A 54355-nucleotide genomic window follows, 5' to 3' on the forward strand; every position below is an offset into this window, starting at 1 on the left:
TGATAATTCTCATTTCATTACTTGCTTTTAAATAATTACCTAAACTTAAGTCTTCATCCCATTCTTGGTTTCCCCAAAGTTTGGCTCTCTTGGCAAATATACACTCTGTGTTTTCTTGAATGGGTTTAAAATTTTCTATGGCAGGGACCTTGGAAGCATCATATGTCACAAAGTCAAACACAGCCTTATGTACGCTCTTCTTCAGTTCTCCGTCGGTCACCAGGGGGTAAAGTTCATTGACGATTTGTCTTGTGGTTTTATGATCGTCTTCGTTTAAGGAATTGGAATTCTTTGACGGAGAAAGTACATACAGGGAAACTGGAAACCATTTTTTAAAAAGATTATGAACTATTTTCAGAACACTTCTCCAGCAAATGTTTTCATTGAAATTAAAAATTGATAATATAAGAGGGGGACGGGTGGTCATACATGTACCGTTTCCTCTACTAGTTCATTAGCTGCAAAAATGTAGCCCTCTCCCTTTTTTAAGGGGGATATCAGATTAAACAAGAGGCCCATGGGCCACATCGCTCACCTGAATATCTTTGGTGATACAGTTATTTACCAGATTTCCCTTCTTCTTATATTTATTGTGGTCCACTACCCCCCTCCCCCCACACCACCACCACCACCGCCGCACCCCATCTTGATTTTAACATTTTAGAATCTACACTACCCCAGGATGTTTCCACCTAAGTTTCAGCTTTCCTGGCCAACTGGTTCTTGAGAAGAAAATTTTTCCAATAATTATTTCTCTATAAAACTTGGATTCCCTTTGTGGTCCCGCCCGACCCCCGGGGTCATGATTTTAACAAATTACAATCTACACTACCCCAGGATGCTTCGACCTAAGTTTCAGCTCACCTGGCCCACTGGTTCTTGAGAAAAAGATTTTTAAATATTTTTCCTATATATTTCCATGTAAAAATTCGATTCCCTAGTGTGGCCCCGCCCTAGCACCGGGGGGTCATGATTTTTACAAATTAGAATCCATACTACACCAGGATGCCTCCATATAAGTTTCTACAACAAAAAAATTTTTTTTTTGATAATGAGATATTTCAAATGTATTTTTCTATCAGTATACACATGTATTGGAATTTCAATTTTATGAAAGAAGCATTCAAAGCATGTGATTAGAACATTTAAAGCTTGTCAACTAATGGACCTGCTTATTACCATTAGAATATGTCCAGAGTATGACATGATGAAAGAACCTGAAGGCTACGGAAACAAAGGTGGCTATACTTGTATTTAAGGCAGCTAGCGCTTCATGATAATATGCGTACGTGCAAGTCTGTGTGATTCACACACCAATAACTCACACAAAACCTTAAAACATTCCTTATATGTACATTTTTTAAGCATAAAAAATATACTTAGTACTCAGTATTTGAATTTATCCCTGCCCTATTTCGTTAATTTTTTTTCTCTGTAGCCTCATTGTGACGTCACGTTAGCGTACGTTTCTCCGTGTATATTTCAACGCGTGAGTATACACAAAAATGGTATTCAGCTGTTGGCTTACTAAAAAAACACAGCAAATATTATAAATTGAAAGCTTTCTTAATTTGTATGTCTTTTCTACATATTTCAAAATGTTTATGTATTCAAACGAGAACGTGAAGAGCTGGCGCTTCTTTATAAATGTGCAGGCGAAAATGTACGAAAATCAAATGCATTTCTTGTATTAATTTACATATTTTTTCTGATGACTTCTAATCTATGTTTGTCGATCAACGAATATTATTATATTATTATTTTTTCACGTCAATCACATCACAATGGAAAGATTTCTCATCCCATGGTAGTTCGTGAGAGCATGAACCTTTTATTTGCGAAGAATCTTAGAGGAAAATATTTGGAAATGTAAATATACATGTATAAGGAATTAGGCTTATTTTAACCTATTTTATTATACGATATAACATAACTTGGGACAGTTTACGCATTATAAATCGTGAAGCGTAAAAGTTTTTGTTATATCCATAACCTATGTGAAAATTCCTTATAATTTAATTCACTTTTATCCAATCAAATGACGTGTTACATCTGGAATTAAATTACAAAGGAATAACCACTTGCTTTTGATTGAGGGCGTTTTGGTTCAATGTTAGAGAGGAGTCCTCAAAAGTTAATTGAAATGAAATTATTGTAGGGAGAAAAGAAAATTGTTTGAGAGGTATGTTTCTTACTTTTGGTCACTTTTGATGGATATCTCATTAACAATTTTCAATTGTCTAGTATGTAATAATATGTTATTGACAATTGAAAATTGTTAATTAGTGAAAGACACTAGTATGTAATAATAGTTAATAAAAAATGATTCTCTTCGGATTTTATTTCTTCCACAGTGTTACATCACTTCTAGACAAGACCATGTATGCATTGATGATAATAATGATAATGGTAATGATAATTCATGTGTATGAAATAAAATAAAAAGTTTTCCGTTTTATATCTAAGGTTTGATGTCATCTTTCTAAGCTCTAAGTTTGAATGAAGGAGTCACAATGGGTGTATTAAATAATTTCCTTACAAAGATTACTTGAAAACAAGACATTGCTAAAATAGAAACAATCTAGAAAACCGACAAATACATGACGTAAGCATTATTTCCGGTCAGTAAATACCAGACCTTTATAACGTTCATTCTACTGTTGATAGGATGCCCCTCCTCACTCCCTTACCTTTTTGCGATACACTCAACATACTCATACTTCATGATTAACATTCTCTATCAGAAGAAAGTGTACGAGTATGATTATCATGATGGTAATATAATCAGTGAAAAAAAAATATCATTCAAAGATTTCTTGTTTGTTTATTGTTGTCTATAAAGAATTAGGAGGTAACCAGCGTTTGAATATGATTAATTATTATATTATTTTCTGGGGGAAGTGATTTTCTTCGAACATTTTTACGTTGATTTTCTTTTCTGTAACGTATTATATACCGCTAATCTGGAAATTTTTGCTGTATATAAATTTTTAGCACATTTGCGAGTTCATTGAATTCGCAAAAATATTTTTCGAAAAAAACAATTCAACAATAAGAAAATGTAAACAAAGTAGTGGTCATTCGCAACATTTTGAAACGTAAAAATTAATCAAAAGCTTTTTACAGGACATGTACACATCGAATCTCTAAACAACTGTTATAATGTTGTATCTGCTGATCATATGGAACTAAATATATATTTAGAACATGTTATGAGATAGCTTTGAAAAGATAGTATGCACTGATCGAATATATTAAATTGTACAACATGTAATTAAAATTTTATTTTTTATACTCCAAATCTTCAGTAAGTCGGTTTAAAGAATCTTAAGGTCTATGGTAAATATATCAAAGCAAATGGTAGCAATAGAAACGTAATACACGTATATGCACACATGTACTTCACATGTGTGTTTTCCTAAGATTCAAGGATTTGTTTGTGTTTGGTAAAAATGACTCAAATGTAATATCACAGACTGCACATTTAGAGGTTTTTATAAAATATAGAAGAATGTATAAATATAATATTTTAACCATAAAATTAAGATATTGGCTATTTCAATATTTATTCCTCCAATACCTAAAATAAATGATTTTTGTTATGGGCAACTGAATGTTTATCTGCTGGAGATGATATTCAAAGCATTCAAGGAGTGATTTTACAAGATCACATTCCCATAGTATATATGTTCAATTGTCTCTTCTCTTCTTTGACAAACATTACAGTGCTTAGAAGCTCTTTTTGATTTTGAATAAAAAAATTAATTACTTGCCAATATTTTATTTAGAATTCTGTACTGAAACCACTGGAGTTTTTTATACCTTAAAATGGTAAATAATGAATTATTTTGTATTCCTTGCTATCCAATTCAAATAATTCAATCCACTTCTTGCAACCAGCTGTGATAGATGGATTTTGATTTTCAATTTCATAGAAATTCTTTAATTTTTTTTTTACCGTTGTACCAGAAAAAATATCTTTCTCCCCTTTAACAGAGAAGTATTTTTTTTATACAGACTTAGGCTAAATTTCTGTTGGAGTTACCTTGTTACATGCTTGTAGGAAGCGAAACAACTCTAACTACATAAACAAAATAAAGCTTTGCGAACAAAAAGTTAATTGTGCACGTGGCAAAAGAAATTCAGGCTGAAATGGACAAAAGGTAAATAAAGTATTTGGTTTATATAAATTATTCTATAAAAATATACGATTTTTAGGATAACATGTGAAAATGTTATTTACTGAAATCATGAATTTTCGAGGCGTGTCAAATTCTGCGAAATTCTAGTAATGTAACCCTTTAAAACGTTTTTAATCCAAAAGTTTACAGTGTATTTTATGTCAATCTAACTTTGCAGCAGATTTTGAAACAGATGGGTAAAATATTGTTTGATTTATTACAAGTATATTAACCGAGGAGTAGCCAATATTTAAAAATGTTCAGGCGCGTAGCGACAAGTTGGCCATTGGATTGGGGACAACACCTTTTTTCTTCTAAAAAAATAGCTTTTTACTTTTGATTATTTATTGAAATACCGGTTGGACATAAGGGCAATAAAATTTTTGGTACTGAAAGGTGGTGGAACCACTTTTCCCCACATACCTCTACCATAACGAAATGGGATCTTCGAGTTTGAACAGGAATCTTTTCTTTTTTGCTGGTCGATTTTTTTTACAAGTAAATTGATTTTTTTTCTGTGGCCGTCTCCTTTAAAAAACGATGCGGAGCACAACGTCCCCGATGTTACCCTATAAAAATCGAATATTTTATTATACTCAAATTTCTGAAATTATACACTGAAAATGAATTGACGAAAAAAATGACACACATGACACATGAACCGTACATGCAAACATTCTTCGCAGTTAAAATTTACATGTTGTCATGCATATTTTTAATGTACCTGTTGCGCTGTAATATGATATATACCAGTATCTGGATTAGGGGGCCTAGCTTTTAGCTGGAGCCGGTGGGTGTAGCTGTTACACGCTGTAGGGTAATATAGTCATTTTTGCCAAAGTTAATCTGACTTCTTAAAATGAAAGTATATAAAACACAAAGTTATACATATAGTATTCAATTTTATACTAGAATTAAGTTTATTTTTCCAAAATTAAACGTCACCCTACTTAAATGGCAGGCATTTCACCAAAAAAAAAAAAAAAACATTAACATTAAGGAGCCTGGAATTCAACAAATTATCCACCAGATTCTTCATGTTTTGAATATGGTATCTTAAAGCTTTCAACTATCACTTGGGAGAGTAAAAATTCAATTAATTTAATTTCAAAATTTGATCTTTTTTGAATATTTTCATATGGTGTTGTTTGTCTAAAGGAGATAGATATAGTCATAAAGTGATCATCCCCCGACCTCTTAATGAAATGTTATGAAGAGCTGTTTTGGTATTTATTGCCTTATAGCGATATCACATATTTAAACATTCAAATAACATGTAACTAGAGGCATTGTGACCAATGAGCTCACTAAATAGTGCCCCGCCTCCCATATGAATATAATGTCAGTGTCCATATTTTGCTATGGAAAACCCAAAACATATTTTGGATCAAAAAGTAAAAAAAAAGAGGTGCACAATGGCAATATGTAATAAGGATTCAGCGAAAGTCTCAACAAATTTCATTCATTGGTATTAGAGGAGTTGCAGATAGATGGGAATCCCAAAGCGTAACAGACGGACGGACATCCCGATTACATGTATATACCCTCCCAGTTTTCAGGCGGGGTATAAAAAGTTTGTATGACTTATTCAAACCTATTCGAATAGACAATTTCACCTTTTCGAATTGGCATATTAACTAATTTGAAATATTATACAAATATAGTATTCATGTGGCCGATCCATAGATATGTCGATTTCACAGAAAAACATATAGAATGAGAGAGAAGTGTAAAGTCTGTATTCTTTCTGTGAAGTCGATATATCTATGACCGAATCAAAGTGTTTTTCACGACTTTAAACACAATATATTTTAAGAAACTCGAATCAATAACATAAATCATAATTTTGTAAATAATATCAGGCAAAACAGCAATCAGTTGAATATCCAATAAAAAGATCATGTAGGTGATATCATCAGATAAAAGATGATATCACCTATTTGAATTGATTTTATCCCCTTTCATTAACTTATTTGAATTACTGATATCACACATTTGCATTTTTTACAACTACTTAATTTCGAATAATTCCTTCTTTTTTACAATCTTGCTTAAGTAAAGGATGAAATCTTTAAAAGCATATTAAGTAAAAAAAAATTTAAGCATTGATAATTTTTTTTAAATTAACAAACTTTTGAAATAGATTATTTATTAAAAATACTCTGGACTTAATTTCAGCCCCATCCTATACTATTTTGCGCATTGATTGATCGTATAAACGGAATATGAAGGAGATCTGTTTGTAAATCATATATAAGCAAATATACCAGTCCTGTCCTTTATAGATGTTCATTAATTATTGTTTATACAGTTATTGTTTGTTTTCATGGTTAATTATTTGTTTATACAAACATTCCCACTTGAAATCTAACCATTTCTTACTTGATTTTCAAAAAGTGGGAATAGCTAGAATGAACCAAGATAGGTACAATTGTATGGGATAATTTGCATAACGGGCTTCGCCCGTTATGCATAAATTATCGCATGTTTCCCGCTTTCGTTGATGTCCCTGGCATACTATACTAACTAGACAGTGATTCCTTATATTTCCTTTTCATTGTGAAATAAGATTTAGACTTTAAAAATTTAAACTAATAGATTTAAATTACACGAGGACTTCCATGCCAATTTCAATAGTCATCGCCCGCTGACGTCAAACACAAAGGCAGCCGCACGAGATTTTCATGCATATTTGGCCTCCTTCGCGTCAGACACAGAGACAGGTGCGCACGGGATCTGCATGCTTATTAGGCCTCCTTAGCTCCTGACTTATCAACCTGCCTAATTTACATTCCGGCAGAATTATAAAGAAATAAACTCCCCTAACTTTCAAAGACTTACCACAGAGAAAAAAATTAGAAATGGAAATATTTAAAGATAGGTACAATTCACTTGAAGATAGGTACAATTATTTGAAGATATGTACAAATATTTGAATATATGTTAATTTGGCGTAGCATACTTTTCAAACCGAAAGTTAATTTTGTGACGATATAGGTTTGGGACAGCTTGATATCGAAATAAAAGAGGTAATGGAATTTGTTTTACACATGTATTTATTACGAGTATTATTAAAATACAACTTTTTTAGTGAAATGTAAGAAATTGTTATCCATTGAAAACTTTATATTGACCGAGGCGAAGCTGCGATAGCTGGGGATAACAATTTCACCGTTAGCCTAGAAAATTCCATAGACAATGTTTTTCTTTGGATATGATGAATATATTTATTTAAAATGAATTTAAAGAAAAAAATTCATGCTAAAAGATACTCGCATATTCTTCACAGTTATCAATTTGTATTCGGAGCATTATCCGTCGTCATCAATCGTTGTGATGTTTCCAGAGCTGATGGGCGTGGCTTTGTTCACTGTTGAGTACAAGTGCCTTTAACCAAAGAAACAATGTAACGAGGCTCAATAATTGCTTAATAAATAGGTAGTATTACCTATCAGATACTATACTACAATTGAGTTGTTAGTTTGTCTTTATTGCCACATCCAAATCCACTCATATTGCAAAAATATCAAAACAAAACAAAAAGCACTTGTTTTAATTTTTTCATTGTTTTGTCTGTTTCTAGATTGAATTGATAGAAGATTCACTCTCTGCAGAACATGGCCTCCAGTAGAACTAAAGCACAAGAGGTTATCCTGTGTCACCTCTGTGACAGGAGACCCGCCCTTCTTCACTGTAATCCCTGTCAGGTCAACTTATGTGAAGAATGCGTCGGAAAACACTATATGACGTCATCGTCCTCTAATCACGAGATTGTCAAATACCGAGAGAGAAAATTCCACCTTTTATTTCCAAACTGTAAAGCCCATAGTGGAGAGAAGTGTACTGTAAAGTGCCAAAACTGTAATGTAGAAGTTTGCCTGAAATGTCTCAGCGGATCCCATAATGGTCATAGAATTATTGATATCAAGGACATTGTTGATGACAAGAAAAAGCTTATGGAGAAAGACGCAGTTTATCTTAAAGATGATATAATTCCTAAATTTGAACATGCAGATACAGAGATAGAATCCAAATTAGCGGCTTTAAATGCTAAATGTGATGAATTAGAACAATCAGTCACAGAGCATGGGCAAAAATGGCAGCGATTCATTGAAGAAATCGTGGCGAAAAACAAGAAAGACATTGAAGAAATGAGAGAAAATAGCATTAAGAAATTGAAAGAATACCAGAAAGAAATCAAAAATGCACTTGAAAGCCTAAAAGAAATTGCTCTACAGAACGAAAAGATTTTTCAGTCCATGGACGTTAGTCACATCACAAAATATGAAAGAAATATTGAGAAGTATCTAAAGATCCCCTTACAAATAGATTTGGAACTACCGACTTTTATTTCCACGGACAAAGATAAAGGTAAACTTTGCCAAGAGTTTGGAAAACTAGAAGAACCCAAGATCCAAACAGAACTGATCAACAAATTAGATGTATCCAGTGAGCTCCTAGACAAAGCCGTAGAAATCGCATCCTTCCACACTGGAATAACAGAGTTGATGAGGATAGCATGTCTAAATACAGAGGAGGTGTGGGTATCTGGACAGAATAAAAACATCACTCGTTTCAACATGCAAGGTTCTGTACAGGAGACAATTACCGCTTCTTGTAAGAGATTTCCTACCGACATCTCAGTTTCAAAAGAAGGGCATCTACTATACACTGAAACAGTTCATAACTTAATTAATGATGTCCACCAGACAACAGCACAGATCACAGCACCACAGGGATGGGAACCAGTAGGACTGTGTTGTACACAATCAGGTGACTTACTGGTCAGTATGTGTACACATGATGAAGAACATTATAAAATTGTACGTTATGAAGGCCAAATAATAAAGCAGGAAATAGAAAGGGACAACAAAGGTAACCCACTATACAAAGCGGGAAATGATATGCTCTTTGTGACGGAAAACAACAACGGGGATATCTGCGTCTGCGATTGCAATGCTGAGGTAGTCGTCGTCGTGAATAAAGCAGGAAAACTACAATTCAGATATAAAGGACAACAAACGATGAAAAAGCAGTTTGATCCCGCCAGTATTGCCACAGACTCCGCGGGTCGTATTATTGTAAAGGATAATGGTAATTCCTGTACCCACATCATTGATCAGGACGGTCAGTTTCTTCGTTGTCTGGATTTCTTTGGAGCTCTGAGTGTGGACACACTGGGGCGACTGTGGGTGGTGGAGTTTGAGAGTGGAAATGTGAAGGTAATCAAATATACAGAATAAACGGTTTGATTTCTTTAATACAATCTACGAAGAAATATTATAACAATATCTACATATTCTTTTTAATAATGGAAATTCTTTTAGTGTCACTTTGGTTTTTCATCAATCGTCATAAAATAGAAAAAAAAGTGATAAATTGGACCTTAAATTTCTGAAATACTCAAGATGTAACAACATGCAAAGATTTTAATGTTCTGGGATTAAGTCAGTGTTTTACTTATTGATTTGAAAATTCATAAAAACTGGACAATTTTTAAAGTGTGTTTAATAATCTAATCTTATTATGAATATCTTTTTCATACTGTGATGATAAAATTTAAAGAGATCAACTTAATGAAAACAAACAATGCGAATTTCAAATTACTAAATAACAGTAATTTTTCTAATAGATGTGGCTGAAAGATGGACTTTTTATTCAGAATATTTTTAAAGTTTAACTTCAGATAAGTCGCATCCATGTTCTGTTATGATTATAAACTTTAATATTTCATACACCTAAGAATTTCATTTTGTTGTATTAAATTAAAGTAACGTTAAATAACCTAGAAGCAGTTTTAGGTCTTACATGAAGCCCAATCTAAAAGAAGCTGTTTACTTGAAAGAAACTTCTAAAACGATGTTTGTCTTCCTCCAACTATTCCTCCAGTCGCCTGCCTCTGGTCATTGAAACATTACAATATCAGCTACAACCAAAATATTTCTTTTTTAAAAATAGGGAGATATTTCAAATGTACTTTTTTGTGTGGAATTTCGATTTTATCAAAAAAGCATGAAATCATGTGATTAGAACAGATAAAGCTTGTCAAATAAAGGTCCTGTACATAATAAACCATGAATTAGATTCTGTCCTAAGTACGACATACAGAGAGGATATAAAGGCTGGTGGTTACGATTGTGCTATAACCTATATGGAAATGGAAATACATGTACTTGCATTCGATTGAGTGCGTTTTGGTTCATTGTTTGTGTAAAAAAGTGAAGAGAAGAGTCCCCAAAATGCAATTTTTATCATTTTTAAATATCATCAAAGGTGAAAAGAGATTTGTTTGAGAGAAATTATTATTTTTCTTTGGTCACGTTTCATATACATATTGTATATCTATGTCTTTAAAAGGTATCACTTTTTTTTTGGTTTTGCTCCTACACTTCTGTGTCGATAGGCAATAAAAGTTATAAAATAAATGGTGTTTGGATTTTATTTATTCCATGGTGTTACATCACTTCTGCAATAAGACAAGATCAACCATGTATACATCAATGATAGGACAATAATGATAAAAGTAATGATAATACATGTGTATGAAATAAAATAAAAAGTCTTCCGTTTGATATCTAAGGTTTGCTGTCATCTTTCTAAGCTCTTGGTTTGAATGAAGGAGTCACATTTGGGATATTAAATAATTTCCTTACAAAGTACACTTGAAAACAAGATGTTGCTAAAATAGAAACAATCTGGAAAACGGACCAATACATGACGTAAGCATTATTTCCGGTCAGTAAATACCAGTCCTTTATAACGTTCATTCTACTAGTGGCTTGGTGCAATCGGACTTGGTCTATGGACTTTTGAACCTCTGAGATGGATGTCTGCAAAGAAGCAAGGAATTTATAAATACGGAGGCATTTAGTATAGTGTAAAAATTAATTGTATAAGAAGTTTGTAACTTTTCATATAATGAAGTTCTACTCCCTGTTCTTGTTAATTTTCATTTCTTTCAGACAAACAAGTTAGTGCAATTCCATCGCAACCTCATACAATCTAATCTTTATTCTAATCTTGATAATTACATCCACCTCAGATTCTTATAAATTAACACTTTTTTATCAATCGACAAACGCCTGTTAGAACGGTTTTCAAGTCACCTGTATAGATTTCTTATGTAATTTGCTTTTCAGTCAATAGTACAATATTTAACCTACTTAAATCTTTACATTATCCAATTCTATATAATTTTTTAATAAAGATATAAATAAATTGCCTTTTATTGTTAGTACGGGAATGAACGGTTGCAACTAATGCTGAAATAAATACAGCACAATCAACGTTTAGATGTCTCACCGTAAAATTTTGAACTGTTGTATGCAATCCCTCTATTTCGGCTACATACTTGGTCCATTCTTCCTCGACCACCGTCACAATGTAAATGTATACAAGCTTCGATAAAAATCTGCTATGAATATTTTGAACACATATCTGATAATTTCCTGGAATAAAAAGAAAAACAAGGACTTAACTGTTATTTTATGCATATTACCATGAGAAGTAATTATATATTAACTGTTCAAGAAGAAAAATCCATTGAAAAAACCAACAGTATGCATTGCAGTGTCCAAACATATGTATGATGATTTTGTTCATTACCAAATCTGAGATTTTATTTTTTAAAATTCTTAGATGACTTCCAAAAATCAATGTTGCAAGTACATGTTTTCCGTGTGATGTTTAATATCTACAGATCGACTCAATAAAACCTCAATACAGATTTTAAAGCATATATTGAATCTCTGTGATATTAGTCATACCAGTGACAGGAGCCGTGTATTCTATACTCCCCTCTGATTTGTAAATAATTTCTTTGATCGTATTATTATAACCATCCTTCACATAAAAGTCTACTATACGATCACCGCCTCGAAGAACCTGTAAAAAGAATGCAAGAATCATGGATTATGCTTTTCATTAAATGAAATAAAAACGATTAATTCATATATTTATTTTCCGGATGAAAAAAATAAATTAAAGTGTTCCGGGGAATTCTAGTATCCATAGATGAAGGATGAACACTAGTTATATAGAGTATATCATCTGATATGGACGTAGCAATGTGTCGCTTTCTCTATATCACAATACTTGTATACTATACTTGTCAGCAAAGGTATCCGAGAAAAATTCAGATGCATGATCAACTATAAGTGTCTCAACCATGACGGTACCCTTGTAGACAGTGGAAAACATTGATATAAGGCTATCTTTTCATATAAATTTGTATAAATGTATTAATTTTAGAGATTTTGTTTCATTTCCATGCCCCAAAAGAAAGTGAACCCCGAAATTAACAAATTCTACTATTCTTTTATCAAGAAATATTTTATGTCCAAATTAGTTGAACGTTGTTAATTAATCTATATATTCGAAAAGAAGCTTCAAATGTAGAAAGCATGTACGAACGACACGCGGAAACAGACGTTTTACTTTTTGACCTGAGACACAGTAATTAAGGTAATTAAGGTACTAGTATATCCTTAAATGCTGTGAAATCATTAATTTTCTTGGGGTGTAATTTTCGTTGTTTACGAAGTATGGAGGGACCAACAAATTCATTACCAACACGAAATCTAAATTTCATATATGCATTACAACTACATGCAAACATTTTCCAACAATGAAATCAAATCCCTACAAACCAATATTTTTTCCTCCAACCTAAAAAATTTTACCCCAAGAAAATTTTTTCTAACCCTAACCCTGTTTTTACAGTTATGTAATGTAAACATTACAATTAACTACAAGTACTATAGTTAATCCTTGTAACCAATCTTTAGAATCTTGGAATTAAACTTGTAAACCATATATACAATAGTACATGTATTTCATAGGTATTGTCTACGCCAGATAGTGTTTCGTGGTTTTTGCTTTTAGCATTTTGTATCTAACTGTACGTACATATGCACGGCCCGCCTACCTCAAACGAAGCATAAAGATTAGCATTCTGTGCCACTCTCTGTACAAAACACTCCTCCTGGCTTGCAGGAACCTCTATTTTGAATTCATGCTGAGCCCCGGGGAGGCCATCAAAGCTAAAGTCCTCAGTTTTCTCCTCAGTAACTCGTTCTGGAATCACTTGGAGGAATAGATTCCAAAGACACGCCGTCCTTAGCACGACATATGTTGAGCACATATTGTTTATCATCAGGACGGGAACTTGGTTAGACTAGCGAGATAATCGATACATTATATCAAGTACAGTGACAACTCAGTTTAGGCTAGATTGTAACGACGATAAACGACCCTTCATTAAAAACTGATGTATGAATAATCGAAATATTAAGAACGCCTTTGCAGCTATATATACACATTTTTTAGGATAATTTATTGTAAATACATGTATGGTTAAAATTCTGTAAGAGACTTCGCGACCAGCTTAAAAATTTTAGCCGATACTGTCCAATGGCATGTATGAAGTCAATTTACATTTCTTGGTTCATGACTTTTTGATCTTTTGCTACTAACCACGTAAAATTCCCGTAATAGGTTTCTGGTTTTTCGCATTCTTGCTATTCCAAAGTTCCGCACTTGAAAGCTACACTAGTCAAATTATATACTCACCGTCAATAGAAACGCAACACCCTAATTTTAGGGTGAAAATTAAATACAGGATATAATAACTATGTACCAAAAAAAGTTAGAACATCTTTTACTCTGTTAAATCAGTTATTTAACGGTTGTATGAATTTCTTTCCATTACCGAAAGTTGCTTTTTAGCCCTCTTAACAAAATATTGTTAAAATTTCATCAAAAATGAAAAATTTTGAATTCTGTTAAGAGGTCTAAAAAGCAACTTCCGGTAATGGAAAGAAATTCATTCAACCGTTATATAACTGATTTGGCAAAGTAAAAGATGTCCTAACTTTTTTGGTACATAGTAAACTGTTATAACCTGTATATAATTTTCACTCTAAAATTAAGGTGTTGCGTTTCTATTGACGGTGAGTATAGTAATATACGTACCCCATATGATAGTTATTCGATTCCCCGATTATGGGCTAGAGAATATCTACTGTATTTTCCTTTTCATAAATATTTATTTCCTGTTATTACCAATAAAACAGGGGGAAACTAATTATAAATTATCTTTAGATATTTTGACGGAATTACAGGAAATCAATAAAAACTATAAGCCTAAGGTACGTATTTAAAAAGTTTTACATGGTCTATCAACAGTAGAACTGACTTGTTTGTATACACTGATGATTATACAATGAATCTTGTCTAATCCGAACACTACCAATTTCAAACAAATTGGTAGGCAAAGACAACATTTTCGATCGCATAACATATTTTACAATTGAATGTATTGAGATAAAAGCATCGGAGGCAAGATTTCAAAATAAAGAACATTGGTATTAGACAAGATAAACTTTAACTGTTGTTAAAAAAATAACTTGTATAATTAAGTCTATGGAGCATGAATATGAAGTCGAGTTACTAAACTGTTCGAATAAATAATTCCAAAAATGTGTAGTTTGTAACAAACTGAAACAAGAGGCCCATGGGCCTTATAGGTCACCTGAGCATTATTCAACAACTTTCCAGTGATTGAATTTGATCCATGCTTTAAGCCAGATGCTTAAGCTTTTACAATTTGGTCATCATAACTATACACGTAGCAGTTCCTTAGTTTTGTTACTTAATACCCATAGGCAGGGTAGGGGAACAAAAAATGCATTTCAACAAATCAGTAATATTCAGCAATAATGAGTAGTGTCGCTACCACACATGAACCCTTGACTCTTAGGCCTAGATCCACACATTGTACAATTTTTGGAAAGGCATTCATGCTTTTCAAAAATATTTGATTAATACCAAGAAGCACTATTCAAACAATTCATTCATTTTCAGTATATAAGTACAGCCCCCCCCCCCCCTCTATGGCACAACTGACCGTGGGGCCTTGAAATTCACAATTCTTGAAGATTAGGGCCCTTGCTCATAACTATATAGGTAGTTCATCTGCTTAAAACCTAGGTGCAAAGAAGAAAATGTTCAAAGATTTAATGTTTTTTTCACTATACATGTATAATCAATATAGCCCCCCCCCCTTACACCAGAACCCCTGACCCTGGGGCCATAATATTCATAATTTTGGTAGAGGCACTCTTGCTCATCATAACTATGTACTTAGCTAGTTTATTTAATACCCAGGAGCAAAGAAGAAGATTTTCAAAGAATTCATGTATTTTCTCTATATAATCAATAGAGCCCCGCCCTAACACAAGAACCCCTGACCCTGGGGCCATAAAATTCACAATTTTGGTAGAGGCACTCTTGCTCATCATAACTATGTACTTAGTTAGTTTATTTAATACCCAGGAGCAAAGAAGAAGATTTTCAAAGAACTCATGTATTTTCTCTATATAATCAATAGAGCCCCGCCCTAACACAAGTACCGCTGACCCTGGGGCCATAAAATTCACAATTTTGGTAGAGGCACTCTTGCTCATCATAACTATGTACTTAATTAGTTTATTTAATACCCAGGAGCAGAGAAGAAGATTTTCAAAGAAATAATGCATTTTCACTATATACTTATTTAGCTCAACCCTAGCACCCTAGTACCCCTGACCCCAGGGTCATGAATTTCACAATTTTGGTAAAGGACTCAATGCTGATTACAATCATGCAAACAGTTTGACTGCTTGATGTCCAGGAGTAAAGAAGAAGATTTTTAAAGATTGCGTTAATTTTAGTGGTTTTGGCCCCACCCCCCAGAGGGGCAGGGATCATGAAATTCATAATTTTTGTTCCCCTTCACCCATAGATGCTTTGTGCCAAATTTGGTTGAAATTGGTTCAGTGGTTGCAGAGAAGAAGCTGAAAATGTTCAAATGTTAACACACGACGCACGACGACGGACGAAAACAGATGAGCCGTTCCAAGCAAAAACCCCCCTTATGTTATCTGACAGAATTTTACGTCACAATAGAAAAAGCGACGTCATTATTTTGCAACAAAAACTGCAATAAAAATTTATCGCGCACTGACTAAGTTCCAACTGAATTCGTTGTTAATGTCTCAGAATTTTCTCATTTGTGCTCTCTGTATATTTTTTTTTCATGACTACATGTGTATTGTCTATTTTATAACATATCTGACTCTGATTGTTGTCAAACTACATGTGCATTACACATTAAAACGACCTAAGAGTGTTCTGATTAAATACACAAAATCTGTCAACACTTCGACGTATATTCTGTTCCATGTACAGTATAAGTTTTCAGTTAAACTAAATAAAACATGCAACTGTTGTTTAAAATTCAGATTTACGAATCTTTCCTTTTTAACAACGACAAAAAATTACATGCAATGATGATAATGAGTGTAAAAATATTTTTAAAAAGGAAGGAAGAGTAGTTTGAAATGTTTTTTTTTTATCCGAGGTCTTGGCGTAAATTGATTTGACTTAATCATATGTCAAGAAAACTGCACAGGAATTAACACCAATCAAACTGAATGATAGGATTGTTTAACCACACCAATGCCAGATCTAAATCCGGGGTATGTTTGTTTTTCATTTATTGTAGACCAAGAACCTCCTGGAGGAAAAGTGACACTAGTTCAGCTAACAATGCTACATTAATTGCATTGATTAGGCGTCTATCCGACATTCTCCTATTTGTTAGGTGTTGAAAAGATCGATAACTTGTTAATACTGTTGTAGCCCCCCCCCCTTCCCATCACCACCACCAAAAAAAAAAATATATGTAATAAAGCATATATAGAAATAAATACATACATGTATATCTTTTTACAAAATTTTCGAAGTTCTGAAAAGCACCGTATTTGACAAGCACACGTACATTATTTATTTCACATTCAGAAAAAAAATGCAACCCCCCGTCTTCGTTTTTTATGTGCATGATTGTAATCACAATATTTGTTCATCTGAGTGTAAATCGAGTGCAAATAAAATACACTTCCAAAATATTTTAATCAGTTTGGATTTTCCCGATCTGCTTCTTAATCTAACGTAGCAAGAAGTAAATGCATGCTCGTAATTTTCACATGGAAGATCACATGCAGGTAAACATAACCTGATTTTTTTCACACAACGCTAGATCTTGGAAAATGAGAGATCTAGGAGTATTTATTATATTATAAACACTTTTGTCAAAATGATTTGAAAAACGTTTTGACATGTTTTTTTTTAAACGTATGTACATAAAAAAATAGTCTACCCGTTATCATTTTAGTAGACCAGGATCAAGACAACTCTTTGGCACTGTAGATTCAAATGTGAAAAAAAGAGAAATAATAGTAAAGTTTATTTTGCTAATATATTGAGATTCCACCAGGAGAGAATAAAATGATGAAAAGTGTTGTACCAAAAAATGCAATTTTTAATTTGCTGTTCAAATTATTATCCTTTAACAACGTTTGTAATAATAAATGATACAGAGTCTCGGTTTAAAGTGCTTAATGAAAGATACAAACAAATCATTAAATGAATGATGTTGACACTATACATAATTATGTAAGTCTGAAAAGCTCCTAAATTTTTGCATGTCATTTAGCATTGCGGCCTATATCTTATTACGTTCCATGTTTTGAGCGGTCACCCATCCAAGAGTTAAACAGGCTCGCCGTTGCTTAACTTGCCTGAAAAAGAGACTAAGAGAGAGAGACTCGACCGAATCGCTAGAAAAGCTAGCTCACCAGCGAGAAAGTATACGTGTAAGTCCCCTATACTAGTTTACTGTCCGCTACAGATGTCAAACTCAAAAGTCGGATATATCTTGTATAAAAAATGTTTTAGCAAACTTCGGAAATATCTTGTATAAAAAAAAGGTTTATAGATAACTTGTCCTCTTTTATCCTTAGCAGTGAAACGTAAGGTGATGACCCTTTCTCAATTTTTAAATTTAAATAGATTAAATGTTTATGTTGTTAAACGTCCATCTCGAGAATTTTTTAACACATAAGGAGACGCCGCCATTTGCCGGTGCATGGAGAGCTGCAAATATTCCTATAACCGGCACTTAGGGCCTTTGAGCAGCGAGGAATCTTTTTCATGCAAGCACTTATACTGCGACACGGGACCGCGGTTTATACAGACTCATGCGAAGGACTGGTCTCCATGTAATTTTAACTAGAAGAATAAGACACAAAAGTAACCTACTTACCCCCCCCCCCCCCACTTTCAAAACACTTGAACTCCTTGTAAGTTGGAAAGGATGGTCATATGTTAGAATATTTGATGTTATTGTAGTGACAGAGAATGGGCAGAGAATCCTCCGTCTTCTGCACACAATAGAACTTCTTTGTATGAGTGTAAAATGTTGGGTAGACTGGGATAGAATATATATATTACTAATATATGAGAAGCATTTTATTCGGAAGACAGTCCAATGTGCAGAATTCGCACGTGTTACATGTTCTCTTTTCTATAAAATTTCTTTATGTGTTTATTTTTCTATGAAGACGGTATCAAATGTTGTACATTTGTGTCTATATGGTTCGAGGACTTTAAAAGCTGCTCTAAATAGGCCCCTGACTTACACGTTTTTCTTTGTCTCTAAAATATTTTGTTTTTTGCTTTTGACTAGCTGGTACATTTTCAGAGGATCTTCATGATATATAAGTGTTGACCTGTGAAATTTGCCTCATAAAAACCTGTTGTTTTGTTTTTGTTTTTTTTTTTAAACTGTGACATGTATGTATTTTAAACTACAGATCGGATCGCATAACTACGGCGCCGCTGGAGGGCCAGGTAAAAAAATATTTTTATTTGTTCGGACAAATTAAAAATTCGTTTGGACGAATTAGTTATTTGTTCGGACGAATTAGATATTTGTTCGGACAAATAAGTTATTTGTTCGAACAAATTAGATATTTGTTCGGACGATTTAAATATTCGTTCGGACAAATTAGAAATTCGTTCGGACAAATTAGAAATTCGTTCGGACGAATTAGTTATTTGTTCGGACGAATTAGATATTCGTTCGGACAAATTAGAAATTCGTTCGGACGAATTAGAAATTTGTTCGGACAAATAAGTTATTTGTTCGGACAAATTAGAAATTCGTTCGGACAAATAAGTTATTTGTACGGACGAATTAGAAATTCGTTCGGACGAATTATTTATTTGTTCGGACGAATTCGTTCGGACAAATTAGAAATTCGTTCGGACGAATTAGAAATTTGTTCGGACAAATTAGTTATTTGTACGGACGAATTAGAAATTCGTTCGGACGAATTAGTTATTTGTTCGAACAAATTAGAGAAATTGTGAACAACTATCAGGACACCGCGAATAATGTGCGGTTTGCACCAAAACGTTTCATTTTATTTTGATTCTTTGCAAAATAACTTTAATGAACAACATTATCAATAAATATTTTGAAGATAAGTCGTTTTAATGTTGATCTCTTTCTTATGATTTTTTTATGTACATATTCACTACAGTTATTAATCATGACATGTGAATGATTTTTGAAATACATTTCTGATACATATGTCGCCGATTTGTAGCTGAAATATTGCCGATTCGGCGTAAAACATTCAATCAATCAATCTGGTACATATGCGGTTTATAAAATGATTAAAAAGTCCTCATTGAGTTTTTAATTAAATATTCCTGTTTGTGAATTTAGAAAACTTCACAAAAATGAACCTGTTCGTATTGATCCCAGGTTGTTCATATGACTCGCGAGCCGGTGAATAACGAGGTCAACCGATCAATCTGGTATACTGTATATATTCCCTTTCACACTTGCGAACAATTTTGCCCCGTTTTAAATTAGCCCTGTCAAAGTTTTGTTTAAGTACTTATACTGTATTATATGAATTCGTCCCGTTTTAAATTCGCCCGAATGAGGCTAGGGCGAAAGGGGCGAAAATAAAACGGTGGCGAAAATTTCCCTGTATACAGTATTCCCTAGTCCATTGATTTTCAGAGTATAATTATAGCCCCCTCCCGTTTTTGGAGAGGTACATGTAGTCGAACAAACTATTTAATTTCACTGTCAGCATTTCTTAATTTTGTTTATACGCTTTTACAGTTGAGTACCAGTTCGAAGGTTTGATAGGCCAATGACTCACATAGAAAGGGAAATTATGAAAGCAACCCCTTTTACGGGGAAAATAAATCATGAATGAATGTCAAAATATTTTCAAGTAACAACCCCCCCCCCCCCCTCCTCTATTTAAAAAAAACGATCGATTGTCTTAATCATTGAGAACCTTAACTTGCATTAAATTATGATGTGTTTTTAAATTTTACTGCACTTTCTAGGAACGTACATGTATTCATCTATTTTTTATCCTTTTCCCGGAAAGGGGCGTGTGTTTAATTTGGTCAATATTATACCTGCATGTTTTAATTCATGCGCTTTTCTGATATTTAAATATAAAATAAAATTTATATAGATACATAATAATAGTTTTTAACGATCTTAGAAAGAATCCATTGGAGATGGACTTATGAGATTCCCTCTTTTTGTTCCTTTATCACAAAATACTTAAATGTGGGAACAGCGGTATAGAAGCAAATCTACAAATGTCCTAGCTAGTAATAAAAAAAATTAAGACCCTCGAATAAGAGGCTCGATATTTTGAGTCCGAAGTTTATTTAATATAATACAATACAGCCACGTAGCAGAGTTTTTGAAAGTGGGGGGGGGGGGGCCTGAGAAAAAAAATACATACCTATAAAGTTGACAAGAAAAAAAAGGGGACACAGGAAAAGTTGCCCAAAGTTGACAGTCCTATTACATGGGGGGAGGGGGGCTTACTTTTTCAATGCCAATTTTTTCCCGTACCAATTGCCTGCAGTAGGAGTAAAACCTTAAGGAGTGGATCTCATCTTTTCAAAGAAGCGGTAACTGACCACTGGCACCCCAGTGTTAGTCAGGGATGGGAGTGAAAATATGTTTGATAAGAAGTAACTGACCCTTTGAATTTACTAGTGGGCTCTCAGAAAATATACTTTCAGAATGGCAGACTTTAGGCCTATATATATATACCGGTATAGATCCATTATTTCCGAATATTTACAATCAACATACCCGACTTTAATATCACATGTCTAGTTGCTACGTGTGTATGTCATGGTCCAAAGAGCTATTTATGTATTAAAAAAGGATGAATCCTCCTGAATAGACAAAGTGTATATCTCTCTTTACAGGATAATTTGTGCAAACATCTAATTTGCCCGAACAAATATCTAATTTGTCCGAACGAATTTCTAATTTGTCCGAACAAATATCTAATTTGTCCGAACAAATAACTTATTTGTCCGAACAAATTTCTAATTCGTCCGAACGAATTTCTAATTTGTCCGAACGAATATCTAATTTGTCCGAACAAATAACTAATTCGTCCGAACGAATTTCTAATTTGTCCGAACGAATATCTAATTTGTCCGAACAAATATCTAATTCGTCCGAACAAATAACTAATTCGTCCGAACGAATATCTAATTTGTCCGAACAAATAACTAATTCGTCCGAACGAATTTCTAATTTGTCCGAACGAATATCTAATTCGTCCGAACAAATAACTAATTCGTCCGAACGAATTTCTAATTTGTCCGAACAAATAAAAATATTTTTTTACCTGGCCCTCCAGTGGCTAGGCCACGTAAAAAAAATATTTTTATTTGTTCGGACGAATTAGAAATTCGTTCGGACAAATAAGTTATTTGTTCGGACAAATTAGATATTTGTTCGGACGAATTAGATATTCGTTCGGACAAATTAGAAATTCGTTCGGACGAATTAGTTATTTGTTCGGACGAATTAGATATTCGTTCGGACGAACTAGAAATTCGTTCGGACGAATTAGAAATTCGTTCGGACGAATTAGGAATTCGTTCGGACGAATTAGGAATTCATTCGGACGAATTAGTTATTTGTTCGGACGAATTAGATATTCGTTCGAACGAATTAGAAATTCGTTCGGACGAATTAGTTATTTGTTCGGACGAATTAGATATTCGTTCGGACAAATTAGAAATTCGTTCGGACGAATTAGATATTCGTTCGGACAAATAAGTTATTTGTACGGACGAATTAGAAATTCGTTCGGACGAATTAGTTATTTGTTCGAACAAATTAGAGAAATTGTGAACAACTTTCAGGACACCGCGAATAATGTGCGGTTTGCACCAAAACGTTTCATTTTATTTTGATTCTTTGCAAAATAACTTTAATGAACAACATTATCAATAAATATTTTGAAGATAAGTCGTTATAATGTTGATCTCTTTCTCATGATTTTTTTTATGTACATATTCACTACCGTGCAGTTATTAATCATGACATGTGAATGATTTTTGAAATACATTACTGATACATATGTCGCCGATTTGTAGCTGAAATATTGCCGATTCGGCGTAAAACATTCAATCAAAAAATCTGGTACATATGCGGTGTATAAAATGATTAAAAGGTCCTCATTGAGTTTTTAATTAAATATTCCTGTTTGTGAATTTAGAAAACTTCACAAAAATGAACCTGTTCGTATTGATCCCAGGTTGTTCATATGACTCGCGAGCCGGTGAATAACGAGGTCAACCGATCAATCTGGTATACTGTATACAGGGTTATTTTCGCCCTTTCACACTTGCGAACAATTTTGCCCCGTTTTAAATTAGCCCTGCCAAAGTTAAGTTTAAGTACTTATACTGTATTATATGAATTCGTCCCGTTTTAAATTCGCCCGAATGAGGCTAGGGCGAAACAAAATACGGGGGCGAAAATTTCACTTATACAGTATTCCCTTCCATTGATTTTCAGAGCATAATTATACCCGTTTTTGGAGAGGTACATGTAGTCGAACAAACTATTTAATTTCACTGTCAGCATTTCTTAATTTTGTTTATACGCTTTTACAGTTGAGTACCAGTTCGAAGGTTTGAAACCCTTTTACGGGGAAAATAAATCATGAATGAATGTCAAAATATTTTCAAGTAACAACCCCCCCCCTCCTCTATTTAAAAAAACGATCGATTGTCTTAATCATTGAGAACCTTAAGTTGCATTAAATTATGATGTGTTTTTAAATTTTAATGCACTTTCTAGGAACGTACATGTATTCATCTATTTTTTTTAATCCTTTTCCCGGAAAGGGGCGTGTGTTTAATTTGGTTAATATTATACTTGCATGTTTTAATTCATGCGCTTTTCTGATATTTAAATATAAAATAAAATTTATATAGATACATTATAATAGTTTTTAACAATCTTAGAAAGAATCTATTGGAGATGGACTTATGAGATTCCCTCTTTTTGTTCCTTTATCACAAAATACTTAAATGTGGGAACAGCGGTATAGAAGCAAATCTACAAATGTCCTAGCTGGTAAGCCCCATCTTAAAAAAATTAAGACCCTCGAATAAGAGGCTCGATATTTTGAGTCCGAAGTTTATTCAACATAATACAAAACAGCCACGTAGCATCGTTTTTGAAAGCGGGGGGGGGGGGGGGGGGGGGGGCTGAGAAAAAAATAGCTACCTGAAAAGTTGACAAAAAAAAAAGGGGGTGACTCAGGAAAAGTTGCCCAAAGTTGACAGTCCTATTTCGTGGGGGGGGGGGGGGAGCTTACTTTTTCAATGCCAATTTTTTCCCGTACCAAGTGCCTGCAGTAGGAGTAAAACCTTAAGGAGTGGATCTCATCTTTTCAAAGAAGCGGTAACTGGCACCACTGGCACCCCAGTGTTAGTCAGGGATGGGAGTGAAAATATGTTTGATAAGAAGTAACTGACCCTTTGAATTTACTAGTGGGCTCTCAGAAAATATACTTTCAGAATGGCAGACTTTAGGCCTATAATATATTATACCATTATAGATCCATTATTTCCGAATACTTACAATCAACATACCCGACTTTAATATCACATGTCTAGTTGCTACGTGTATATGTCATGGTCCAAAGAGCTATTTATGTATTAAAAAAGGATGAATCCTCCTGAATAGACAAAGTGTATATCTCTCTTTACAGGATAATTTGTGCAAACATCTAATTTGCCCGAACAAATATCTAATTTGTCCGAACGAATTTCTAATTTGTCCGAACAAATATCTAATTTGTCCGAACAAATAACTTATCTGTCCGAACAAATTTCTAATTCGTCCGAACGAATTTCTAATTTGTCCGAACGAATATCTAATTTGTCCGAACGAATATCTAATTCGTCCGAACAAATAACTAATTCGTCCGAACGAATTTCTAATTTGTCCGAACGAATTTCTAATTTGTCCGAACGAATATCTAATTCGTCCGAACAAATAACTTATTTGTCCGAACGAATTTCTAATTTGTCCGAACGAATATCTAATTCGTCCGAACAAATAACTTATTTGTCCGAACGAATTTCTAATTCGTCCGAACGAATATCTAATTCGTCCGAACAAATAACTAATTCGTCCGAACGAATTTCTAATTCGTCCGAACGAATTTCTAATTTGTCCGAACGAATATCTAATTCGTCCGAACGAATTTCTAATTTGTCCGAACAAATAAAAATATTTTTTTACTTGGCCCTCCAGCGGCGCCGTAACTGACTGAAATATTGAGAAATTTTAAGTTTAACTTTCACTTTCATAGATCTATGCGTAAAACACAAGAGGATCGACTCTCATAATTTTGTTTGGCAATCTATTAGATTACATGTACGTGATTGGACTGTAGAAAATATACATTTAAAAAAAAAAAGCTGAATAATATGCCTTACCCTTTTTCTCAGTATTTCAGGTCATGTTTTTAATTATTTATTTCATAATTTGAAATCTGAAAAGTACACACTTTAACTATTCATAAATTACAGATTTAACATGTATATATCTAGTCTAAATTGCCTTTATACTAGTACTCATATATTTATGGTTTCATTGCCCCCTCCCCCTTTCCTTCTAATATATTTTAACAAATTAGGACATAATTAAGGAAAGAAAATGCTTATGTAGTTGAGCATTTAAAAAAAAAGGATAATTGGTACTCATTTTTTACATTCAAATACCATACTTTACAAAATCCTTACGGCGCGTTCATTGATAAAAACGCAAACCCCTGCCCCTTAATGCTGTCTCTTGGTCGCTGTTTTGAAGGCAAAGGTTGGACAAGTAATTAACATCAATTATCAAAAAATATAAATTAATGGGAACTAAAATATTTTTTGTTGTTGCTGGTTTTGAAAGATTTGGGCTGAACTTAAGCGGTAAAATTAAAAGTGAATTTTTCTTTATAAAAGACCTGTCAATTATTTGTGATGTTTTCTCTAAGTTAGCGAATCATAGGGCTATTTGAACTCCATTGACATATTTTTAATAAATATCAGAAAAGAATGAACTGAACTTTTTAATAAAAAAAATATATATTTTACAACAAATTAAGCACATATATAAATCAAAACGGCAATACAATACCAAGTTATTGCGTATAAGTAATTCATGTTTTTATTACGTCGCTATAACGTCGACGTAGCTACAAGAGGAAATTTTATAAAGTACGACGTCAGCTGTAAAAATAATGCATACTTTGAATACCTGTAAATCCGTAACGGAGCAAGATACACCTGTAATATTTACAGGTTATATTCACCTAAGGTTCTACATTATTTTTCAAGTAAAAAGTCATTTTCGAACATTTTTGACATAAGGGGGGTTTTTGCTTGGAACGGCTCAGATGGCAATAGGTCACCTGAGTTTACTCAGGTGACCTAAAAAAAGTCATTTGTTTTTATTTAAAAATTTACTAGAAACATGTCCATAAGACATATACATAAATGTCCCACCCAGTGTAAATTAGTAATGGAACATGAAAAATCTTCAATAGTTTCTTTAAAATTGAAATATTAAAAAATGGATATACATTTATAGATGATAAATTCTTAGCAATTATATAAGTGCATAAACTTACATCAAAGTACATGTATATTAAATGGTTTCTTTAAAACTGAGCTAAACACTAATTTAAAAAAAAAGAGAGGTCAATGTTTAAGCAAAGGTCAAGGTAAAAACATGTTTGATGCAGTTGAATTGCTCTATCAGCAAAGGAAGTTTGATTAAAATATATTGAATAGTTTCTTTGAAACTGAGCTAAACGGAAGTCGGATATGACAAACTCAATATGCTCCGGCTATTTTCATGGCGAGGCATAAAAATCTTCTCTGACCAAAATGAAAAAAAATCTCGAGAACTATAAGAACACGTGTCAATTATTGTGACCACCACTGAATAATTGGATTTTCATCTTCAATTGGCTTGATCATGTCCCATGCCATTGGCTGAGTAATATCACGTGGTATTATATACGGTCTGCCCGCGTTCTTGTATGCACATCTAATTCTGTCCCTTTCTGTCGTGGGGTTTTTGTAGTTTGTCTCTGAACTGCTTGGCGATAAATCATGGAGAGCAAAACTCAACTCTGGCTGAAGTAAAATGAAGCAGTTCTCACAACCAAACGCATATCTACTGTTTGTTTCTGGATAAAACGGTCCAAATGTTGTTATGAAAAATGTCACATTATTGAACTCGAAAACCCATCCTCGTTTTGCAACATAGGATTTGTTCATACATCTCACTCCCTTCGGGTCGTTGTCTGATATCACTTTGAGTATTCTTCTGAAGGTCTTGGCAAAAACCTGGCAAAAACAGTTTTTTTTTAAATATTTAACTAATTATTAATATATTCTTGCTGTGATTTTACCAATTATTGACCTGTAATCGCTCAATGAGATTAGTGTGTCTACAAACATGAATTGTAGGACAATTCTAACCAAAGATTATGATCACCTTGATTAATTTGCACCATAGAAGAGAATTATTCAAACCTGTATGTCCTTCCGATGGAATTCATCTGGTACCTCGATCAGAAAACCGTCAAGTTTATACTGACGACAGACAAGTGTGAAGTGCAATAAGGAAGGTAAAATTCTACAAGGAAAATTAATGTTTATAATTCACAATTCAGATCTCTAACAAACAACTTTCTTGTTTATACGTATATTGACACATGAATAATTGTGTTTCAATTACTAGTAACTTGTATACATGACTGTTTCTTATCGTTTTTCTTCCCCCTATCCACTTTATAATTGCCTTGCTACAATATCCAATATATGGCGTTTGTGAGTGTCGTGTAAAACAATGTGCAAGTGATGTAACTCCTGCTTTCTCAATCTTACCTGAATGTATTTTCTTCTGTAAAAAAAGTTAAGAACAAAATGAATACATATCGTATTTCACAGAAAACGCTTTCAAATTCAAAATATTTACTTTGCAGTACAAATGATTGTAGGGTGTTTGTTATATATATGCTTGTTAGAATGTAGTAATATGACCATATAAAATCAAAGAAATTGAATGATATCTAATTCTCACTTCATTACTTGCTTTTAAATAATTACCTAAACTTAAGTCTTCATCCCATTCTTGGTTTCCCCAAAGTTTGGCTCTTCTGGCAAATATACACTCTGTGTTTTCTTGAATGGGTCTAAAATTTTCTATGGCAGGGACCTTGGAAGCATCATATGTCACGAAGTTAAACACAGCCCTGTGTATACTCTTCCTCAGTTCTTCTTCGTCCACCAGGGGGTAAAGTTCATTGACGATTTGTCTTGTGGTTTTATGATCGTCTTCGTGTAAGGAACTGGAATTCTTTGACGGAGAAAGTTCACACAGGGAAACTGGAAATTATTTAAATAAAGAATATACAGTATTTTCATCCTGTAAATGTTTTCATTGAAATTTCACAACTAATTACTTTGTATACAAATAATACAAAGCACTAAAAAAGATAATATTTGGGGTTTTTTCATACATGTACCGTTACCTGACTAGTTTATTACCTGCAATAATATATGTAACCCCCCCCCCCCCTTTTGGGAAGAAGGGGGGGTCAGATTAAAAAAAAATCGGGGAGGGCTACATTATTGCAGCTATTATTTATATACTTGTTCATAAACATCACAACTATTGCATTTATACATGTCATATTTAAATAAGTAACGAATCACGGACCTACATGTATATACTAAATATATCTATATAAGTACCTGATTAAATGAAATAATAGTCAATTTCCCACTGAAGTATAAACAATTACGCTTTTTATATACCTGTATACTTACCCAAGAATAAAACTAGCGATGTCAGTGATTGCCACGAAACTGTTACGGTGAAAGTGGAAAACAAGAAAATACCCAGGCAAAGAAAACGAACAATAACACGAAATTTCACCATCTTTTAATATTTGGTCGTTATTCGTTGCCACAGTGGCAAATGATTCCTTGAGAAAACTGGCCTACTAAAAATCGATCCACATGTAAACACGAAACTGAAAGTGACGATATACAGAACACGTTGTTTTTGTTTACGTGTTGCTAGCTTCCGGGTTACTCCTACCAGAAATACAATTTGGAGCTTGTCGCAAAATATATGGAGGCCCATATCTGTCATATATTAAATCGTTGATTGATGTATAAAACATTGCTATTCATTTTTATGTAGTAGCTGCAGATATCAACGCTTAGACATCATCACATAGAATATTTTGAAAATGTGTGACTTATAGCAGGGACCTATATACTAATTTAGTCCATTTTTAGTAATTTAAGTGTCATTTTTCCTTCAGTTTTACATTTTCCATTTTATATTAAATGATTCAAAGCTAATTAAATCATTGATGGTAAATTCTGTTTGACAGATACAATAAGGATTCTTGGAGCGGGTGTTAATAATGCAATGTACTCCCAATACTTTATTTTCAAAAACAAGCATAGTTCAAATAAAAAGTAACACTTAACTCACTGTTGACACAAAATTTATATACATACACAGCTATAAAAAAAATACACACATATGACACAAATATGTACAAAATAATAATATACTAAGGACATTGGCAGTAACCTAAATATCATGAGCAGCTAAAATCAATAATTTAATTGAGAGTGAATTTTTCATATTGTGCCAAACAATCACTTTCTCGTACCAAAGTGTCAAATATGGTAAAGATGGCATCATTATATATTCATGAACTAGCCTCCTTCAGTACAGAATTTTATATGTATTAGTGCACACTGCATGTGAAATATATGGACACGTTTTAGCAAAAAGTCATCTGAATGACTCAGGTCACCTTTAAATACAGTGTATAAAACTGCAATTTGTCATACTTTGAACACATTGAATAATCTTTGACAGTAAATATAGTTAACAATATCACAGTGGCTTTTTGGATTTCTTCTTCACACCTTTTGGAGGTCCAAAAATCTTGAATGTTGTTCTATGAAATCAGAAAAAAATGTACAATGTACTTACAGCCATTTACAGACACATTGACTAAACTATGTCATTATATTATTACCAGTTTATTTTATGAAGTTATATTTTCTATATCTGTATTCTATATCTGTCGATGAAGCATCATTTAGATTTTATTATAATCACAAAATGATTAACATAACAAATGAATATAAATATTTGAGTGTTGTGTTTAGATCTGATGGGAAAATGAAATTTGCTGCTGAACAGCTATCAGAACGTGCTAGAAAAGCATATTACGCTATTAAATCAAACTTTCCTGCAAATGTTAATTTTTCTGCTGAAATTATTTTGAAATTATATCAGTCAATGATAATACCAATTATAACATATGGATCTGAAATATGGATAACTGACTTTAAATGTGATTTAATGTCTTCAGACCAGTTTCCTTTTGAAAAAAACACAGCACTTGATATTTAAAGATATACTAGGGGTACATAGAAAGGCATCTGCATTCAAATCTTGCTGTTTTATGTGAGTTGGGTCGTTTTCCTTTGTATTATTTATGTTATGAATATATGTTAAAATATTATATGAGACTGAAGGAAATGGAATGCAAACATGATTATAACAATTATTTAGTGGTTTCTGCATTTAAAAAAGACAAAAATCTTGTATCTAAAATATCTTGGCAAAAGAAACTGTCTTCATTATTATTACAAAAATTAAATATTAGTTCTTTAGAAATATCTCACATAACTTTGAAAAACAAATTACAAGAGCATTACCAAAACAAGATATATATGAACAACTAAAAAATGTTAGCAAATCAGACTCTGGAAAGTTAGCATTTTATAGCAAAATTGTGAATCAAGATGAATACAAACTGCAAAGTTATTTAAAATTACCACTGAAAAAAAGTTGTAGATCTTTATTAACAAAATTAAGGATCAGTGCCCACCCACTGTATATTGAAAACCTAGAGAAAAACGTTTATGTTATTCATGTAAATTGTTTGTTGAAGACGAAAAACATTTTGTTCTTTATTGTCCAAAGTATGATCAATATAGATGCAACTATAATGATATATTTAATGTAAATTCATATACTAGTGATAACCCCATTAGAAAAACTGTCAATCCTACAAATATTTCAACTGCAAGAAGGATATGTTGTTTCTTGAAAAAGTGCTTTGACGTCAGAAAAGAAAGTCAAAAATGAATATCAATATTGAGAAATGCACAATTTTGTTCACCTCATATTTTTCACTTTGTATATGCTTGTATTAATTGTGTTAATTTATGCTATGTTATTCATGTTCATGACTGTATGCCGACATAGTAATAGTATCCATTCACGTCATTAACCGTCGGGTGGCGCTGCGGTTTTAGAGGTGGTTACGCAAACGTTTGAATTTGTCAAGCGCTTGACTAGTGTAAACAAATGGTAGCGTGGCGAGACATGTGGTTTCTCCTGGACGTATACCTCCAAATTAATTAATTTGTAAAGAATGTCAACCCTCTGTGGTGTGCCAGGATGTTGTAGAGGATGCGGACACTCATTATTTTCAGATCCAGACATTTGTTTGAGACGAAAAGTGACGCTAAATCGGTCATGAAGATGATCAGCTGACTTGGTAAACACGATGTTTATACCAGAATTTTGGAGTCGGCGATATTAAGGATTAGATTTTTGGTAAAATATTGATTTTGATTAATTTTAATTAGTATTTTACGAAGTATATGTCATTAAATCGTATAGATTTAACTATAAAAATGAGTTACTATATATAGTATAAAACATATTGACTTTGTGACTTTTTAACTTTTTCTTAAATGGAAAAAAGTAACTCCCTTTTTATTTTTTTTTTTCATCAAAGGACATTTGAACTATTTATATTAATAGTGTCTTAATAGCTTGACACATGGCAATTAATATTATTTAAAATATTATTTAAAAAGTTGGAAATTTAATTAAAATGTCTAAAGCTTTTGTTGCTTTGTGATTTTGTTGTTAAACAGACAGACACAGCACTGGTAAATGTAATAGGATTAATTCTGATTAATTTAATGTACAGTGGCAGTTTTCTTTTAAAAATGTACAAATAGAGTGTATGATGTGTTTATGTCCCCATACAATTAACTTGATTTGTTAGCAAATGGAATAACTTCAATAAGTACTGCAATTTATGATTTTAGTTCAATGTTTAATTTTATTATATATTTTAAATTTCAACACGAGAAATAATGAGATATTTTTCCCCGCTTGATTAGTACGAGTAGGGTCTTTGGTTTTCCCTGGATAAATATTGATTATATAATATTCTACTTTAACTCAATACAATAACAAAACAAAAATAATATTTGCACAGTTCCTTATTACAGGAGACAAGAGTAGACTAAAAAAGGATGCAGTAAACTTGACATCCAGTTTTGGACTTTAAAACTCCAGCAATACAAGTCCAACAGCTCCGTGGCTGCAGTCAAGACACGAAGTATGTACAAAGAATGTCAAGAGTGTACTAAAGTGTGCCATGGAGTTTAGACAGTATCCCCAGTGATAACTAAGTCACTCGGATGTTTCTTCAGATCAGCCATATTCTTTAACAATTTTATATGAAAAATTCAAATGCAAGCATTTAATTGATGAAATTCTGTCCGAATGATTCTTTCTCATATACATATTGTAGAAGCTATTAGCATGATTAGGCTATTAAGTGAGATGTGCTTAGAAGATGTTCAACTATTACTTTTTAAATTTCAGAACACAAGTATATAGTTTTACGAATTTTTGACACATTTAATATAGAAAAATTTAAAAAAACTTTGAAAAAGAATTAAAAATGATTGTACATGTATTATGAATTCTGTGGAATATTTTTAATCAAGTTAATTTGTGGGGTTCAATGTTCATGGACAAGAAAAATTGTTCATGGGTATGTAATTTTGTGGATTTTAACTCATTGATAATGTAGATTCAATCAATATGTTAACAAAATCCATGGGAAGAGACTGCAAAACAAGCATTGATTTCCAAGAATATTGTACTTGCATGCTCAAATTTAAGTACGAAAGGAATAAATATGTATAAATATTTAATACAATCTTTTTTGTTTTATTTATTTACAGCCATGAATAAAATAAGCAAAATCGTTAACAGAAAAAAGTTCAAGCTTTGGAAAAATACTGTACATGTACATAACTTGGTGTTTTCAAAATTTAGCGCAATCAATGGATATGGTTGTTGGTATAATCTTGAATTAATGCTACAAATATTTGTGTCATATATTCTATTTATAAATGAATTTTTAGTGGTATTTATGAATTAGCACAAAATCGTGTGATCAAAAACAACTAAAATATGAAGCTCGCTATTTTAAGTACACATACAGTAAATTCCTTTCAATGTCAATTTTTGTACAAACAAATATTAAAATGTTATGTCTGTGCATTCTTTCATTTCACAAATTAATTTCTCTTGCCAGGGATTGTTTGAGTACATCAGCTTCTTTTCTCTTTCAGTTTTTGGTGGAATCCCTTCAAATAAGAATGAGTAGCAATTAGTATAGAGTAATTAGCATTATCATGACTGCACTTGTTTTTTGGTAAATTAAATTGTCTATAAATATTTTTAATTTTTTAAATAAAATTGATCTACTTCTCAAATTAAAATACAATTCTTAATCAACTTAATTGTAAGTTTGTGAAAAGCCTGAAGATGCTGCATACAAGATTATTGTACCGGTATTCTATTAGAGAATTTTCCAAGCATGAGCATACCTAGTCTATGTGTGTACAGGCTGAATGTTGCCCCATATTTCCAGCAGAACATTTTCTCTGTGATGTATAGGACTGCCAAACATCTCAACACTTTGTCTTAGGTTGTAATACACCTAGTGATAATAAAAAGAAATGCATTTTTTTTAAGAATTAAAATTGGAAGCATTGAAGCATTGCTTAGGCCAAAATAAAATTATAGTTTGTTTGGAATTGCCTCCCTTCTCATTGAAATGCCCCCTCCTGAAAAAATTTTATTGACCAAAAGTAGGAAGATTTTTTTATATTTAATCAATTTTTTTTTTTTGCCCATTACATGTATCACATGCACCATACAAAACACTGATATATAGTGTCTGATCTATGTAAAATTAGGTTTTCAATTAAAAAAAAAGTAATTTCCCTCCCTCCCTCCTGTGTCTGAAACCCTTCAGGTGGCAATTCCAAACAAACAATTTTTTAAGGATGGCCTAGCTTAGGTGTAATTTATGAGTACTTTCTATTATTAAAAAAAATACAAATGCAATTACATACCAGTTCATCTTTTTCCCTGACAGCACTGACAATAGGATGGATGCCATTTCATGAATTAGATGGGGAAAAATAGAATTTTTATGTAACATGTACCATCCAGCCATAATAAAGCTCCCTGTAAGCTTTGACTTCTTATTTTACCTGCTGATCTCCTAAATAAAATGAAATGAAAAAAATATATTCTTAAATAACTGAAAAATAACCAATTTACTCAGTATAGGCTTTTATTTAGGAACAAATATACAGTCAGCCTTTAAGTGAGGTCAATCCATAGTCCTGATAATAAATTCTTTTTTTCAGAGGACTGTAAAATTAGTTATGTTTTTTGTATTTAGTTGTACAATAACAGCTACTACATGTATATATTCCTTTTATTTATTTTTACATGCAGCAGGTTTTATTTAATTACTGAGTATATCTTTCCGACTTAGTGAAATTGTAAATGTAAACTAAGTTGTCGAGGGTCACATTATAGAAACACAAATACCGGTACTGTACAAAATGGACCTAGCAAATGATAACTTTAAAATATTTGTACTCATTTTTACCTTTATTATAACAAAGATGTAATGCTCTAAGTATACAAGTAGCTACTGACTATGAAAAAAATATGTACAGAACAAATAAATTTCACAATTATTCATATGCACTATATAGTACAAGGGCACATATCAAATCTATGTTTGTTTGTTGTCTAATTTCCCTCTTAAGAATTTTTTACTCATACGGAGACACCATCATTTGCTGATGGCAGATTGCAAATATACCTATTCTCGGCACTCTGGGCCATTGAGCAGGGATGGATCTTTTTAGTGCGAACACTTACTGCAAAACAGGACCATGGTTTAGACGGTCTCATCTGTAGGACATGTAATGCAGTGGATTTGAACCTGCGACATTAGGTTCAGCTCTTAGCTTTGGCGACTGTAGACAAGGCAGACACTCTAACCACTGCGAAATGTGGGCGACTTACATCAAAGCGTACCAGTCTCAATTTTTTTTTTTATTTAAAAAAACAAACAAATGAGGCTGATTGGAAATCAATTATATTTATCCAATATCAATGAATGGTCATTTAATGTATCTCTATGTAGGATCTGGAGAGTCTTTTGGTGAGGGTTGAAATATGATGTTTGTGATTGTTTTAGTTTTGTTTATTATCATTAATTTTTTAAGTGAACTAAAATAAAATGAATGTTCAGTTTGTATTTGCCTTGCAATGAATATTACGTTGCACTTAATTACCCTGATGATCATTTGGGACGTTGCTCTTTTAACAGTATGTAACCAGTGTAGATCTACATAACCTAGCTGTGCAATGATTGTCATGTAAAAAAAAAACAAAAAACAAAAAAAACCCAAAATATCGCCATGAGTATTCATATCATATACTAATTCCATTTGAATCTAGTGTTTGTGTAAGTGGTAAAGATGATAATACATCTGACAACCTACAAAAACGTCGATTGTAAACTCACTGCTTTGTCGTTGTACTATCTTCGTCACATAGGCATGTTACACTCGATAATTCTTAGAAAGTTTCCATAAATGTATATTATTTACAAACAATAATTACCCAAGATTCGGATAAACCTTTCTCCCGGTTGTGACAGCTCGATTAAAGATCGATTCAGCCCCTCCGTTTGGCTCCAAGTTCGAGGACACGTCCATTTGTTTACATTGTTGTGTTAAAGCGTTTACGTAACCACCTCTAGTACACCAGCGACACCTGACGTCATAAATATGACGAATGAGTCCTATTGTCAATAAAGTGAATTGAATTGAATATACATTAAAAAATACAAATTCAGTATATTTTTTTTTTTATTACACAGCAGTTTTTTTAAATAATTTAAAAAGAAGGAAGTGAGTACTTACTGACAAGTTCCGCATATTGGACTGAATGCACAAAATACTGAAAAATTAACATAAAAAAAATTACTTAGGAAAAAAAATTAAAAAGTATGTTAAAAAATTCTAAAATCATTCACATTTTTACTTGAAGTTACATATAAGAAAGTGAAAAGACGTTAAAAGAAATCATGATATGATATGAACATAATTCAAACCCACTAGAAAGACAGACGGAGCACACATATCCAATGTCTATGAGATTTCTATGGCAGAAACAGGCAGCTCTGTAGTCCACTTGGACTTTTGGGGGTAAGGTCAGTTTAGATCTTTCCAGGGGGTCTGGGAGGAATACCCACTAAAGTAAAAAAGATGTCTTGTCTTAAATGTACAACTAACATTAACACAAACAATTAAATACATATTCTTGTAGAAGGTTTACTAATTGTCTTTTAAATTACAAACACAAGCTTAAACAAATTTGTTTTTTAATCAAATTCAAATACTCCAGACTTTACAAAAATGGATGCTTGATTAAAAAGCAAAATACAGTAAAACTTGGTTATACTGAAGTCACTGGGACCTATGATAATACACATGTACTTCACCATATCAGTAATTTATTATTACTAAATTCATTAAATTATATACATGTATCTGGGGATCCAAGATAACTATGCTATATCCATGAATTCGCAATACACGTGTTTGTTCTAAACAAGTTTTACTGTAATCTGATGTAACTTTTTTTTTCTTTACAAACCAGTAGGTACTGCAGTAGTCCTTTCATCTGAGGAATCTTCAGATAAATGCCTCCCGTTATATCACATGCCTACAATACAAGTATTATAATAACGACATCAACTAATTCTAACTTCTGTTACTTGCTTCTGTAGTATATGGCAATCAATAAAACAGCTGATTTAATGAAAACAAAACACAGAGATTTTCTTTGCTTTTAAATAATTTGCACACTAGTCTATTCTTGTGAACTGTCTTTTATTGCTTTCAATACATCTTATATTTTTATCATTTAAAAAAAATTAATAATCAAAAATTTTACTTTTAAATACTGTGGAATAATCACTGTTCGCAGGGGATCAATATTTTCGTGGGTAACCCCTTGCATGTACCAGAAAGTTTAGGTCCCCACACGTTTATTTTGTAAACATATTGATTCATAGAATCTACTATAATATATAAATTAGTAACCCACAAAAATATGTTCCAACAAACAAGTTTTAGTTTTGCTTAATTGCCTGTCCACACATGTTGACCCAACTAAAATGATTCCACAGTAATGACAATATTGTAAAAGAAAATTTTAAATAAAAGTCTTTCACCTGCTGTAACAGACCGGAATCATTGTCCAGAATACAAGCATCAATTACCACATTCTGAAACAAAGAAGTTATATCTATTTTAATATTACATGTATTTATTACTGTAACAGCACAAATATTTATTGGGGGTAATTAAATTTCATTTATTTTGCTGTAAACAAATATCAACGAAATTAAATCCAACATGGAATTCTATACAACTTTATATTGTATAGGGTTACTTTCAAAACAAGGAAATTAAATGCCCAAGAAAATTTTCTTGATAACAAATCAACAAAATTGCATCCCCACGAAAATTTGTGTTTCTACAGTATATACTTGTAAAACATAGTACATTTATCAAATTTTTCATCGCATGATCACACATTTATCTATTGTGATCATACTATATTACAGTACTGTAAACCTAGCTGTTTCTAGGCTGTAAACACTGTATACCTGTTTCTGGGCTGTAAACACAGCATTCATCAAATTCATATACTGCTCTGTGTTGTCCTCAGATCCCTTTATCACCTAATGATAAGAATTTAATTCAGATACTGGTGTTGATGATCACGGTGTTGTTTAGAAATACTTGTACATATGACTAATAGAGTCATAAATCAACAGATCAAATGCATGTGTGCTACAGTACTAGTGGAAGATTTACCAGAATTCGACTTGAAATAATTCCTGATTCCTCATGACTTTTCTCTGTTTTGTTGATATCTTACTTTGTCAAGAAAAACACAATAAAGAATGAAAGACATATATGAACCAATTTATAACTCTTTAGTCTATTTAGTATATAAGTATTGAAGCTTGATAGTAAGTTGAAAATGTGTTTCAACAGCTGATATTTGATAAAGGATACAACACAGTGCCATAGTCATGGCTCCAGCTATCAGAGAGTCTGGGTAGAGCTGTCCATTCATACCTGTCAAGTAAGAAGTAATATCAAGTAGATATCATAAATTAGGTATACCCCGGTAGGCTTCAAGTACAAAGTGTGGAAAGTAACACGCAATAGTCTTAATTCATTGTATATAATATAACAAAAAAGCACAATATCAATATAATAGCAATAACAACTTGGGAAAGGAATTTTACAAGCAGTCAAGTTTTATTCTTGCACACTCAACCCCTATTTGGGGAGGAACCAATGACTACATTAAATTTCCCCTTCTACTAGTATTTCAATTCTCATGGACAACCCTGCACAGGTTATAAGTAACTTACAGTTATCAATAAGACTTTGTATTCCCTCTTTTATTTGTTTGTCAACCTGAGTAAACAATTCGTATTTCCCATCATTCCCTTCTGTTGTACCATTCTCCTCCGACATTCCAGGATTCGATGCTTCATTTTTAGGATACAGAAACACACTACAAAGAAAACCATTCATGATATTTAATGATATAGCTAAAATTCTTTGGGAACTTTTGCAATGTCATTTACCAGCCTTATAAATTAAATTCTTTTTATCATATCTATAAAAGTGTAACAATATGGTTGATGTGATCTTTCTGAATTACATGTACATGTACATGTAATACATGTGTATAACGTACTGAAAAGAAAACAGAAACAAGATGTAATACTTATGTATTCTCTTTTGAATGCTCAATTTCCCCCAATAATAGACATTCTTATCTGCAGAACTATAGCTCTCCAAAAAATTTATTAGACAGGAGGATTACCGTTGGCAGAAACAGAAAGCATTTGTACCTTTGATCTGAATGGGCTGCTAGTATGGCCAGTTTGTTGGAATGGTTCATCATTATGTGTGAATGTGCAAACACCATTACAGAATTCAAACACTCTGTCAATGTCATCTAAAATACAGTAGTGAATACATGATTTTTTTTATCAATAGTGAAACAAATACACATAATTGATCAAACAAATAAAATACTTAACTTCATGAAATATTAAAAAAATTAAAATGGCAAAGAAATTCCTTTAATATTTACCTTTTCTGATATGTATTTATAAATTTTTTTTAAAAGGCAGAGTTTCCAAATACAGAAACGGCAATATCTATGAGTATCACAAAACCAAACCTTCTGCTGAGCCTTGGAATGAGATGATGGTTTCTGACCCCACCATACTGGATTTGTGTCAAGAATGATTATCAACTGACTCTTCACATTTTCTGAAAAAAGTTTTTGTATAATTGGTAAAAAAGAACATGCTTAAAGAATGGTTAAGTTGTCCAGGTATGTAAAATAAGGAGAAACCTACCTGTCATTTTTAAAGCGACTCAAAAGTTTAGACACATGTTTAACTTTCGTTTTGGAGAATTTCATATCAACTCGTTCCATGATTCATTCGGAAAAATTACAACATAGAATGCTTCAAACCTTTATAATAAAAGATTTATAATATATATGGTTTGTTCTAAAAAAAAAAAATAAAGATGAGATCATTATTCAAATAAAGATACAAACACGTACGTGCACGACAACTTCCTCATCTCTAGGCGATCACATTAGCATCGAGTACGACTTAATGATTTCTTCAACTTTCATTTTCACGTCTGATGCAAACATGGACAATGCAGGTAAAATGCATTTTGTGTGGTTTTCTGGCATTTAAAGTAACAAATATTTACAAAAGTTGTGCCATATATATATTATGAGATTGTGAATTTCCCAAAGACTTTTTTTCTGACTGCTGGTTTGTCGATATGTCATTGATTAATTTATCAAGACAGGTCTGGTACAATCACTAGATTTAGCTATGTAGCTTGATTTACCTACATAGCTTTATTTACCTACCTGAGGTAGCTTTATTTACCTACCAAATTGATCTATTTCTATTAAAAAGCATTTTTCTCAGGGTGTGCAGACAATATCATTTTGATGCAGTGATAATTTTCAACTTTGAACTCATCTGAAAACAACTCATGAAAAAATCCCTCTTGGAAAAAAGTCTTTTTCTGCGCAATTGCAATCAAAGTTCTGAAAGTTTTGGGGCTATGTATGACAGTTAGAATGGTTACTCCAGTTCCGGTTAACACGATAATAGGTCGGTAATTATTCAGCACAATGTGAAGTAATCATACTCAGTCATGCCTCACCGCACCTCACCGTATGGTCAGATAACCAAACAATAGAATTACATGTTTTGCTCTAAATTGTCCAAACGCAGCAATGTATAAACTATCTCTGCTCTGGATTGTTTTTTAAAGCCTTCCTATTATAAATATCAATAGTCATTTAATTGCGACTTTTTGTCTCTTTTTAATAGAAAACTTTTGAAAACTTACCTAAAATTAGCTAAATAAAGCTACCTGAGGTAGATAAATAAAGCTACGTAGGTAATTCTACCTACGTAGCTAAATCTAGTGATTGTACTGCAAGATAATGAGTTTTCTGCTCTGTGGGCAAAAATCTAACTCTAAGCCCCATGACAGCCTCTCAGCATTATTTAACCATATCTTGGAAAAAAAACTTTTTAAACTTTTTAAGAAATAGAGAATTTTATGTAGGTATATATATATGTTAGTAACAAAGAAAAATACTTGATACATGTTTGTGAAGGGTTTATCAAGATATTTTCCTCTGAGTGACTATTTTTTCATATGATTTATTTAATTCATAAAGTGGAAGAAAAACTAACCGAAGTGCTTGATATGCACAGTATATATACAATGGGAGTATGGGGGCATGTCCGTCTATATATAATTAAAAAAAGTTGTTAGTAATAGTTAAAACAATGTTGATAAACCCCTGTACATGTTTGTCTTACACTGCCTAGCAAACAATTTCAGCTGTCAACATCTATACATATAAAGGAACAGACATTGAAAGCATAATGCTTATAATTACAGATGTAAATTTGATTTTGCAGGCATTTTGTCTTACTTCAACACACTGGTCAAAGAGGACCCAGATCTCTCAGCAGCTGTTGCAGCCATCAAAACTTTACTGCATTTCCTTGAAAACAACAAAAGTAAGACATTAAATTAATGCAGCGAAGATACTGTAAATGTATTACATTTGGCCTGTACGACGAGTCTTTGAAGATTTGATTTAGCTCTATAAGAATGTGCTAGATATATTAAACCTAGTGCATATATTCATAAATGTAAATTAATTCATCTATCGTACACGATAGATGAATTAATTTACATTGAATACTATATAAAGATTTAATTTAAAAATCTCTATCTGAAGTTGAAACATTGGCTGAAATGAGAGACAGATTGAAGGAGGCGATTCAGATATTGACGGAGACAGACAGCAGTACTACTTCTATCTCCTCTGCTGGAGAGCTCTTCCTTCGATTCATCACTCTCACTAGTCTGGAGCACCCAGTAAGTAACATTGAAATAGTTTATCATTACCTTACAGTGTCAAATAGAGGTATACCAAGTGTATATTAATATTTTTAAAAGATTAAATCTTGTAGAGGAAAAGACTTATGAAAATGTTTTGTTTGATGAGGTCAGATTAAGTGTTTCAGTCCATAAAAATTTTGGCACATCTTGTTATTGGGTTGAAAAAAGAAAGCCATAGTATTATGACACTGGATACTCTATCTGTTGTAAAAGTATTGGAACATATTTGGAAATTTTTAAAATAATCTTCATGGCGATATCTTAGAAATATTGATTCTCAATTTAACTAAGGGACAAATTATTGAAACTGGTACATGTTCTTAACGAATATGCATAATTCTCTAAAAAGTAAAAACAGACTAGAGCAAAGCTCGTTGCAAAGCAACGAGAAGGTCTTCCTTCCTGTTTTGACTGGAAGTGACGTCAGCAAAAAGAAAGCAATGAGCTTAGCCGTCTCCAGTCACTTTATAATTTCAATTTTGCATCAAAACCTTAAATAATAAGCTATTTTTGGCTACTTCCGGTTTGACCGGAAGTGATGTCGATGGACAGAAAATTAAGTTTTGTGCTTCTTGTGATATATGTTACCCAAAAACTTGTCAAGAACAGCAAAAATATGCATTTTCTGACTACTTCCGGTTTGACCGGAAGTGACGTCGCCGGACGCATTTTGATGACTTCATTAGATTAAGCTTGACATTTTGAACAACATTGCTTCTTGGATGTATAACAAATTCTCAATACTTTTTGAGATATCTGGAAAAAACTTTTGGCCCCTCTAGATCCCTTAATTTAGGGGTCAGCCCTTTTTTTGAGATATCATTCAAAAGATCTTGTAATTCTGCACAAATTTTGTTCTATATGTTTTAACAAAAAATTTTTAGTTTAGAAGATAAAAAGCAAAATATGTGTAAATTTTCGCTCTTTTAGGCGTTCTAATTTTTGACCCCTATATAGCACCATCTTGAATAGAGAAATCGAAAAACAAAAACCACTATGCACAACTTCAATCCTTCTATTATCTAAAATCAGTAGAATTTTTGCTCCAGCTTTAGCTGTCTCTGAGCCTTTGTCTGGAAACGAAAGCCTATGAATTTTCGTTTAAAGGGAAATAACTCAAAACCGGAAGTGACTTTTTGAAATTTTAGATAACATTCTGATGGAGTTTAGTAACGTCTATCAACTCTGAAAATTTGAGCAAAATCCATCGAGAAATGAGTGAAATATGAGGCCTCAAAGTTGGCGTCTAGGAAAAGGAAAAAAAAAGAATAATAAGAACTAGATGAGATCTCGTTGCGAGCAACGAGTAGGTCTTCCGTTAAATTTCTCGATAAGATGAGATGTGATTTTGACTGAGATATTCGTGAAAAGAGAATGACATAAAGTCTTCCTTCATTTCTTTTTAAGTTTCTGATTTTTATCACAATATTCTGAACATCTTTTGTTCAGTATGGCTTATAAAAATACCCCCTCTTTTCGAGATATAAAGCATGAAAGATGTAGCATTTTGCAACCACTTATTACGTAACATATGATCAAAACTTTATAATGTATTGTTGCAAATCATTAAGATGAATATCTTTGCTTCTCATAATGGATACTTATAAAAAAAAAAACATCGATCATGAAAGAGTTGAAGATGAAATACTTTTGACCCCTCTAAGCCCCTAATTTAAGAAGTCAGCCCCTTTTTCTTCAGATCAAATGAAAGGTCTTGTGATTTTGAAGATTTTTTGTTCAAGACTTATTCAGAAAATTCTATTTGTTGTGGATATATGTTAAATAAAAATATTTTTAAGGGTCAGTCCTACAAGTCCTCAATGGTCCTCAATGGGGCCGTTTTACACAAATTCAAAGTATGCATATTGCTTAGAACATTATTCTTGCCAGCTTTTTTTCAATATTGCTTATCAAAATATTTCCGCTTTTTGAGATATAAAGCATCAAAGATTTTACATTCTGGCCCCTTCTGACCCCATAATTACATAACATATCAAAATTTTATCATATATTGTTGCAAATCCTTAAAGATAAATACTTTTGCTTCAGTAATGTTTAACAGAATATTGATCATTAGAGAGTTATAGATAAAAGACTTTTGGCCCCTCTGAGCCCCTAATTTGAGGGGTCAGGCCCATTTTCTTGATATCAACCGAAAGCTCTTGTGATTTCAAAGACTTTTTGTTCTACAACTATTCAGAGATTTCTTTTCGTTTAGAGGATATGATTAATATAAATATTTAGGGGCCACCCCTAGAAGTCCTTAATGGGGCCATTTTACAGAAATTCAAAGTATGCATATTGTTTAGATCATTATTCTGACCATCTTTTGTTCAATATTGCTTATCAAAATTTTCCCCCTTTTTGAGATATGAAGCGTCAAAGATTTAGCATTCTGGCCCCTCGTGACCCCTAATTACGTAACATATGACTAAAATATTGTACAGTGAAACCTGTCTAATCCGACATGCACTGGGAAATGAATTTTGTGTCGGAATAGACAGGGTGTCGGATTGCACAGTGTTAAAAACAAGGAAAATACTAAAATGGGAAAGAAATTTAACGTCGGAATCCACAGTGTGTCGGATTATTCAGGTGTCGGATTAGACAGTTTTCACTGTAATATATTGTTGCAAATCGTTAATATGAACATCTTTGCTTCTGTAATGTATCACAAAATATTGATCATTAAAGAGTTAAAGATGAAAGACTTCTGGCCCTTCTGAGCCCCTAATTTGAGGATTCAGCCCCTTTTTCTTGATATCAAAGGAAAGGTCTTGTGATTTCAAAAACTTTTTGTTCTACAACTATTCAGAGATTTCTTTTTGTTTAGAAGATATACTTAATATTAATATTTAGGGGCCACCCCTACAAGTCCCTAATGGGGCCATTTTACAGAAATTCAAAGTATGCATATTGTTTAGATCATTATTCTGACCATCTTTTGTTCAATATTGCTTATCAAAATTTTCCCCCTTTTCGAGATATGAAGCGTTAAAGATTTAGCATTCTGGCCACTCGTGACCCCTAATTACGTAACATATGACTAAAATATTGTAATATATTGTTGCAAATCGTTAATATGAACAACTTTGCTTCTGTAATGTGTCACAAAATATTGATCATTAAAGAGTTAAAGATGAAAGACTTCTGGCCCCTCTGAGCCCCTAATTTGAGGAGTCAGTCCCTTTTTCTTGATATCAAACGAAAGGTCTTGTGATTTCAAAGACTTTTTGTTCTACAACTATTCAGAGATTTCTTTTCGTTTAGAAGATATACTTAATATAAATATTTAGGGGCCACCCCTACAAGTACTTAATGGGGCCATTTTACAAAAATTCAAAGTATGCATATTGTTTAGATCATTATTCTGACCAACTTTTGTTCAATATTGCTTATCAAAATTTTCCCTCTTTTCAAGATATGAAGTGTCAAAGATTTAGCATTCTGGCCCCTTGTGACCCCTTATTACGTAAGATATACTTAAAAGTAGAAAATATGTTTTTGCAAATAGTCTAAAATTAATAAAAATCGAAAAATCGAGCAGAAAAAGTGATAAAATTTTTTGGTCACAAGCGGGATCGAACCCGGGTCGCCCGCGTGACAATCCAACGCGCTAACCATTCGGCCATCGGGATCGCCGCTTCGCGTTTTCAAATGCAAATATCTCGAGATTGGCTCGGTCGATTTTCAAACAAATTACATATTTGGATTCAGAAATGGGGTCTTTATTCAATTCTAATACAAAAATATTAAAAAAGAAAAGTTGAAAAATTGCGTTTTTTAAATTCGCTTCCGGTTTCGACCGGAAGTATTGACAACGCACGAAAAGGCAATTCTGCAACGCTATAAATCATGAACTATCATCTCCAATTAATCTTAGCTTCATATCTTAAGCAGTTTTCGCTAAGTAATCAAGACAAAATTGCATTTTAAAATCAGAAAATTGTCCATATCTCACGACCGGAAGTGATGTCATCAACGAAAAAAATTTCCAATAAGGTTCAGATCAGTACCTATCAGATGTGAAAGTTTCATGAGAATCGGTCCAGTAGTTTACGAGTAATCGCGTGCACAAAATCGGTAAGAAAAATAATAATAATAATAATAATAATAATAGGGAAAAAGAAACCGAAGAATAACAAGAAGGTCTTCCGTTGGAGACGGAAGACCTTAATAATAGAGAAAAAGAAACCGAAGAATAACAAGAAGGTCTTCCGTTGGAGACGGAAGACCTTAATAAAGGTAAAAAAGAAACCGAAGAATAATAGAAGGGTCTTCCGCTGAAGACGGAAGACCCTAATAAGAAAATTGAAAAAGAAACAAAAGAATAATAGAAGGGTCTTCCGCTGAAGACGGAAGACCCTAATTATGTACCATACGACATGAAAATCATAATATATGGTTGTAGATGGTTGAGATAAACATTTTTGCTTCAGTAATGTATTACAAAATATTTACAACTAAAGAGTTATAGTTTGAAGACTTTTTGGCCCCTAATGTAAGCGCCCAGCCCCTTTTCCTTGATTTCATCTGAAAGCTCTTAAGATTTTGAACATTTTGTGTTCAACAACTATTCAGAGATTCTTTTTCGTTTTCGAGTTATTTGAAAAAATACATTTAGGGGCCAACCCTTTAACTCCTTAATGGGGACGTTTAGCGAAAAATGAAAGGTTGCATATCGTTTAGAACATGATTTTGAACATCTTTTGCTCAATATTATTTATCAAAATATTTCGCACTTTTGAGATATAAAGCTTCAAAGATTTAGTATTTTGGCCCCTTTTTGCCCCTAATTATGTACCATACGACATGAAAATCATAATATATAGTTGTAGATGGTTGAGATAAAAATCTTTGCTTCAGTAATGTATAACAAAATATTTATAACTAAAGAGTTATCGTTTGAAGACTTTTTGCCCCTTTTAGCCCCTAATTTAAGCGCCCAGCCCCTTTTTCTTGATTTCATCTTAACGCTCTTAGGATATTGAATAATTTTTGTTCAACAACTATTGAGAGATTCTTTTTCGTTTTCGAGTTATTTGCAAAAGAAACATTTAGGGGCCAACCCTTCAACTCCCTAATGGGGACTTTCAGCGAAAAATGAAAGGTTGCATTTTGTTCAAAACATGATTTTGAACATCTTTCGTTCAATAATACTTGTCAAAATATTTCTCACTTTCGAGATATAAAGCGTCAAAGATTTAACATTCTGGCCCCTTTTGGCCCCTAATCATGTATTATACGACATAAAAATCATAATATACAGTTGTAGATTGTTGAGATGAACATTTTTGCTTCAGTAATGTATAACAAAATATTGACTGTTAAAGAGTTAACAAAAAAAGACTTTATGCCCCTTTTGGCCCCTAATTTGAGTGCCCAGTCCCTTTTTCTTGATTTCATCTTGAAGCTCTTATGATTTTGAACACTTTTTGTTCAATAACTATTCAGAGTTTCTTTTTCGTTTTCGAGTTATTTGCAAAAGATTATTTAGGGGCCAACCCTTCAACTCCCTAATGGGGACTTTTTGCGAAAAATGAAAGGTTGCATATTGTTCAGAACATGATTCTGAACATCTTTTGTTCAATATTACTTGTCAAAATATTTCTCACTTTCGAGATAAAAAGCGTCAAAGATTTAGCATTCTGGCCCCTTTTAGCCCCTAATCATATATTATACGACATTAAAATCATAATATATAGTTGTAAAATGTTAAGATAAACATTTTTGCTTCAGTAATGTATAACAAAATATTGACTGTTAAAGAGTTATCGAAAAAAGACTTTTAGCCCCTTTTGCCCCTTAATGTGATGAGTCAGCATTTTTTTCCTGATATCATATTAAAGATCTCATTCTGCACAAATTTTGTTCAGTATATTTTAACAAAATAATTATACTTTAAAAGATATGATGCAAAATGTCTCCAAAAATCAGTCAAGATTCGTGTCCTAAATTTTGACCCCTACCGAGCTTCCATACTAAACACTTCAGGAAATTATCCTGACCCAGGTGCACCATGGCAACATGTCCTCTATCATCACTGAAAATTTCAGCGCTCTAGCTCAAGCCGTTTTTGAGATCAATAACAGACAAGAAGGTCCTCTGAATTTTAATAAAAGGGCGATAACTCTAGACCGGAAGTACATATCCTCGAAAAAACCCACCGGAATTAACTTCAAATAAAAACGCATCATCCCTGAAAATTTGGATAAAATCGAATGAGCCATCACTAAGAAATCGCCTGCACAAATTTTGTAAGAAAAAAAAAGAATAACAATAATAAAGGGGAAAAAGAAACCGAAGAATAATAGAAGGGTCTTCCGCTGAAGACGGAAGACCCTAATAATCTTAATCATCAGAATCAGTAGAAGGTCTTCCGTTGGAAACGGAAGACCTTAATAAAACAAAGTTTGTAATTCATTTACTTGAGTATAATAAAATGATATTGTCTTTGAATGGGATTCAGCCAAATGTTTTCAAGTATATTTTTCTTTAACCTGTTATAAATTACAGAATATACAGGATTGTCAGAGAATACTGGTAGAGAGAGGGAACCTTTTCCTGAATAAAATCAAGAATTCACGTCAAAAAATTGCCAAACAAGCTCAACAGTTTATTAGAGATGGCACAGTAAGTAAGGGGTAATATCTTTTCAAATCCCAAAAATATTGGTTATCTTGGATGTTTAAATTTCTTGCTTTATGACAAGCAAATCTTGAAAACAATTTTTAGCTTACCTCAACGAAGTTGGGGGAGCTTATGTAATACCCTCGGCGTCGGCGTCCCAGGTTAAGGTTAATTTTTTTGGAGCAGTTTTCTTTTTAAGTACTTCTGTATATTGATTAGACATGCATGAAAGATGCTTCTAATGTGTTTCACTGTACCAGTCAAAGTTTCAGATGCTGCAATTTCAGCAAAGGAATGACCAGGTTAATGTTTTTGGAGCAGGTTAACATTTTTGGTGCAGTTTTTGGTGTAGGTCTCATGTCCAAGGAACTATAAGCCCTATGTTGACCAAACTTACATGGATGGTACATGTAAGGATGCACATAACCAGGCTTGCTTCGGATGCTGAATCTGACCTACATTTTCCGGTTGAGTGAACAGGTTAATGTTTTTGGTGCAGGTGTCATTTCCAAGTAACTATAAGCCCTATGTTGACCAAACTTGCATGGATGGTACATCTAAGGATGCACATTAGCAGACTTGCTTCGGATGCTGAATCTGACCTACATTTTCCGGATGAGTGAACAGGTTAATGTTTTTGGTGCAGGTCTCATTTCCAAGTAACTATAAGCCCTATGTAGACCAAACTTGCATGGATGATACATATATGGATGTACACTACCAGAATTGCTTCGGATGCTGAATCTGACCTACATTTTCTGGTTGAGTGAACAGGTTAATGTTTTTGGTGCAGGTCTCATTTCCAAGTAACTATAAGCCCTATGTTGACCAAACTTGCATGGATGGTACATCTTAGGATGCATACTACCAGACTTGCTTCGGATGCTGAATCTGACCTACATTTTCTGGATGAGTGAACAGGTTAAAGTTTTTGGGGCAGGATTCATTTCCAAGTTACAATGAGCCTATAATGGCTAAACTTGCGTGGATGATACATCTTAGGATGCATACTACCAGACTTGCTTCGGATGCTGAATCTGACCTACATTTTCTGGATGAGTGAACAGGTTAAAGTTTTTGATGCAGGATTCATTTTTTTCTGGATGAATGAGGAGATTAAATTTTTAAGCAGGTTTCATTTCTAATTAACTATTAGCCCTATATTGTGCAAACTTGCATGGATGATACATCTTAGGATGCATACTAATGGACTTGCTCCGGATGCTGAATTCGACATACATTTTCCAGATAATGGACCAGGTAAAAAGTTATGGGTGCAGGTCTATCACCAAGAAACTCTTAAACTTGCTTCAGATGCTGGATTTGATCACATTTTTGTGATGAAGAACTAGATTGAAGTTTTTATATAGGTCTATTTCAAAGTATCAGATCAAAATTTCATAAATGTTGCATTTTTGGATGTACACTTTTTGTTGGGTAATTGTGTGACTTTGCCTTACTTAAAGGCAACATTCGTTGAGGTGAGCTCTGTAATCTCTGATTACCTATGTTTTAATAAGAGAAAAAGTTACTTCCTTGAGTTTCTAGACAAACAATGTGTAAACACACTTATTAATATGATTGAAACTCTACATTAATTGCTTATTTCATTTTTCATTTTATTGTTACAATGCTTTATGACTGCACAATTTTAAAATCTCTTTTCAGACTATCTTGACACACTCAAAGTCCAGAGTTGTTTTACAAGTGTTAAAGGAGGCCCAGCAATGCAACAAAAGATTCCATGTCTATGTAACAGAATCTCTACCCAACAAATCAGGGTACACTGGTCTTATGAAATTAATGAAAAAATCTCCTGAGCATCCTTCATTTTACCTAAGAGTTATTTCCCCTTACCTCTATACTAACAAAATTTAAAGAAAATGTTTTTAAAGACAATTCATTAATGTACTGTATATCACCAACATTTTTTACACCTTATTTTCAGGAGATGGTGATTTAAAATATTCTTTTTAAGGAAAGAATTTAATAGCTACCCAATTTATACGATATAAATTGGGAAGCTATTAATTTCTTTTCTTATAATTTAATTATTATTCATTAAATGTAAAAAAAAAAAAAAGAAGAAGATTTACATTAATTACATTTACATTACTTAAAGAATGACTTCAAATTGTACAAAATTTTAATGTAACCTCGGGCGGATTGATACGTTTTTGATGCAAGTCATAGTGACGTAAGCAACCCAATTTATACGATATAAAGTAATTTTTTTTCAGTCAAAAACCCCTTTACAACCAGAATTAAATTATTATACAAATAAACACAAGAAAATCTTTTTTGAGTAGTTGCATAGTCTCACAGAATTACTTGAAAATAAAGTCCCTGCGAACGATGAGCGATTTATAGTATTTTCTTCATCATGATTTGAGGTCATAACAAAATCAGCTGCATATATGTTACCATTTGGCTTTCAATTTACAGTGTGGACACGTATAATGAACTTCAGAAAATGGAGATCCCAGCTACACTTATATTGGATGCGGCAGTTGGGTAATCATTTAAGATCGAGTTTTAGGTTAAATTAATTTTAATACACCAATCAATGCTGAATAAAACCCTAGCTTGAAGATTTTGTACAAAATACTTTATTCAAATTTTTAATGTACATGTATGTGTATATTATACTAGAGTATGTCAACAGTTTTAAAGTAAAAGCGATTTCATTATTAAAGATTTACGATAAAGGAACATACTTGTTCTTACAGAACAATGAAAAATCTGGTACATTTCCATGGTAACAGGTTTTACTTATGTAGTACTGTTGAAAACTAGTAAAAGATAATTTGAGAATAGATGTGTCGTTTTACGGTAGTACATGTACTTGTTGCTATAATCATCTTGCTGTTACTTCAGTTTCTTTGCTTTGTGACAGATACGTGATGGAGAAAGTGGACATGGTCCTGGTGGGAGCTGAGGGGGTGGTGGAGAGTGGAGGAATCATTAATAAGGTGGAGTTATTATAGCTTTTCTAGAAATTTTCCCCAAAAAACTCTGAAAAGACAAAAATAAATTATCAAGTTGAAAGGGCAGTGCAAATTAATCTTTTCTAGGATATGTACAGTGAAAACTAGCTAGTCCAACACCTGTCCATTCCATTTTATTGTGAATTCTGACCCTTATTAAAATTCCCATCTTAATATTTTCTATGTTCTTTATACTCTGACTTTTCTGACACAAGTTTTGTCTCCCCTTGCTTGAAAGATTAGACAAGTTTTAATTGAAATGTTAATCTTTAATCCATTATTTTTTTAATATCAGAGAGGACATTCTAAGTCCTGGAAATTTTTTCCAGTAATATTTTGATAGTGTATATAAAAATACAGGTATTTTAGTAGAACTTAGTGCAACAAAGTAAATGCTTTGTATCTGAATTTTATATTGATTTAAACAATAAACAATTAAATGTTGGTTTTTCCTCCAGATTGGAACATACACAATGGGACTAACAGCAAAAACCATGAATAAACCATTTTATGTGGTGGCAGAGAGTTTTAAATTTGCCCGATTATATCCTCTGAACCAACAAGATCTACCCAATGAATTCAAGGTATATGACAAATTACCTTAATGATGTTCTATAGATCAGTATTCAATATTGAGTCCCTCCTTTGTTAAGGTTTACATGTATTGAATTTTTGCTATTGATAATTAATGTCAAATTAATATGAAGATTTCGATATCACCCTGACAATTTCATGCTTTCTTCTGACTCCCGTTGTTTTCCTCCTTTTTCAGTACCACGCGAGCACTTTAAAATCTAGTCCGGACCTGAGGAAGGAGCACCCATTGGTTGATTACACCCCACCCTCCTACATAACTCTACTATTTACAGACCTCGGTATTCTCACACCTTCAGCTGTCAGTGATGAACTCATTAAATTATACTGTTAATGTTATGAGCGTTGTCAATTTTTCTTATGACTTATATTACATGATTTACATGTATATTAATTCAACCAAAACTTTATAACCATCAAGACTATAAGCCATGAGGATAATAGTCATCTGCCAACATAGCATAAAGGCTAGAAAACTATGTTGAAATGAAAAACAAAATGATTACACTATATGCGTTGGCAGATGGAAAGAGTATGAAAAAGTTCCTGTAAGAATGGCAAAAGAAGGTGGAGAGTAATTCCATTGGATAACATGAGGCCTTTGGGCCACATTGTACACCTGAGCATATTGGCAAGGAAAAAAGCAAAATTGAAAAGTGTACATGGACGGGGGAGGACTTGAATTTCTAAATTACCTGATAATGCTTCCATATCAATATAACAAATGGCTTTGCTGTTCTTTAGCAGCAGATTTTTTCATCAATTCATTTGTAAAAGTTTGATCCCCCACTGTGGCCCAGCCTTCCACCCGGGGCCCCCATTTGAATAACATTGATTCTAAACCACCTGAAGAAACCTCTAGATCAATATTACTAATCATGGCCTTTCTGTTCTTGAGAAAAAGATTTTTAGCTCACCTAGACGAAATCGAGATGAGCTTATGCTATACCCCTGGCGTCATCGTTAGCATAGGCATCCCAGTTCAAGTTTTAGGAGCAAGTCCATTCCAAAGTAACTATAAGCCATAACTGGACCAAACTTGCAAGGGTGATGTATCTAGAGTTGGACACTACCAGACTTGCTTTGGATGCTGGATCAGGCCTGGGGGCCATAAAAATTAGACGAGCTCACTTTTGATCTCAGTCTAACTTTTCCACTATATGTTCCTTTTGGAAGAAGTGAGACTGAGATCAAAAGTGAGCTCGTCTAAGTTTTATGGCCCCTAGGCCTGACCTACATTTTGCAGATGAGAGACTAGGTTTAAATTTTTGGACCAGGTCCATTCCCAAATAACTAAAAGCCCTACCTGGACCCTTGCTGCCCGCACCCTACCCCTCAGGTCATGATATGAACAAACTTGAGTCTACACTACCTGAGAATGCTCCCATATAAATAAAATCTGACTTTGCTGATCTTGAGAAGATTTTTAAAGATAGTTTCCTATACAAGAATATTTATGTAAAACTTTGATCCCCATTGTGGTCCCACCTTAGCCTCAGGGTTATGACATTATCAAACATTATACTATCTGAGGATGTTTCCACATAATTAAATTTCATCTCTCCTAGCCCAGTGGTTCTTGAGAAGAAGATTTTTAAAAGATACCACCAAATATTCACTAATTCTTAATTTTTATCTCCCCTTGATAAAATGTGTGGCCCATACATGAATCCCCTTTATCTACATGTATGGATCCTTCATGGCAAGTTTGGTTGAAATTGGCCCAGTGTTTCTGGAGAAGAAGTAAAAAATGTGAAAAGTTTACAGACAGATGGACAAACTGTGATCAGAAAAACTCACTTGAGCTTTCAATTCAAGTAAGCTAAAAACTAAAATGAAGTCTGATTTTTGTAATTAGGAGTGTTTAAAGATACGATGTCTCAATTCACTTCTTTGTACAGGAACTCGATCAAGGGAGAAGCACAATCAACAAAATTAATTTCCATTTTTATCAAACACACTATGCTCTAATAATTACAACAACAAAAATCTCTAATTACAATTCCAATTCTTAAAACAATAGATAAGTGGACTTTCAGAGGCAGTACAATATACTGCTACTACAGATAAAGTTTGTGTCTATATGCAAATTTATGAATACATGTACTAGCCATATTAAATTCATCAATCATGTTCATTTCATTTTCTTCTATTTCCATGCACATTTATAGCATGCCAAATTCACAAAAATGAGATAAACATAGTTTCACAGTTGATAAACTACTACTAGGTTTATCAACTGTAAACTATAGTTTATGGACTGTAAACTATAGTTAACAATTCCTTAACTATAGTTTAAATCATTCTGTAAAACTATATTTAATGGTTGTTAACGAATGCTAATCTAAGTTTAGCTGTCTGTAATAAAGCGTTAACAATAGATTTTGTTGATAAACATAGATTCACATTTGTAAACTATAATTTACAATCGTAAACTATAGTTAAGAGATGTTATTCATAGTTTCACTAATCGTGAAACTATATGTATCAGATTGTTAACTATAATTAAGAGTTGTAAACCATAGTTTACAAATTATGAAACTGTTTTTATCAGATAATCTATGTTTTGCAATCACAAATAAATGTTTTCGGTGTTAAGTATAGTTTACGGTTGTGAAACATATAGATTATCAAGTTAACTATGGTTTTCAGATGTAAAATGTAAATTAATATCATTAACTATAGTTTACAATTTGTAAACTATAGTTTAAAACTGATAAAACTAGTTTATCGAATTCAAATGTGAAACTATGTTTAGCTCAATTTTGTTAATTTGGCATGCCATACACATGCATTTTTGATGTATGATAATTTAACTGCAGTAAAAGTTATTGTTATACCTTTTGAAAATTGTTCATGTACAAATCTATACGAAAAAAGTCCAACAAATCTTATGTTTTGCTGAGC

General features: G+C 32.8%; 5 protein-coding genes and 1 long non-coding RNA gene across 6 annotated transcripts; 2 read left to right on the top strand and 4 right to left on the bottom strand.

Moving 5' to 3' along the window:
• Positions 1 to 7768: 7768 nt before the first annotated feature.
• On the top strand, positions 7769 to 10480 carry LOC134236553 (uncharacterized). The gene has a single exon (XM_062718722.1). The coding sequence runs from the start codon at positions 7799 to 7801 to the stop codon at positions 9422 to 9424; it is 1626 nt and encodes a 541-aa protein (XP_062574706.1). The 5' UTR covers positions 7769 to 7798; the 3' UTR covers positions 9425 to 10480.
• Positions 10481 to 10635: 155 nt separating this feature from the next.
• On the bottom strand, positions 10636 to 13323 carry LOC134236551 (transmembrane emp24 domain-containing protein 6-like). Its single transcript, XM_062718720.1, has 4 exons — positions 13108 to 13323; positions 11948 to 12065; positions 11484 to 11629; positions 10636 to 11011 (listed from the first exon to the last, which is right to left on the bottom strand). The coding sequence occupies exons 1-4, from the start codon at positions 13321 to 13323 to the stop codon at positions 10778 to 10780; spliced, it is 714 nt and encodes a 237-aa protein (XP_062574704.1). The 3' UTR covers positions 10636 to 10777.
• A 13034-nt stretch (positions 13324 to 26357) lies between these two features.
• Positions 26358 to 28760, bottom strand: LOC134236552 (uncharacterized). Its single transcript, XM_062718721.1, has 5 exons — positions 28272 to 28760; positions 27549 to 27827; positions 27327 to 27342; positions 26973 to 27075; positions 26358 to 26783 (listed from the first exon to the last, which is right to left on the bottom strand). Exons 1-5 carry the CDS (start codon positions 28381 to 28383, stop codon positions 26358 to 26360), a joined length of 936 nt encoding a protein of 311 aa, XP_062574705.1. The 5' UTR covers positions 28384 to 28760.
• A 186-nt stretch (positions 28761 to 28946) lies between these two features.
• Positions 28947 to 39255, bottom strand: LOC134236555 (general transcription factor IIH subunit 3-like). The gene is made up of 12 exons (XM_062718724.1): positions 39137 to 39255; positions 38956 to 39047; positions 38621 to 38727; positions 38132 to 38277; positions 37767 to 37829; positions 37563 to 37621; positions 37352 to 37426; positions 36914 to 36967; positions 36334 to 36402; positions 35793 to 35928; positions 35598 to 35634; positions 28947 to 29428 (listed from the first exon to the last, which is right to left on the bottom strand). Exons 1-12 carry the CDS (start codon positions 39141 to 39143, stop codon positions 29365 to 29367), a joined length of 909 nt encoding a protein of 302 aa, XP_062574708.1. The 5' UTR covers positions 39144 to 39255; the 3' UTR covers positions 28947 to 29364.
• Positions 33258 to 35380, bottom strand: LOC134236556 (uncharacterized). Its single transcript, XR_009985637.1, has 3 exons — positions 35296 to 35380; positions 33720 to 33871; positions 33258 to 33301 (listed from the first exon to the last, which is right to left on the bottom strand). It is a non-coding gene; the product is annotated as an uncharacterized LOC134236556 (long non-coding RNA).
• Positions 39256 to 39380: 125 nt separating the features above from the next.
• On the top strand, positions 39381 to 51782 carry LOC134236554 (translation initiation factor eIF-2B subunit alpha-like). The gene is made up of 9 exons (XM_062718723.1): positions 39381 to 39455; positions 40748 to 40849; positions 41074 to 41213; positions 47754 to 47870; positions 49536 to 49648; positions 50313 to 50381; positions 50764 to 50839; positions 51313 to 51438; positions 51627 to 51782. The coding sequence occupies exons 1-9, from the start codon at positions 39404 to 39406 to the stop codon at positions 51780 to 51782; spliced, it is 951 nt and encodes a 316-aa protein (XP_062574707.1). The 5' UTR covers positions 39381 to 39403.
• Positions 51783 to 54355: the final 2573 nt, after the last annotated feature.

The sequence above is a fragment of the Saccostrea cucullata genome, unplaced genomic scaffold (genome assembly GCF_032062105.1).
Source record: "Saccostrea cucullata isolate Sc308-1 unplaced genomic scaffold, CSIRO_AGI_Scuc_v1 ctg3499, whole genome shotgun sequence".
NCBI lineage: Eukaryota > Metazoa > Mollusca > Bivalvia > Ostreida > Ostreidae > Saccostrea > Saccostrea cuccullata.

What these genes read in the sequence shown, in the direction of transcription:
- LOC134236551 (XM_062718720.1), bottom strand. Translation starts at nt 13,323, where the DNA reads ATGTGCTCAACATATGTCGTGCTAAGGACGGCGTGTCTTTGGAATCTA. An exon ending in ATCTTTATGCTTCGTTTGAG is followed by an intron (nt 12,066 to 13,107) that starts GTAGGCGGGCCG and finishes TTCTTTTTACAG; the next exon opens with GTTCTTCGAGGCGGTGATCG. An exon ending in CAACAGTTCAAAATTTTACG is followed by an intron (nt 11,012 to 11,483) that starts GTGAGACATCTA and finishes GCTTCTTTGCAG; the next exon opens with ACATCCATCTCAGAGGTTCA.
- LOC134236555 (XM_062718724.1), bottom strand. An exon ending in ATTCCAAGGCTCAGCAGAAG is followed by an intron (nt 38,728 to 38,955) that starts GTTTGGTTTTGT and finishes ACTGTATTTTAG; the next exon opens with ATGACATTGACAGAGTGTTT. An exon ending in ACAAAGTCTTATTGATAACT is followed by an intron (nt 37,830 to 38,131) that starts GTAAGTTACTTA and finishes CTTACTTGACAG; the next exon opens with GTATGAATGGACAGCTCTAC.
- LOC134236554 (XM_062718723.1), top strand. Translation starts at nt 39,404, where the DNA reads ATGATTTCTTCAACTTTCATTTTCACGTCTGATGCAAACATGGACAAT. An exon ending in TCTCTACCCAACAAATCAGG is followed by an intron (nt 49,649 to 50,312) that starts GTACACTGGTCT and finishes TTCAATTTACAG; the next exon opens with TGTGGACACGTATAATGAAC. An exon ending in ATCTACCCAATGAATTCAAG is followed by an intron (nt 51,439 to 51,626) that starts GTATATGACAAA and finishes CTCCTTTTTCAG; the next exon opens with TACCACGCGAGCACTTTAAA.
- LOC134236552 (XM_062718721.1), bottom strand. Translation starts at nt 28,383, where the DNA reads ATGGTGAAATTTCGTGTTATTGTTCGTTTTCTTTGCCTGGGTATTTTC. An exon ending in ATCGCTAGTTTTATTCTTGG is followed by an intron (nt 27,828 to 28,271) that starts GTAAGTATACAG and finishes AATAATTTCCAG; the next exon opens with TTTCCCTGTGTGAACTTTCT. An exon ending in TCCATCGGAAGGACATACAG is followed by an intron (nt 26,784 to 26,972) that starts GTTTGAATAATT and finishes TGTTTTTGCCAG; the next exon opens with GTTTTTGCCAAGACCTTCAG.
- LOC134236553 (XM_062718722.1), top strand. Translation starts at nt 7,799, where the DNA reads ATGGCCTCCAGTAGAACTAAAGCACAAGAGGTTATCCTGTGTCACCTC.